This window comes from Thalassophryne amazonica, unplaced genomic scaffold, assembly GCF_902500255.1.
Source record: "Thalassophryne amazonica unplaced genomic scaffold, fThaAma1.1, whole genome shotgun sequence".
Classification (NCBI taxonomy): domain Eukaryota; kingdom Metazoa; phylum Chordata; class Actinopteri; order Batrachoidiformes; family Batrachoididae; genus Thalassophryne; species Thalassophryne amazonica.
The window spans coordinates 273,143-345,231 of NW_022986267.1; the positions used below are offsets into that span (position 1 = coordinate 273,143).

Below are 72,089 nucleotides of genomic sequence, written 5' to 3' on the forward strand. Positions count from 1 at the left end.
ACTTATTTTCCCTATCATATGGCTAGCATGTTACTATGCTTTTTCCCTCTTTGAATTCATTTTATTAGGAAGCGGAGCAAGCTACAGCCTCAGCTTGATCTAAATTCTGGGTCTTTTAGTGAAACTTAGGGCTAGTGATCACCTTCATATTTTTGTGTTTCTTGTTACTTAATGACAAATTATACTGTATTTGTTGTCTTTCTGATGCCCAATTGTTTTTTTTTTTCTGTTTGAGGTGCGGCTCCATCCAGAGATGGGTGTGGTGTCCGCTTTGGAAACACACCTGTCCTGTGCACCGGCAACATTTCCTCTATATTGTTTTATGGATTGCTGTGTAATTTCTCTCTTAGACATGGCCTAATAAGAGGGTCACCCCTTTGAGTCTTGTCTGCTTGATGTTTCTTCCTCAGAGGGAGTTCTTCCTTACCAGTGTGCTTGCTCTGGGGGTTAGTAAGGTTAGACCTTACTTGTGTGAAGCGCCTTGAGGCAATTCTGTTGTGATTTAGTGCTATATGAATGAAAATAAATTGAAATACACACTGTAATCATTAAAACATCAGAGCAATGGTAATTAAAGGGGTCATTTTTAGTCCCACAAGCCTCGCTCCAAGGATGTACACCCGTCTCCCCACAGGTATAACCACATCACAAGTGTCTGGCAGCATGAAGAGGACTCTTACAGAAGAATAAGGTGCACTGTATGCACCTTTATCTCAGTAAATGTAGACACTTAAAATGGCACATGATGCAGGCGGTGACTCCGCAGCCATCTTCCTGTTTTGTGACACTACTCTCTCTGCCCATTCAAGTCAATTGGGCTCATTGTACTTGCAACACAAACACACATAAAAATCAAGGAAATGCTGATACAGTTAACATCTGCATTAAATGAACACAAAGGAAAAAAAAAAATTGCCCCCCCCCCAAACCCCTTTCAGAATGCATCGTCTCAAGATGGCGTCAACAGCCAATATCACTTGCGTTACTACTGTATCGTGTCAAATCGGACCGCTTTATTCAACGCCCAGAATACCATACAGGGCGACATTTGCAGCATTTATAGCCTCAGGTCTTCTTGAATATGATGGCACACAGTGTAACCATCTTTTTGGCTGTTTTGCCCATTCCTCTTTGCAGCTCCATGAGGTTGGATGGGGAGTGTTGGTGCACTGCCATTTTCAGATCTCTCCAGAGATGTTCAGTTTCAGGTCTGGGCTCTGGCTGGGCCACTCAAGGACATTCAGAGGTGTTCTGAAGCCACTCCTTTGATATCGTGGCTGTGTGCTTAGGACCACTGTCCTGCTGAAAGATAAATCATCCCCCAGTCTGAGGTCAAGAGCACTCTGGAGCAGGTTTTCATCCAGGATGTCTCTGTACACTGCTGCAGTCATCTTTCCCCTCAATCCTGACTATTCTGTCAGTTCCTGCCACTGAAAAATCCCCACAGCATGATGCTGCCACCACCATGCTCCACTATAGTGATGGTGCCCCGTTTCCTCCAAACATGACGCCTGGCATTCACACCAGAGTTCAATGGTCGTCTTGCCAGACCAAAGAATTTTGTTTGATGGTCCGAGAGCCCTTCAGGTGTCGTTTTTGTCAGACTCCAGGTGGGCTGCCATGTGCCTTTTACTAAGGAGTGGCTTCCGTCTAGCCACTCTACCATACAGGCCTGATTGGTGGACTGCTGCATAGATGGTTGTCCTTCTGGTAGGTTCTCTCTCCACAGAGGAATGATGGAGCTCTGACAGTGACTATCAGGTTCTTTGTACCTCCAAGTCATTCGCCCCTCATCGCTCAGTTCACACGGGTGGCCACCTCTCGGAAGAGTCCTGGTGGATCTGAACTTCTTCCCTTTAAAGATGATAGAGACTACTGTGCTCATTGGGATCTTCAAAGTAGTAGAAATGTTTGTGTCCTTCCCCAGATTTATGCCTCAAGGCAGTCCTCTGAGATCTACAGGAAAATCCTTTGACTTCATGCTTGGTTTGTGCTCTGACATGCACTGTCAACTGTGGGCCCTTATATGCAGACAAGTGTGTGCCTTTCCATATCATGTCCAATCAACTGAATTTACCCAGGTGGACTTCAGTTAAGCTGCGGAAACATCAAGGATGATCAGTGGAAATAGGATGCACCTGAGGTAAATTTTGAACTTCATGGAAAAAGCTGTGAATACTTATGTGCCTTGCAAATATTGTATATAGTTAATATATTATTGTGTCGAATTTTGCAGAAAAAAATTTCATAATTTTGGAATAAAGCTTAACAAATGTGGAAAAAAGAACTGAATACTTTCTGGATGCACTTGCATTCCAACAACTAAAGTATGGTAAATGTGTTGCTCCAGTCATCGCTCCAGATCTTTTGAAAATAAGAGTTTTATTAAACATTCAAAAGGCATAAACACAAAAAGTACAAAGAAACTGCAAATATCCTTTAAAGAGTTCATAAAAACTAGCAAGATGCAAACATTAAAGCAGTTTTTTTTTAGTCTTCACTGTTGTGCAGTCCGAACAGTTTTCCTCGGTGTGAGACTTGCAGTTCCTGTTCGTGTTGGAGTCACAGCCTCCCTGATGTTTGCAAGCAGTCCTCGTTTGGTCTTCTGCTGCCCAGTGGACTTCTGGGTCAGCATGGACAGTTCTGCTTTCAGAGAAGCTATCTCCTTGTCTTTGTCAGCATTTTGCTGCAAAACATCCTGTATTGATCTTGTCTTGATGGTGGAGGAAGAAAAAGGACAAATATTCAACTTTAGTACTAGGGCTGTACTGATCTGATATTTTGGATTGTATTGATCAGATCTTGTCCAAAATTTCAGTATCAGATATTTGGGCATTACATGAAATTTGGGCAAATTTAATAATTTAGTTATTTGGGGGTGGGTCCTACCAAATCTGCAGATATCGAAGGTTTCATTTTTGCAGTATTGCACAAGAAAATGTGGCATTGAGCCCTCTCTACTTGGGATTGCCACAATACCAATACATGATTAGATATCAAATTTGATTCCCTGGTTAAAAAAGTCAACTATTCTTTTAAGCTTGAAACATTCACTTAGTATTTACCAAATGCGTGAAATAAATTTGTATTATCCAAACATAGAATAAGGACAATCTATAGCAGTTCAGTTAAGTGCCACTTGATTTGTTTGTGCACGCATGCACACACACACACACACACACACACACACACACACACACACACACACACAACACACACACACACACACACACACACACACACACACACACACACACACACACACACACACACACAATAATATTACTAGATTATTTGCTGGAGAATACAAAGAAAATGAGCTTTAGTCATATTATAGTCTTGTGCTGTAAACTGTACTTGTTGGTAGTTGTCAAGACCACAATGAGCTGGCGTGGTGACCCCTAATGAGCAGCGCAGCAGAAGACTACATTAAAGCCCCGTCACACTAGAGGCCGAATGAGCCTGAATGCTATCCGAATGAAAATTTAACCACCATTCGGGCAAAGTCTAGGCACTGTCGAATACCTCAGACAGCTATCAGAGTGCATTCCAAGAACTCTGCCTCATTTGTGCAGCCAGCCCGGATGTGGACCACATGCACTCAACTGTTGAGGTGCATTTGAGGTGAAAAAAAGCTCAAACAGCATTCGAAGTGCAGTCTGACTGAGTTCTAAATATTCTGCCTGCATAGGTGATGGTTTAGTGGTTAAGGTGTTGGGCTTGAGACCAGAAGATCCTCGGTTCAAATCCCCACCTGACTGGAAAATAACTAAGGGCCCTTGGGCAAGGTCTTTAATCCCCTATTGCTCCCGGTGTGTAGTGAGCGCCTTGTATGGCAGCACCCTGACATTGGTGTGAATGTAAGGCATAATTGTAAACCACTTTGAGCGTCTGATGCAGACGGAAAAGCGCTATATAAATGCAGTCCATTTATTTATCATAACAGCAATCGAACAGTCTGATCGCGTTCGAGGGAAATTCGTCATGGTCAGGCACGTCAAATCCTGCCGGCATGTGCCGAGTGTGCCACAGATGAGTAAATGTTCACCTCCACTGGATCCCATTCGGGGTGCACACGGAAATAGTTATGTGCAATATCTGTGGCACACAATCTTGTGAACATTGTGCAATCAAACCGAAAGCACCATGTGTCACTGCGAGTCCATGCGCCTCACAGCCGCGGGCCAGCACACACATTTGAACAGGCTGTCATATCCATAATAAGCTTTATATTACTGATACACTGTCATTCACTGCCATGAGTCAGATAATTTATGTGAAATATCATGAACATCTTAGCTGTAACACCACGAGAAGATGCGCCGCTGCCCCATGGTGTTTAAATGCATTTCAGAGGCTCGGTGCAGCTGGATAGGGTGTCACAGCTGTACTACACGTATAATATGTGCACCATCTAACTCTTTAGGAGGAATGAGATCTTAACTGTATTGCCAAGCCATTACAATATAAAGTAGAAATTAACCTTTGGAATGGCTCCAGATGCATATCTCAACAAATCAAACTGTTTTAATCTGGATCAGTTGAGTCAGAACTGAACTAAATAAAGCTATCAGGATAACATGTCTGCAGCTTAATGGACCACTGAGTTAACCATGGAACAGCCCAATGAGTTTCCTGATGTTGTCCACAGTTGGTATCATGACGACAAGCGTTAAGCCTGACTCTATGTCTTTATCAAACATGCAAAGATTGCAGCTTGCCCCAGATGTGGAGATTTGCAGTTTATGTTGATGGTTCACCTGAGTGTCCATCTTCTTCTGGAGAGCATCCATATTAGCAGATTGCTCCTGGAGTGTCTTGCAGAGCTCAATCAGCCTTTTCTCTAGAGAAACGATTAACTGAACAGCAAACAATTTATGCAGTGCTTAAATATGACTAAATACTTGTTTAGAAACATGTAATTATTACTTGTTGTTTATCTTCACAAATCTTCTCAAGGGTACATTTTTCTTTGTGAAGTCTGTTGTATCGATTGTCACCTGTGGAGGAAAGATCAATGTTTTCTTCATACTAGATCCTTATTTTTCCCCCGATGGCAAAATTGAGATAACTGAAATTAGATGAACATCTGTTGATTGTGAACCAACCTGCTACTTCTGACTCAGTCTGACAGGACTGTTCCAGTGTTTGAACTGGACACACATTTTGTGTACCAAATATTGAATTCTGCAACTCTGACAGCTGATGTTGGAGGGCCTGTAATGTGAGCCAGAATGGGGGGAGACCATGAAAACTTTGGCTTATTTGGTGGCACAACACTTTTGTAGTTACTACTTGAAAGATCAAACGGTCTGTTTGGTATGTATACGTATGTATAAATGGTTAATACTTGAGAGATCAAACGGTGAAATGGATATTCTTTGTTGAAGTGCTCACAATCTGTGTAATTCAACATGACTAAATATTGGGGTTGACATCCATCGAAAGCCTGTGGAATGACATACCTCGACTTTCTCCTGTTCAGTGATAAACTCATCCAGAGGCACATAATCATCTTCCAGATCGTTCATGGCACACTGGTATGCATGTTGTTTGATGGGCATCCTTGTACATGTCAAAAGTTTCCTCCATCGTTTTTCGTAGCTCTCCTTTAGCTTTTCTATCTGCCGACTTGACATATCAGTTTTATTTACAAAGTCTGATTTTACCTGCCTCTGAAAAGATGTTTATGTATACATCAGCCTTTATTACCCTGTGCAACAAATTGTCAGATGAATACAGTCAAGAGCACATTATGCAGTCTGTCCTAACATTTGCCACTGCACCTCCAAGGAACCTTCTGTCCCACACTAATCAAACATGGCACATGGGGTGTCCTGGTGGGGCAAATGGTCACAGCTACAGTGATCCAAACTGGATTTTGTCATTAGACCACAGGGATGAGTATAGACTCATTTTGTTATATTACTTGAGTTAAGCACAAAAATCTACAACTGATTCTGGAGTACCTGCTGGATACCAGATGACCTTTACCATGTCTGAGCATACATACACACACGCCTCAAAAAAAAAAAAAAGTGAAAAGTTTAATTTTTTCCAGGTATTTCAAAGTGAAGATTTTGCATATTCGTTTGCCGTTTGCCAAAATATCTGGAGGCCCATGATCGATATATGAGGAGCTGAAAGTCTTGAAGTCTCCACCATGTTTGAACTGATGGATACATAAATGCTTTTGTCAGCCCACCCAGTATCGCCACCACCGTCTAGTATCATCTTGCCAAGTAGAAAAAGAGGCATACCTGCGGAGTTCTTCACTTTCCAAGATCTGCTGTAACATGGCATCTCCCATTTCCTTGCGTATCTCTATTTCCTGCACCACGTTTCTTCTTAGCTCAGCTCGCAGTTTTGCACGAAGGCTTTCAATTATATTCACAAGCTCCTGTCATTGACACAGCTTTACTGTAGCTGACGGCAACTGCACAACTTCATACACAATATTGCTACAACTTGTACATATAATAAGGCAAATTATGCGCATATACTGAAAGTAAATCCATCTATTTATATATAATAATAGAAAAAAAAAAAATCTAGGGAACATTCTTGAAAAACTATTTTTCCTCCGTTTAGGTAACTTCTCTTAAACCCTGTCTTTGGATGGTAACGGATTAGTTATGCATTTTCAAGACCACTTTCCACTTCTTAAAGCAGAATGCATTAAATATTGTTTCATTTGTAGCTGTAAGAGAAGTTTGGTGAAAGACTTAGAATAAAGTGGCAGTTAAATTTAAGTTCTCATTCCAGTACTTTAGATACACCAATGGTATTACACTTGATACTTCAATGCAACGTTCAAGCTTACATTCGGGGGCAGCAAAGATGTGTCAACCTCATCTTCATCCAGCAGCTCTTCAGACAGGTCTCTCTCCTCGTTCGTTGTCAACTGCTTCCCAACCCGACCAAACAGACAGGGAGATAAAGGCTCCAGGCACTTGTCTGGGATCACCTGAACCACCTAAGGACATTCAGTGGTGATTTAAAGTTATCAGTTGATTTTTGAAGTAGTTTCAGCACTGAAATTCGTCAATGTACTTGCATGAGAACTAAGCTTTTCACAGCCTAGAACAGCCTGCATTTGTTGTGGTACAACCTATTCATTTTAAACAAGATAAAACCTCACACTGGGGATGTCCTGATCAAGAATTGTGTGTCCAGATTGTAATAATGAGTGTGTGTGGAAGGAAAGAACCCTTCAATCAAAGCTTCTGCTTGGATTTTTTTTGTTTCTTTTTTAATCATTTATTTTTAAAGTAAAACTTTTTTTTTTTTTTAAACGTCTTCAGTTCTGCTTAGTGCATTATTTCAGTACTTAAACACTCTGTAGCATTGGTATGTGGCCCAAAGACTGTCTGGATTTTAATTCAGTCACAACAACAATAATAAGCCCATCCAAAATTAGTACGAGTTTTAATATGAATTCTATTCCATGATTTATAAGTGAGGCCCCAGATGTAGCATCTGTCAAAAAACGGACATGGTACATTTCTGAAGTAAAGCAGAATGTAGATATGCTTTAAAATGTGTTCCATAACACAGTTGGTGCTCAGGGCTGCTTCAAGACATTTCTGGGCCCCAAGCAAAATGGACTTAGAGGCCCCCTACACCTCACCACCCCACCTGCCCAAAGCCTATACAAACCACAGCATAGACAGTTTTTGGTCACTTTATAGCAATAAAATATTTCTTTGGCAGTGCATTTGAACATTTTCAAAAACCCCACTACCATCCCATAATAACTAACATATAAAGAAAGTGCAAATTGTGTAGTAGCTACAAAATCAAAAATACTTCAAAAAATGTGCACAGTAACTAAATCAAATACACTTTAAAAATAAGTTCACGTGTGGAGGTGAAATTTAAGTGGGGAGGTGATGGACTAGTGGTTAAGCGTTGGGCTTGAGACCAGAGGATCTTTGGTTGAAATCCCAGCCTGACCGGAGAGGGAAAAAAAAAAAAAAATCACTAAGAGCCCTTCGGCAAGGTCCTTAATCCCCAAGTTGCTCTCGGTGTGTAGTGAGCCCCTTGTATGGACATTGTAGACATTATTTCCAGGAGTTAATTAACTTTATCAGTGTGCCACAATTGTGAGAGAATTTAAGGAGAAAGTGCATGGATCTGCAGCCGGCAATCACTTGCGCGTTCCGTGCATGAGGAGTGAACAGAGGACATGTCCTCCCGCTGGTGATCGGTCCGTGAGCAGGGGTTAATGGACTTTTTATTTTACTTGCCACAATCTTGAGAACTGAACAAAGTTGCACACACTGGCTGCAGGTTTCCAGCCTGAATCAGCGAACAGCAGGTCAGTGTTTGTGCAGACAGCCGTACCGCTTGCTACAGCCTGCGGCCATGTTTGGTGGCCGCCAGCCAGGCCCGCAGCAGCGGCGGAGGAGGCCACCATCACATCGCCAGCCAGCTTGTCGTCCCTGCGGGGGAGCCGGGACACCACAGGCTAAGCTAAGCTTACCAGCTGGCATCGGGCCGAGATCGGCCTACAGTGGCAACCTCATCTGAGATCGCTCCAGCTAACTATTTTGCATACTAAGTGGTAGCATTCGCTAGCGGTTAGCTGCATTCAGCTAGGTTGACTCCCCCGCCATTTTCCTTTATTATTGTTTTTATTACTGTTCCTTTAACTGTTGTGAATTTTAGCTTATTGTCTACTTGTGTCAATTTTAGGAGTGGTTTTACTTTTAGGAGTTTTTAACATAAGTCCTGTATGATGCTGGCAGAAAGGGTGGCTCTTTTAGAGAGCTGTGTCCGTAAGCTAGAACATCTTATTAGCTCAGTGGAGATAGAGGTTAGGGGCACTCCAGGCGAGGCTGGTGTTGGCTGGCTGGTGTGCCCATTGGCATCAGACTAGAATCACCGGCTGTGGAGGACAGTTTTCGGACTGCAGTTAGACGGAGGAAGTCACGTGGGGCTTGGCGCCTGGTTTTGGCACCCAAATCACACTTGCCTCTGCGAACCGATTTTCTCACTTGGATATGCCTGATGTGAGTGTTTTGAGCCCACAGGTCACTTCCACTCCTATCTCCAGGCCGAAACGCCGGGCTTTATTGATAGGGTATTCTATCACCTGCAAAGTCTGGTTACAGATGCTGGCTGGCATTAAATGTATTCCTGGGGCTAGAGCTCCTGACATTGCCTCCCACTTCAGGGTGCTGACGCTGCAGAAGAGTAGACAGACTAAGGAACATGACACTAGATACAGTCAGTTATTCATGTCGGCGCCAATAATGTCAGGATGAAGCACTCAGAGGTCACAAAAATGGATATAAGAGAGGACTTGTGACCTCGCCAGAAAGATGTGTCGACATTGATTAATATCACTGGTTCTTTCCCCTCCTGGGGTAATAAAGAGGCATTTAGCAGGCTGACTTTGTTAAATAGGTGGCTGGCACAGTTTTGTAGACAGCAAGGCTTTAGTTTTATTGATAACTGGCCTTCGTTTTGGGGCCGCCTTGACTTTCCGATGCTGGACGGCCTTCACCCTAGTGGGGAAGGTGCCACCATCTTGTCTGTGAACATGGATAGAGCTCTACAGGGAGGGTAACATTAAGATTTTACAGCAGGCCACGGAGCAGGGGATTAGAGACCTTGCAAGGCTTATGACAAATGTGGGTGTGGAATCCACTAGCTTAGCTGGGAATTTAGTGCAGAAAACCCACTGTGGTGACAGCGGATTTTCAGGGAGGGAAATTTATCAAGTTGAGACTGTAGCCTGCTTCTGTAGACATGCCCTTAAAAATCATACAGCGATATGTTTTGTGATCTTAATACCCATTACTACATTGGATGACACTGAAATTGAGGATGGCCCGCTGGTCCAGCAATATTAAATATTTCATGTCTGCTACCTACAATCCGTATGGAATGCCTCAAACCTAAACCTAATTCCAGGCACCTTACATATGCTACTCTGGAACCACCCCTAAATCCTAACAGTCCAACTGTCAACCCCACTGAGGTCGTTAGTTTGGGTCTCATTAACATAAGATCACGGTCCTCAAAATCATTGTTGATTAATGATCTAATTATGGGTCATCATTTAGACATGATTGGGCTATTAGATATGATTGGGTTATGTGAAACCTGGCTTAAACCTACAGTTGTCTCTTAAATGAGGCCTGCCCACTGGCATACACATTTAGTCATGTCCCTCGTGATGTGAAGCAAGGCGGGGGTGTTGCTCTTATTTATAAATCTAGCTTTACCTTATTAGCTGTCAGGGGTCACAAATAAAATTCCTTTGAGCATCTGATTCTCCCCTCTACTATGTATTGCCAGGGTCAGAAGAATGGAAATCAGTCATGTTTTGTCACTGTATATCAGCTTCCTGGCCCATACCCATACTGAATTCTTAGATGAATTTAGTGTTCATCTCTAAAGCGCAGGTCACAACCCACCGTGCGTTTTTTTTTCGCCGTACGTTTTCTGCAGATGCCACGGCCACTACGTTTTTGTGAAAATGTACGGAGGCAGTAGCAAGAGGAGGGAGTACGTTCATTGCACGTCTCTAGGAGTGCAACGATAAAGAGAGTTGACAATAAAGCAGTGTGTGTGTGGGGTGGGCTTTTCTTTTGATGTGTGTGTTATGAGCGGGACCGGAGCGGCAGGTGTTTTTCGGCGTCGGCGATGCATGACCATGTCCAGCCTGTTAGTGAAAAGTCACACAAGGTGTGAAACACTGATAGAGGAATATATTCACTACACACTTGATTACCAGCTTTTTAAATTGCAACTTAATTCTAATTTATATATGTGTATCACAGTCTTCAAGATCTGATACCTACAATTTAATTGTGGTGAGTAGCCTACTGCCTCCGTACAGATGTGGTTAATTCAACAGCAATTGAATGAAAATGTGCTGCTTTGAATCCGTACTGAGGCAGTACTCACAACGTGCGTCATCTGTACTGCTGGTGAATCCGCAACCTGACCGCAGCGAAAGTTCTGCATGCACTAAACCTTCTACGGCGTGTCTGCGTGCTGCTAAATTCGTACTGAGGCAGTACTTACGACCTACGGATCTCCAAATTTAGCCCACGTTTTTGCAAGTAGACTACACGCACGTGCAAGTACGGCGGGTTGTGACCACGGCTTAACTTGTCAACTAGTGCAGATAACATTTTGATTATTGGTGACTAACATTCATATAAATAAGTCTTCTGATCTCCTCTGCAAATCATTTATGAAATTGTGAATGCATTAGGATTCCAGCAATGCATTCAGGACTCGACGCACAGTCGAAATACCCTGGATTTGGTTATTGCACGTGGTATTGCCGTCACGAATATCGACATCTTGCCACTCACTTGACCACTCACTTATTAGCTTTACAATTTTGCTGCTGTGTTTAGTGGAACAACAACCTTGTTTATTACTGCAGGGACGCATAACCTCCTCAACTATGACTGAACTCGAAGCTTGACTGCGTGGTATCTTAGCTTCACGTTTGGAGAATGCCCAATCAGTAGACAGTGTTGTGGATAGTTGAAGCTCAGTGCTCAAAACTACACTTGACGAGATTGCGCCACCTCTATTAAAACCATGCCTTCCTAAAACACAGTCACCTTGGTTCAGTGGTTACTTGTGTGACCTCAGGCAGAAGGCTAGAGGTTTAGAACAGAAATGGCGTAGCTCTAAATTAGAAGTATTCCACTTTGCATGGCGTGATGCTACAACCCCAATTCCAATGAAGTTGGGATGTTGTGTGAAATGTAAATAAAAACAGAATACAATGATTTGCAAATCCTCTTCAACCTATGTTCAATTGAATACACCACAAAGACATTTTTATTATTTAATGTTCAAACTGATAAACTTTGTTTTTGTGCAAATATTTGCTCATTTTGAAATGGATGCCTGCAACACATTTCAAAAAAGCTGGAACAGTGGTATGTTTACCACTGTGTTACAACACTCAAGCATTTGGGAACTGATGACACTAATTGTGAGTGTCATGACTGGGTATAAAAGGAGCATCTCCAAAAGGCTCAGCCGTTCACAAGCAAAGATGAGGCACCACTTTGTGAAGAACTGTGTGAAAAAAATAGCCCAACAGTTTAAGAACAATGTTTCTCAATGTTCAGTTGCAAGGAATTTAGGGATCCCATCATCTACAGTCCATAATATAATCCGAAGATTCAGAGAATCTGGAGAACTTTCTACACATAAGCAGCAAGGCCGAAAACCAATATTGAATGCCCGTGACCTATGATCCCTCAGGCTGCACTGCATTAAAAACCGGCATCATTCTGTAAAGGATCTTACCGTGTGGGCTCAGGAACACTTCAGAAAACCATTGTCTTAACAGTCCATCGCTACATCTACAAGTACAAGTTAAAACTCTACTATACAAAGTGAAAACCATACAGTACATCAACATCATCCAGAAATGCTGCCACCTTCTCTGGGCCCGAGCTCATTTGAAATGGACACACACAAAGTGGAAAAGTGTGCTGTGGTCTGATGATTCCACATTTCCAATTGTTTTTGGAAATCATGTATGTCATGTCCTCTGGACAAAAGAGGAAAAAGACCATCCAGATTGTTACCAGTGCAAAGTTCAAAAGCCAGCATTTGTGATGTTATGGGGGTGTGTTACCATTAGTGGCATGGGCAACTTACACATCTGTGATGGCACCATCAATGCTGAAAGGTAAGGTTTTGGAGCAACACATGCTGCCATTAAAGCAATGTCCAGATTGTTCCCTGCTTATTTCAGCAAGACAATGCCAAGCCACATTCTGCATGTGTTACATCAGCGTGGCTTCATAGTCAAAGAGTGCGGGTCCTAAACTGGCCTGCCTGCAGTCCAGACCTGTTGCCCATTGATAATGTGTGGCACATTATAAAGTGCAAAATACGACAACGGAGACCCTGGACTGTTGAACAACTGAAGTTGTACATCAAGCAAGAATGGGAAATAATTCCACCTACAAAGCTTCAACAGTTAGTGTCCTCAGTTCCCAAATGCTTATTGAGTGTTATTAGAAGCAAAGGTAATGTAACACAGTGGTACACATGCCACTGTCCCAGCTTTTTTGAAAAGTGTTGCAGGCATCCATTTCAAAATGAGCAAATATTTGCACAAAAACAATAAAGTCTATCAGTTTGAACATTATCTTGTTTTTGTGGTGTATTCAATTGAATATAGGTTGAAGAGGATTTGCATATCATTATATTCTGTTTTTATTTACATTTTACACAACGTCCCAAATTCACTGGAATTGGGGTTGTATAAGATATTACAGAAGGTGCCACAGTTGAGATTAATGAGCAGAAAGTGTTGAGCTCCTGGATTGTGCATTTTATACAATAAAGTATAAAATCATCTATAGTTAATTTGATCATCCTGTGTTTTTGGCTGACAAGATGGAATTTTATTTACAAAATGAAGTTTGTTCAGGTTTTAAAAGCAGCTTTGTTTTTACCTGTTCATTTTAAAATGTTACAACTGCATCACAATTTCATGTCTACAACTTAGCTCAAGTTCATGCTGTGAACTGTAGTAGTTAAATGAATAAAAATCTGTGTATGATTTCCATACACAGATTTGTATTCTGTTTTTGTTTACATGTTACACAATGTCCCAACTTCATTGGAATTGGGTTTGTATTTTAGACTATAAAATGACGTAGTTCAAAATTAGAAGTATTACACGTTGCGTGGCATGATGCTATCTTAGACTATAAGCATGCACTGCTGGCTACAAAGCGGACCTATTACTCTGATTTGATCAACAAAAACGAGCATAACTCAATATCTTGTTCGACATGGTTGCAATACTTATTCATGGACAACCACCTGTAAGTCGCTCTCCCTTTTCAGCATAGGACCTCTTGGATTACTTCAAGATACAGTTCTTTATACCCATGCAAAAACGATTAATACAATGATACTAAGAAAACAGTCTGCATGTTCTTCTCAACCAGCAGGGAGTGAACAACCAGCTGTCTTGGTTAATGGAGAATATTTACAAGTGGTAGAAAGTTTTAAGTATCTCGGGGTAATTTTTGATTCACATTTAACCTTTAAAGGACCATGTAAAGAAAGTGTCCAATATCATAAAATTTAACTATCCAATTTTAAGCATATAAGACCATATTTAACTGTAGATTCAGCAAGGGCTTATACAACCCCTGGCAAAAAATATGGGATCACCGGCCTCAGAGGATGTTCATTCAGTTGTTTAATTTTGTAGAAAAAAAAGCAGATCACAGACATGACACAAAACTAAAGTAATTTCAAATGGCAACTTTTTGGCTTTAAGAAACACTAAGAAATCAGGAAAAAAAAAATTGTGGCAGTCAGTAACGGTTACTTTTTTAGACCAAGCAGAGTGGAAAAAAAAAAAAATGGAATCACTCAATTCTGAGGAATAAATTATGGAATCACCCTGTAAATTTACATCCTCAAAACTAACACCTGCATCAAATCAGATCTGCTCGTTAGTCTGCATCTAAAAAGGAGTGATCACACCTTGGAGAGCTGTTGCACCAAGTGGACTGACATGAATCATGGCTCCAACACGAGAGATGTCAATTGAAACAAAGGAGAGGATTATCAAACTCTTAAAAGAGGGTAAATCATCATGCAATGTTGCAAAAGTTGTTGGTTGTTCACAGTCAGCTGTGTCTAAACTCTGGACCAAATACAAACAACATGGGAAGGTTGTTAAAGGCAAACATACTGGTAGACCAAGGAAGACATCAAAGCATCAAGACAGAAAACTTAAAGCAATATGAAAATGCACAACAAAACAAATGAGGAACAAATGGGAGGAAACTGGAGTCAATGTCTGTGACCGAACTGTAAGAAACCGCCTAAAGGAAATGGGATTTACATACAGAAAAGCTAAATGAAAGCCATCATTAACACCTAAACAGAAAAAAACAAGGTTACAATGGGCTAAGGAAAAGCAATCGTGGACTGTGGATGAAAGTCATATTCAGTGATGAATCTCGAATCTGCATTGGGCAAGGTGATGATGCTGGAACTTTTGTTTGGTGCCGTTCCAATGAGATTTATAAAGATGACTGCCTGAAGAGAACATGTAAATTTCCACAGTCATTGATGATATGGGGCTGCATGTCAGGTAAAGGCACTGGGGAGATGGCTGTTATTACATCATCAATAAATGCACAAGTTTACGTTGATATTTTGGACACTTTTCTTATCCCATCAATTGAAAGGATGTTTGGGGATGATGAAATCATTTTTCAAGATGATAATGCATCTTGCCATAGAGCAAAAACTATGAAAACATTCCTTGCAAAAAGACACATAGGGTCAATGTCATGGCCTGCAAATAGTCCGGATCTTAATCCAATTGAAAATCTTTGGTGGAAGTTGAAGAAAATGGTCCATGACAAGGCTCCAACCTGCAAAGCTGATCTGGCAACAGCAATCAGAGAAAGTTGGAGCCAGATTGATGAAGAGTACTGTTTGTCACTCATTAAGTCCATGCCTCAGAGACTGCAAGCTGTTATAAAAGCCAGAGGTGGTGCAACAAAGTACTAGTGATGTGTTGGAGCGTCCTTTTGTTTTTCATGATTCCATAATTTTTTCCTCAGAATTGAGTGATTCCATATTTTTTTCCCCTCTGCTTGGTCTAAAAAAGTAACCGTTACTGACTGCCACAATCTTTTTTTCTTGATTTCTTATAGTGTTTCTTAAAGCCAGAAAGTTGCCATTTGAAATGACTTTAGTTTTGTGTCATGTCTGTGATCTGCTTTTTTCTCCAAAATTAAACAACTGAATGAACATCCTCCGAGGCCGGTGATTCCATAATTTTTGCCAGGGGTTGTATGCACTCAGTGATATTTAGCCACATCACTTATTGTTATACAACATTGTCCCAGACAACAGAGAGTACTTTGAAGCCCCTGAAATTTCTGTTTAAGAGAACTTTAAAAGTTTTAGATAGAAAGCCTTTAAATTATCATTATTGTAACATTTTAAGTAAGTACATTATTTTAGATTTTGAAAATTATCAGATGTTTCTGGATGCTTGCCTGGTTTTCAAAGTTCTAAATGGGCTGGCCCCTCTGCCTCTAAAAACATTTATTGATAGGAAAAATAATGGAATGGGCACCAGAGCATCAACAAGAGAGGACTGTATTGTTCAAAGACGCAGGACTAAATCTGGCCAAATGGTGGTCTCTATCAGAGGAACAAACTTATGGAACACTCTGCCAGAGCACATCAGAAACTGTGGACAATATTCAATTTTCAAACAAGCTCTTAAAAATTGGTTGAAAACTAACCAGTCATGTAGCCATAGATAATTATGCTTTTTTTTCTTTTGGTCTCTTAAATTTCAGACTGATCCTTTTATTGTAAATAGTTTGTCGTCAAGTTGTGTGTGTCTGGTATAATGTCAAATGTCTTGTCAGATTTACTGTTAAATGTTTGTACCTGCCTTAGGACAATGGATGAAATTTAGCTCTTATGCTAACTCTGGCATATTTATGTTGAAGCTTTTGCTGACGCATTGATTAATATGCACTGTCCTAATTCAAATAAATAAATAAATGAAAATGAAGAAGAAAATAGAAGACATTAGGTTGAGCATATCCCAGCATGCCTTAACCCAGTCACTACACCCTGCTGTTGAGGTGGGTGCCAGCACTGAGGTGTTACCTAGATTTAGAATTTGATAGAATTTCACTCGGCATGCTGACAAAACTCCTGATGTCTACAAAAAGCGCAACCTGCTTATTTGATCCTATACCAACAAAACTGTTTAAGGATCTGTGGCCCGTTCTTGGGCTGGAAATTGTTAATCTCTCATTAATTTCAGGCTCTGTTCCTAAATGTTTCAAATCTGCAGTGATTAAACCATTACTTAAGAAATCTAATGTTGACCCTAGTGTATTGAAAAATTATAGGCTAGGCCGATATCAAATCTCTCATTTTGCTCTAAAATTCTGGGGGGGGGGGGGGGGGGGGGAAATGGTTTCACAGCAGCTTGTGGACCACCTCACTGAGAATAATCTTTTTGAGCCACTGCAATCTGCTTTTAGGAAATATTACTCCACAGCAACAGCTCTCACTCAAGTTATTGAATGACCTTCTCAGTGCTGCGTTTGATATCATGGATCATCATATTTTACTCAATAGGAGAATCACTTTAGGATTACTGGCAGTGCCCTAGCGTGATTGACATCATACCAGTCCAGCCGTTCTCACTGTGTTTTGTACACTAATACTACCTCTAACCTTTGTGAGATGAAATTTGGGGTTCCACAGGGATCCATCTTAGGCCCCCTGCTTTTTTCCCCTTTATCTAATCACCCCTTGGGCATATACTGTGGCATTTTGGGATTGCCTTTCACTGCTATGCTGATGATACTCAATTGTACATGCTGATAACCTCATCCACATAAAATCCTTAGAAGATTGCCTTGCATCAGTGAGAAGCTGGATGTCTAGTAACTTCCTACTTTTAAACTCTAATAAGACTAAAATGATGGTTCTTGGTCCATTGAGACATCGGCATCAATTTGACCAGCTAGCGCTTAGCCTATGCTTGTGTGTCATACATCATACTAACAAAGTGAGGTACATTGGGGTAATTTTTGATCCTACGTTGTCCTTTGACCTCCACATTAGACATATTATGAGGACTGCATTCTTCCATCTGCAAAATATAGCGATGATTTTGACATGAAGCAGAACTCTTGACCACATTACACCCATTTTGGCATCTCTTCACTGGCTTCCTGTCTCTGTGAGATCAGATTTTAAGGTTTTATTATTAGCTGATAAAATTCTTCATGGACTGACACCTCCCTACTTAGCTGATCTAGTTAAACCCTACGTACCGGCTCGGGCTTTGAGTTTGCAGGATGTGGGACTACTTTGCATCCCTAGGATGAATAAAAAGTCTGCGGGTCATAGAGCTTTCTCTTATTGTGCCCATTCTGTGGCATAATAAAGCAGTCAGATTCTGTGGAGAATTTCAAGTCCAGACTTAAGACGCTCTTGTTTTCCTTTATGTATGGCTAGCATACTGGAACATTAAGTTATTATGCTTTTTATTTTTTTACTCTTTTAGTCCATTTTATTTTTTTTGAATTGTTTTGTGTAAAGCACCTTGAGGCAACTCTATAAGATGAATGAATTGAATTGAAAGCAAAGCAGAGCTGCATCTGGCAGTCGTGCGCGATCCGTCTGTGAGGAGTGAACGTTGGACATGTCCTCTGAATGTGGAAGCTTGGCTCGCCTCTTCTGTGGTTTTAAAGCGTCACTGCCAGCAAAGTGCAGTGGGATGAATAAAATCTATCAATCCAGGTATGTACTGATAAAAGGATTTGTCGCCCTGGCGTGTAGAATTGTGGAGCCTTGGTTTTACAGTAGTGCAGTGTTGAGTAGATTTACAAACAGTTGCGGTGTGTTGTGTAGACTTACTTAAAAATGCGTACTTTGTGTCCAGTGCTCTACAATGAAAAAAATTAAACATGTTTAATGTCTTGCATCCTCCTTGTGTGGCCCTCTGGCCATACTGCTGAGTAAGGGAACAAAAACTTAGCGTAGAGCTGCTTAACTCGGTGTAGACTGTACGCCACAATACGCAATTCTACGTTGGGCCCAGTGTGAAAGGTGCTTTTCGCTGCACACTCTGACCTACAGTCAGCAGCAGACCACTTTTGTTCCCAAAAACCAATTTCAAGATGTGAGGTGAGTGCTCCTTTGACACAGTAGCACACTCTACCACTTTCCCTTCATTGTTGATGTATTGAAAACAGTTAGACTTCTCTTTAAAAAAAACAGGCTTTTATTTAGACAAGGGCTTTTATTGTTTTACATTTTTTGTTTAAATAGTGTTTTCCTGTTTTTAAAGTTATTGTTTTAAATGTAGCTTCTATGTATTTAACTTTTGATGTCATAGTTGTGAAAGGTTGTATAGAAATTAAATTTGTCTGTTGTCTTATAGCTGCTCTGACAGCAGTTTCCCTCAGACCTACCTTTTTGGCTATGGCCGAGAACTTCATAACATGGAGAGTCTCATCATAGGTGGAAGCACATTGATTAATGTTGACAATCATAGATGCTCTTCCTTTGCCACAGAAAAAAGTCTGGAAGAGTTTTGTGAGTTTGCTCTCTCTGAAAGGAATGTAGCTGTTCTTTGTTCTGAGAAGGGGGGAAAAAAAAGTACATGAAAAACTGACACTTGTCATGTTTTAAAAACAGAATTCAGTCCCATCTGCAGCATCACCAACTTTAATTCATTTAGGTTTTCTCCAGTGTCTGTGGAGTTTAAAATCTTAAAACCTCAGCATATCAAAAACAGTGTAAACTACCAGGCAGCATCAGGAACAAACTTTACCCATCAGTCTGATTGTTGCGAAGAGCAGTGATGCACTTCCCCAGAATGAGGAGGGAGTTGTTTATTTTTCCCGCCTCCTTTAGCCGCTCTCCAAAGGTCTTGGTTTTGTTGCATCTTTCTGAACCAGCCAGATCACACAGAGAAAACCTGACACACAATATGTTCAGATCCACTGTTAGAGTCTTGTTCATGATTGCAGTGTAGCCGTCACATTCTTGCATCTTACAGACATATTGCTGACCATAGCTATTTCAAGCAAGAAATAATTGTCCTCAAGAAACAAAAAACAAATACATAAATATTCTAAACTCCAAGTCACATTTTTACTCGTTTGACTGGTCCTGCGACTCTCGTCAAGAGCATATTGCATTTTCAATTCTGTAGTCATTTACAGATTTAACCACTGAAAGCTGCTCCTAAACACCGATCTGAATGGATGTACTGTCTGCTCCACACTCTGGCAGCAAACCATAAAACAAGAAAAACCTCAGTATGTGCTGGATATTCCAGAATGAGCAAAAATAATAAAGCATGCCCTCAAACTGACAAAAAAAAAAAAAAAAAACACAAATGAAGAAAGAATAGCCTTCATGCTATTTGGTACAGTGGAACCTCGACATACAAGTGATTCAAAATGAGTTTTTTGAAATACGAGCAGAAATCTGAGTTACGAGTCACGCTTCGGGATGCCACCGGAGCAAAAAGTGGAGAGGAGGAGGAGAAACTTCTATTGCAGACGTTAAGGCAACGGAAGAATATGTCACACATTTTGCTGCACTTCTTGCAAAGGAAGGCTATGTCCTACAACAAGTGTTTAACTGTGAGGAAACTGGACTATTCTGGGGGAAAAAAATGCCGTGGAGGACGTATAACAGCAGAGGAGAAGAAGCTGCTTCACTGAAAAGAAACACCCAAAAAAGTGTCCACTAGTCGTGCTTCAGCACTTTTTAATGACACTTGTCTGTCACATTTCCACAACATTTTGAAAGGCAGGCAGAAGCAGACCTCCTTGGATAGGGTTTTATCCAAAAGACCTGCAAGTTTACAATTAAAGTTACATCTGTATGATCCTTTTAAGGATCTACAGTTTAAGTTTAGTTTGTGTTTACAGCGTGCGCAAACCTTCCTCCCTCCTTTCTCAGACTCCACCTCCGTTAACTGCATTTGTCTGTTTTTAAGGTAAGAACACTTAAAACTTTTTGCTTTTATATATTTTATTATGCACAGGTAAAGTATACATGTATATTTGTTAATTTAAAAAAAAAGTATGTTTTCATAATTTAGAGTGGTTTGGGGATGTTTTACAAGGCTGGAACGGCTTAAAATAATTTTAATTATTTTTAATGGGGAAAATTCGTTTGAAATATGAGCAGATTGGCTTACGAGCTTGGTCACTGAACGAATTAAACTCGTATCTTGAGGTTCCACTGTACTTGACTTGTTTGCACTTTGTGCAACAGCCAGAACCAGACAGAGGAGGATGGCTAGGCTAATTGTAGTTTTAAATATGTCATCATTTTAAGGTGATTTACATTTGCTAATGTAAATGTGCCCACTTTTAATAGTGCATTGATATTTCCATCAGTTGCCCAAAGAAGCCGCACAATACCTCGCACAATAACCACCAGCCCGTTAGCTTCTGCTTGCTAACATGATGTGTGCTTTTAATAATGAGCCAATTAAATTAATATCGCTTCTTGTTGCATGAAGCAGTAACACCACACTTCAAAAATAAATGTGACTTAGACATGATGCATATTTAATGGATGCAACCAATTCTCCAGTGCAACACAAAAATAAGGATTAAATAAGCAGAATTACAGGCCACTTACTCTGATGTCTTCTGAACCGTTCCTCCATCAATTGTCAGCAGCTTCATGCTAAATATGCTGTGGCTATAAGAGAAGGTGGTATTAGTTTGAAAGCTAGTAAATGGCACTGCATAACAATAAAACTTTTGCCTTCTGCTAGAAGAGTGGTTCATCTTTGTGGCTGCAGCGTGTCTGTTTTTGTTTCCCACATGTAGAACTTTGCAGGCTTCCTCCAACGTGTGGATATTAATCCACATGACATCTGAAAGTCGCAGGAAAATGATTCGGGAGCAACATTCAAATTAACTGGATTTCTATTGCCAAGTGTAACTACAAAATAAAGTTACCACACCTTTAACATAAGTGTTTCCATCACCATCATCACAAATGCGAAGAACAGAGCGTTTCTTGGACTTTGAACACAAAGAAGGTTGAAGCAGATCATAGATGCACTCATTGTAGATTTCAAAGTAAGCCACCCACAAGGCAAACTGGCTGCTGCCTGCTTCTGGCAGGTTGTTTACGAACATGCCTAGATGGTGAGGAGGCACAGACAACATGCATCATATACAGTGGAGTCATCTCATTTCAAATTAGGAGAGAAAAAAGCACCAACAACCAGTGTCTGTTCTTCCAGCATATCAGAAGAACAGGCTTTATAGAGGCTCAACCCTCCTCTCAGAGGTGGGTTGAGCCAGATTTGCTGAGGTCTGAACGCAAATGTGGCTAGAATCAGGCTAGCTAGGAGATGACGCTGCCAAAATTCCTCACTACATCTGTGCACCTACAATGTCCTGTGCTGGTGCTCAGTGCAGCTGCAAAGGTGAGGACAGCAAACAACCTTCCTTCTCTGTGGCACCTGTTAGATAATATCTGTGCTAATTCCTTATTTTATGTTAGCAATCAAGTATTTGCCTTTGTTATCCATTTGGAGTTTTTGAAACCTGGTTTTAAAGTGTAAATCTAAGAGTTAAGTTTCACTTCCATCATATGTGCAAGTGTCAGACATAGGGAGAGCTCCCCCTGTTGGCGAGAGCCAGCAACATTAGAAATGTGAGACACCCACTGTGACGTCCACATGGTATAAAATAATGTTGTATGACTCATTTTAAGGGCCTTTCACAAGATGGACACTTTCTGTGAGGGTCCCAGGCCTGGTTTATAATGTGACCTTTAATAAACTCAAAATGAGAAACATAATGGTTTGGTTCTTGGACAGGGGCAATAAATTACATAAAGAGCTGGGAGAAATTACACACCTTTTCACCAAGAAAATCTGGTGGGTATGCTCTGACATCCATATCTACGAACACACACACACACACACCTGCACCCTGATGCTCAGATCCACACACCCTGCTTGAATTGGTTTGAATTTGGACAGGATGAGCCAGATTTGGGGAGAGAGAGAGAGGAAAAAGGAGACAGTTCTGAACACTATTTGGCTAGAAAGCAATCTGGACTGAATCCAGTTCAAGTTACAATATTGCATTTCCTTAGCATGTCAAACCACACTATTTTATTATTTAAGAAGAGTGATCAGAGCACAATATCTCCCACTGGCAAATGCAGCTTTGGTACAAGTACTTGCTACATTCTGATTAACATTTCAAGGCAACTAATAACATTTGTTTTGTCAACAAAACTATTTACACTTCCAGCAAAAACAAGCAAGTTTTAGTGAAGAATTTCTTTCATAAATCAAGAAACATTTCTTGCTAATGACTGACAGGACAAAAATAAATATATCAAACAATAGCATATGTATATAATCAACAACGGACTTGTATTAACTTTCATGAAATTTGTCCTAAATATGAGGAGTTGATTTCAGAATCTAGGCACCAACTTGATTTGTTAATCAAGAGCCATAACTTCCCCAAAATGTGTCAATCTTGTACAATAAGCACATTAGCAACCAATAACAGGAATTTGTAGAGTTTCCCAAAATTCCTACTAAAAATGTGAGAGGAGTTGATTCGTTTATCAAGGACCATAACTCTGATAAAATGGGCCCAACTCAAACAATATGATAACATGCACATTATGAACCTACAACAAGGACTTGTACCAGGGCCCATATCCATGAAGCAGCCTAAGGCTAAAAACAGCTCCTGGTGACTAAGAAAAATCTTAGAATTCCTCAAATTCTTAGAATTTTCTCTTGGTAAGATGAAAGTTGTCCGCAAAGTACCTTAGGCCTTAAGAGAGCTCCTAAGGTGCCAAACAGGTAAGGGGGGGAGGACCTTTAAGAAGCCAAAGAGCATAGAAAAGCAGCGAAAATGGCAGAAAAGAGAGAGGAAGCAGAGATATTCTCCGTATGTAGGATGACAGTGAGTCAGTAACACACTACCTGCTTGATCTACGTAATTATTTTATGTTAATTTACCGTCATATTATATATATATGTGTTTGTGTTGCAGATATGATGAGCGAAGCTCTTCAGCATCTCACCATGTCATTTAGATCCGTCAGACTTTTTTTTTTTTTTTTTTCTTTCTAGGAAAATGGTGCAGTTTGGTCCCCCAGACTCCCCAACTCAATATAGCTAGCTTTCAAGCTCACCTCTCTTTTCAAAGAATTTGATTAGCAGCTGCTTTCCCTCATTTACTTTTCTTTCCCTGTCCTTTTATCTCTTCTTTTTTGAAATCCGGACTTTATGGCTGCAACTAACGATTATTTTACTAATCAGTTCACCGGTCCATTATTTTTTTGATTAATCGTTTTGTTTTTGTTTTTTTAAACTTGCATGTGAGTTTTGCCATTATTTCTTTAAGTGAGTTATTATTAAAAGGCCATTGTCACACAACATCAACGTTTGACCTTATAACAAAGTTATGTTATATTCTCGTCAAAAACATACCTGGAGTAGTGTTTTATTTTGCACATACATACTCGTACATCACCGACACACCACAAAGAGATTTCTATCAGGTTTAGATGCCTACAGCAGCTACCTCAACCACTGACAACATATTACAGCAAGAGTCCAAAATTATTTTAAAGGCTTGACGAAAGTGTAATATGTTATATTTAATAAGATATTTTCATGAAAAAAGACAAATGTGCAGTTTACTGCATTTTATTTTTTTCTTGTGTAAAAACATGGCTTAGATGTGGTCGACCGAAACAAATTGTCATTAAACTTAATAAAACAGGGATGAAGTGGAGGTTTACGAGTCACTAGGTGTTCACGGGAAACAGTTATTTCTATATTTATTTATGTTCATTGTTAGTTGGTTTAATCTTTTTTGTTTTATCAGATTCTTTTTGTCCGTTTCTCTAAAACTGTATTGTGGCATTATTAGTTATTATTACTATTATTGTTGTTTCTATTATTATTGATATATGGGTGATTCTTAGACTACGGGCACTTATGTCCTTTGATCATATTGTATGAAAAACAGAAAAAAGGGGAAATTTCACACTTTTATATTTATCTTTACAATGAAAGTGTGTTAAGAAATTGTTCTAGTAGTCTATGATGACTTTTTCACCTTTTTTCAGCATCATTATATGCAAATATTGCCGTTTTGTGCTTGTCCCACACCCAGACTTTTGATCTTCAATGTTAAAAATGAATGGTAAAGAAATGTTTTTTCTAATGTTTTAAAATATCTCTGAATAAAATATTAGTAAAATAATCAAAACATAATTGGGGTATTCAATGTCATACAACTGTTGTGATTTTTTTTTAAACAAAAATGTAGTTGTCCCACACTATTGTCGTAATTTCCACCACAACACTGTAATGTCCCTTTAAACAGTTTGTATGAAAGATTGTTTTGGTAGATTCTATGGAGATAAACAGTGACATCAGAGCACATGTATATAGCGCCAAATCACAACAAACAGTTGCCCCAAGGTGCTTTATATTGTAAGGCAATGGTGTGGTGGAAATTACATTTACAAGGCCAATAGTGCCCGTAGTTAAAGAATCACCCATATAAATAAAAATAAATGAATAAAATATTACAATTTGTAATACATTTGACTCTTTTACAACAACAAACACTGAGCCATGAATTATTATACATAAAACAAATGTGCTGACAGCTGCAACAGCTTAATGCTAACTAACATTGAAAACACCACAGACATGCTAATGCGTTAGCGTTGGTCCCGTTTTTAAGTTATAAAATACATCTATCAACTGTTTCAGAAGACCATAACAGGTCAGATTAATATAAAAAGGTAAATGTTACTCACAGACATATGCTCTTTGGTGTTTTAGTGGGGAAAAAGATAAAGCGAAATAAAACACTGAATCAACAAAGCACTGCTTCGAGCTGCGAAACACTGCTTCGATTGGTTCAAGGTTCAAAGCAAAGCCGCACTGCAGAAACAGTTGTTTTATACGGAAGAAACAAAACATTTGTGGTAAAACAAAGTTATTTAACAACTAACTGATAACTAAATTAGTTGACAACTATTTTAATAATCGATTATTTGTTTCAGCACTACTAAACACCTCTTCTGTCAGATCCCGTTTAGGATGTGTGTGTGTGTGTGTGTGTGGGGGGGGGGGGGGGGGGGGGGGTCGCCTGTGCGGTTGGACTAAACCATTGTAAAACTGTGCAGGGGTGGAAGGGCCTCAGAGATCTTTCAATATTATTGTTAGAGCAGAATTATGTTTTGGAACATTTATACATTCATTCCATTATATTCTTTTACAACATGAGTTGTATGGACATTAATAACATGCAACACAAAAATGTATTTAATGCGTTTTTTGTGGGCCCCCCCCCCCAATGCTCTGGGCCCTGGGTACATAGCACCCTTTACAACCCCAGTCCAACGCCGGAGTGATGTATCAAATCTGTTGCGAGCTTCACTGATCCACAAAGGATTATATTCTCTCTGTTGTAACCAGTATACAAGATCATCCGCTTGTACTAAATAATCAGAATCTGAACTATAAATACGATGTATGCAATTAAATTGTGAAATAGGTGAATTTCTCTTAAGAGACAATGGATAAATTGACTTGCCATGCAAAATACAACCCCTGGCAAAAATTATGGAATCACCAGCCTCGGAGGATGTTCATTCTGTTGTTTAATTTTGTAGAAAAAAAAGCAGATCACAGACATGACACAAAACTAAAGTCATTTCAAATGGCAACTTTCTGGCTTTAAGAAACACTATAAGAAATCAAGAAAAAAAAGATTGTGGCAGTCAGTAACGGTTACTTTTTTAGACCAACCAGAGGAAAAAAATATGGACTCACTCAATTTTGAGGAATAAATTATGGAATCACCCTGTAAATTTCCATCCCCAAAACTAACACATGCATCAAATCACATCTGCTCGTTGACATTGACCCTATGTCATGAAATTGACCCTATGTGTCTTTTTGCAAGGAATGTTTTCACAGTTTTTGCTCTATGGCAAGATGCATTATCTTCTTGAAAAATGATTTCATCATCCTCAAACATCAGAAAAGTGTCCAAAATATCAACGTAAACTTGTGCATTTATTGATGATGTAATGACAGCCATCTCCCCAGTGCCTTTACCTGAATGCAGCCCCATATCATCAATGACTGTGGAAATTTACATGTTCTCTTCAGGCAGTCATCTTCATAAATCTCATTGGAATGGCACCAAACAAAAGTTCCAGCATCATCACCTTGCCCAATGCAGATTCGAGATTCATCACTGAATATGACTTTCATCCAGTCATCCACAGTCCACGATTGCTTTTCTTTAGCCCATTGTAACCTTGTTTTTTTCTGTTTAGGTGTTAATGATGGCTTTCGTTTAGCTTTTCTGTATGTAAATCCCATTTCCTTTAGGCGGTTTCTTACAGTTCGGTCACAGACGTTGACTCCAGTTTCCTCCCATTCGTTCCTCATTTGTTTTGCATTTTCGATTTTTGAGACATATTGCTTTAAGTTTTCTGTCTTGACGCTTTGATGTCTTCCTTGGTCTACCAGTATGTTTGCCTTTAACAACCTTCCCATGTTGTTTGTATTTGGTCCAGAGTTTAGCACACAGCTGACTGTGAACAACCAACATCTTTTGCAACATTGCGTGATGATTTACCCTCTTAAGAGTTGATAATCCTCTCCTTTGTTTCAATTGACATCTCTCGTGTTGGAGCCATGATTCATGTCAGTCCACTTGGTGCAACAGCTCTCCAAGGTGTGATCACTCCTTTTTAGATGCAGACTAACAAGCAGATGTGATTTGATGCAGGTGTTAGTTTTGGGGATGAAAATTTACAGGGTGATTCCATAATTTATTCCTCAGAATTGAGTGAGTCCATATTTTTTTCCTCTGCTTGGTCTAAAAAAGTAACCGTTACTGACTGCCACAATCTTTTTTCTTGATTTCTTATAGTGTTTCTTAAAGCCAGAAAGTTGCCATTTGAAATTACTTTAGTTTTGTGTCATGTCTGTGATCTGCTTTTTTTTCTACAAAATTAAACAACTGAATGAACATCCTCCAAGGCTGGTGATTCCATAATTTTTGCCAGGGGTTGTAGAATTCTGATCAGTGTTCTGCCATTACAGGGTAGAGCTCAATCTGTAATCTTATTTTATCACGAAATAAAACTTTGATCACTAATTTGAATTGTATTACACATTATTCACCGTTGAGTAGGGAATTTGACAAAGTTTAAAAAAAAAACAAAAACATTGGCACATCATTGAAACTGATCCACATTTGAAGAATTTAAAAGCGTTCTCTTTAGCACCTAGGATTGGACACAGGACGCCACCTAATATGAGCAGCATGTTGGTACGCTCTAATTTGCTGCCTTTGACTGATTCTTGCTCTTTACCCACTGGATTGTAACTATAGATGTGGCCATTGCAGTCAATGCAATTTCACAGACAAACTTTTCAACATTCCAGGACAGGTAAAATATTTAAAATCAAGGGAGTTATCACATGCGAGATATCCAATGTTATATGTTGAAATGTCCATGTGAACTAGCTTACATTGGAAAAACCACAAGGGCTTTAAAAACAAGAATTTTGGGGCATAGATCCAAAATTCGGAATCATGATGACAAAAGTCCTGTGGCTGTGCACTTTTCTGTGAAAAGTCATAATGCAAGTTCACTCAAATACTTGGGCATTGCGCATGTACAACTTAATAATCGTGGTGATGTTAATTTGCTTTTGAAAAGAGAAGCCTTTTGGATTTATACTCCCAGTACACTTTCCCCCAGTGGTTTAAATGAGGATTTTGATCTGAGACCATTTTTGTATTTTTTTTTTTTTTTTTAAACCATGTAGTCTTATGATGTATTGATTGTCTGGTTTGTACTTTTGCCATTATTTTGATTATTTTGTACTGTTTTGTATTCTATTTTATCAACATGTGCTCTGCATTAGTGTCTTTGTTTTTTTGTTTTTTTTTTATGTCTTTGTCGGCTTTGGCATTTATTTATCTGATTGCTCTGATTAATTTGTGAGGATGTTTGCATCAGATAATAGGATCAGATGTTTTTAATTTGTTTGATTAGTCTTCAGCTGAGAGCAATCAACAATCAATAGTTAGACAGGTGTGTGATATGGAACATGCTGTCTGACGAAGGGCGTCCACCCAAAACGTTACACTTATTTTCTGTTAAATAAAAAAAATTGTGTCTGGGAGCGCTGTGGCTGTGCGGATCATTTGGTTTTTCTCCGATTTTTTGTTTTTTTGGTCCTGCATGCCTTTTTGTGTGTTTTGGATGTGCGTGTCTCCATTGGATTATGTTGTTATCATATACACACACTATTATTACGACTATTTTGTCATTCAATTTTAAATTAATCACAAAAGGAAAAAGTGTTTTCATTTTCTCGTCTTCCATGTACACTCAACAAAAATATAAACGCAACACTTTTGGTTTTGCTCCCATTTTGTATGAGATGAACTCAAAGATCTAAAACTTTTTCCACATACACAATATCACCATTTCCCTCAAATATTGTTCACAAACCAGTCTAAATCTGTGATAGTGAGCACTTCTCCTTTGCTGAGATAATCCATCCCACCTCACAGGTGTGCCATATCAAGATGCTGATTAGACACCATGATTAGTGCACAGGTGTGCCTTAGACTGTCCACAATAAAAGGCCACTCTGAAAGGTGCAGTTTTGTTTTATTGGGGGGGGATACCAGTCAGTATCTGGTGTGACCACCATTTGCCTCATGCAGTGCAACACATCTCCTTCGCATAGAGTTGATCAGGATGTCAATTGTGGCCTATGGAATGTTGGTCCACTCCTCTTCAATGGCTGTGCGAAGTTGCTGGATATTGGCAGGAACTGGTACACGCTGTCGTATACGCCGGTCCAGAGCATCCCAAACATGCTCAATGGGTGACATGTCCGGTGAGTATGCCGGCCATGCAAGAACTGGGACATTTTCAGCTTCCAAGAATTGTGTACAGATCCTTGCAAAATGGGGCCGTGCATTATCCTGCTGCAACATGAGGTGATGTTCTTGGATGTATGGCACAACAATGGGCCTCAGGATCTCATCACGGTATCTCTGAGCATTCAAAATGCCATCAATAAAATGCACCTGTGTTCTTCGTCAATAACAGACGCCTGCCCATACCATAACCCCACCGCCACCATGGGCCACTCGATCCACAACATTGACATCAGAAAACCGCTCACCCACACGACGCCACACACGCTGTCTGCCATCTGCCCTGGACAGTGTGAACCGGGATTCATCTGTGAAGAGAACACCTCTCCAACGTGCCAAACGCCAGCGAATGTGAGCATTTGCCCACTCAAGTCGGTTACGACGACGAACTGGAGTCAGGTCGAGACCCCGATGAGGACGACGAGCATGCAGATGAGCTTCCCTGAGACGGTTTCTGACAGTTTGTGCAGAAATTCTTTGGTTATGCAAACCGATTGTTTCAGCAGCTGTCCGAGTGGCTGGTCTCAGACGATCTTGGAGGTGAACATACTGGATGTGGAGGTCCTGGGCTGGTGTGGTTACACGTGGTCTGCGGTTGTGAAGCTGGTTGGATGTACTGCCAAATTCTCTGAAACGCCTTTGGAGACGGCTTATGGTAGAGAAATGAACATTCAATACACGAGCAACAGCTCTGGTTGACATTCCTGCTGTCAGCATGCCAACTGCACGCTCCCTCAAATCTTGCGACATCTGTGGCATTGTGCTGTGTGATAAAACTGCACCTTTCAGAGTGGCCTTTTATTGTCGACAGTCTAAGGCACACCTGTGCACTAATCATGGTGTCTAATCAGCATCTTGATATGGCACACCTGTGAGGTGGGATGGATTATCTCAGCAAAGGAGAAGTGCTCACTATCACAGATTTAGACTGGTTTGTGAACAATATTTGAGGGAAATGGTGATATTGTGTATGTGGAAAAAGTTTTAGATGTTTTGAGTTCATGTCATACAAAATGGGAGCAAAACCAAAAAAAGTGTTGCGTTTATATTTTTGTTGAGTGTATTAGCATATACACAATTACATTATGTACTTACAAAATAAAATCATGCACTCATGCTTTTTATAGGTGATTTACCACCTCCTGCTGGATTGGTTTGCGAGTCCAGAAGCTAAGTATCAGTGTCCATTGTTGTTCACCAATATACGGTTGTATGCAAAAGTTTGAGCAGCCCTGATAATTTTCATGATTTTCCTTTAAGTCATTGGTTGTCTGGTTAGAAATTTCAGGTAAATGTCATATAACAGACGAACACACTGATATTTGAGAAGTCAAATGAAGTTTTTATTATTTACACAAAGTGTGCAGTAATTATTTAAACAAAATTAGGCAGGTGCATACATTTGGGCCCCCTTGTCATTTTATTAATTTGAAGACATTTAGCACTAATTATTAGAACACAAAATTGGTTTGTAAGCTCATTGACCTTTGACCTCCTTACGCAGGTGCATCCAATCATGAGAAAGGGTATTTAAAGGTGGGCATTTGTAAATGTTTCCCCTTTTTGCAGCTCTTCTAATGAGTGGCAACATGGGAGCCTCTAAACAACACTCAAATGACCTGAAAACAAAGATTGTTCAACATCATGGTTTAGGGGAAGGATACAAAAAGCTATCTCAGAGATTTCAGATATCAGTTTCCACTGTGAGGAAATGGAAAACCACAAGCACAATAATAGTTAAGGCCCGAAGTGGCAGGCCAAGAAAAATCTCAAACTGAAACAGATGGTGAGAACAGTCAGTCAACCCACAGACCTGCACCAAAGACCTACAACATGATCTTGCTGTCTCTGTGCATCGTTCAACTATACAGCACACTTTGCACAAGGAGATGCTGTGATGCAGAGGAAGCCTTTTCTATGTACACGATACAAGCAGTCGCTTGAGGTATGCTAAAGCACATATGGACAAGCCAGCTTTATTTTGGAATAAGGTGCTGTGGACTGATGAAACTAAAACAGTTATTTGGAGATAAGGGGCGGTATGCATGACTGAAAAAGAACAGCATTCCAAGAAAAACACTTGCTACCTACAGTAAAATTTGGAGGTGGTTCCATCATGCTGTGTAGCCAGTGCAGGTACTGGGAATCTTGTTAAAAATGAGGGTCACGTGGATTCCAGTCAATATCAGCAGATTCTTGAGAACAATGTTCATGAATCAGTGACAAAGTTGAAGATTCACCAGGGCTGGATCCTTTATCAAGACAATGACCCAAAACACTGCTGAAAATCTAACAAGGCAGTCATGCATAAGAACAAGTACAACGTTCTGGAATGGCCATCTCAGTCCCCAGACATGAATATTATTGAAAATCTGTGGTGTGATTTTAAGCGGGCTGTCCATGCGCGGAAAACAACAAACCTGAGATGTTTTGTAAAGAAGAACTGTCCAAAATGCCTTAAACCAGAATCCAGGCCCTCATTGGAAGTTATAGGAAGTGTTTAGAGGCTGTTTCTGCAAAAGGAGGATCTACTGAATATTTATGTATTTTTTCTGTTGGGGTGCCCAAATTTATGCATCTACCTAATTTTGTTTAAATTATTGCACTCTGTAAATCCTATAAACTTCATTTCACTTCTCAAATATCACTGTTCATGTCTGCTATGCGATATGTTTAACTGAAATTTCTGATCCAGACAACCAATGATTTATAACGATAACTCATGAAAAATTATCAGGGGTGCCCAAACATTTGCATACAACTGTATATAGCTTCTCTAAAAATATTAGTCCTTAACATTCAGTTTTGACACCGTTCATCCTTGACCCAAATGGCAAGTGTCAGCTATCCCCAGTTTGTGCGTGGTTAAAATTGCATGCACAGCCTTTTCTGCATTCTGCTCTACGCAGGTGCTTTTAATTTAACAAACTGGGACGGTGACATTAAAAACAGTTCACATTTCACTCATGGAGCCAACATACTCATCGTAAAAGCAACATAAATCCTCAACCCAAACTAAACCAGTTGAACCACAAAAACAAAATCAATAACACTAACAGTTAAACTAACATGAAACATAATATTTAAAACCCCCAAACTCCCAAGGTGCCTTGCAGCACAACAGCCATTGTTCATTGGTTAGCTAAAATTGCTAATTTCTCCAAAAAAATATTTGTCCTATCAACTTTGTTTTCACAGCGTTCATCCTTGACCCAAAATACATAAGCATACCAAACGGCAAATGTCAGCTCTCCCTGGTTTTTGCATGATTGAAGTCATACACACGCACAGAGGCCACTTGGCCATTATAGATATTTATTTTATTAATTCTCTTTGAGAAATTATCCTCTGCATTTAACACATCCTAATCACCTTTAAAAAAACTGTATAGATAATTACATTTAATTTCAGGTAAATAACTGAAGAAATGCCCTGTGGTTCGCTTGGACTCTCAGTGTGCTGGTTAGGGTTAATGTGAGTACAGAGTGAAAATGCCTGAACGTTGCATTTCTGACAACAGAACTTCTGAACTGTTGCTGCAGCTTTTATTCTCCTGTTTTCATCTATCAAATGATAAACTAAAAGATATGCCAAGAAAAATAGCATTCATCTCTGCCCCTGCTTCTATGTCTGTTTCCCTCTTAACATGAATCTATGTTTTCACAAATATTTTTAATAGAGTTGTAGCTGTGTTTGATTAACAGTCATTTAGGCCAAGCGAGCATTTAAGCGCAAAACTCCAAGTCCACTACTTACTGACACACAAAAACTGATGTTATCGAATCAAGTTACTTCTACAAAAAGTAATTAACATGCGACTTGCTGCAGGACAGAAAAATGAATGAAACTAATCCACACATTTTGTTTCTACTCGCTCAGGTCCCCCTGAATATCCCACTGGGATAGATACTGGCAGAAAACCCTGTTTGACTTCAAACTTTAACCTTTTCTTCACCAGTTCTGGGGCATCAGACAATAGATCCTATTCAGACATTGCTATGATCGTATTTTGTGTGCGTTTCTTTGGACCCAGACATCAAATTCATTCGCAGCATGTCGTCACCTCAACATGCGGATTCAATAGTCGAGTAACACATCCAGCATGGATGGTACTTCACTCCAAATCTGGCCATTTCTGGAAAGCCTATGTCAATGAAACTGTAGTCCTTCCATCTTCCCATCTTTCTACCAAACTTTGAGACAGTCCAACAACCAGTCGAGTTGATGTAATGAACTAAATCAGTTCCTAGATAAAATGCTACTTTTCAAGACAGATTAATCAGATACCATGACAGAACAAAAGTTAATGTCAAACTGAATCAGTATACTACATTGCAAGAGTGTGTTGTATTAATGAAAGCTACCAGTTTGACTGCAGGCCAAAGAGGACAATGAGCTCCCAGTGGAAGAGCCGCTCAAGGACTCTGAATCGCCACTGGATCTGAGGAGGTCACAGTCCTAGAGAGTCAAAGACGTGCACAGTTATGACATTCAGACATTTTTTTCATGTCCAAGTATATACAGAAGAGTACAGTGTGTATATATATATACATACATACACACACACACCTATAGTACAGTATACACAACTATTTTACAAAGTTGGAACAGTGACTTAAGCTTTTTAAGACCTGCCATATTGCTACTGGCTTCATTCAACTCAAGCATTTTAACACTTCAGATGCTCTTGAGTTAGTTCATACATCACTGGCAACAATTTGTTTTATGGTATTCCCTGTGCTGTAACAGCATAGAACTTAGAAAGCACAACTGTAACTGAGCGGATAAGTTTGTACATCCCAGCCAGCTTGGAGAGACAAAAATGGCATCATCTTTAAAAAAAAACAAAAAAACCACCACTTAGTTTGTGCTGAACATTGCTGCAACATTGTAACGTCAGTCATCTGCTGGCTGTTCAGTGGACGTTTGGATTACAGAAAATTATGTACAGGAGTGGCATGCAGTTTGACACCTACTAGACATTGAAGCAGTTATATGCTCATTATTGGTATGTTCTGTGTCAGGATTTGAATTCTTGTCTTTGCTTGGTATGCTCTGTTTTAATTTGTTTTATTGTTTTCGTCTGGTGTTCGTTCTCTTGGTGGTTTTTCCTGCCCCTATCTCTCTTGTCTGTCTCTTGGTGCTTGGCCTCTCTCTGTCTGGCCACACCCTTGTTCTGGTGCTTTCCATGCACACCTGTTTCTGATCTGCAGCTCATCACCGGGGGTTATATGGACTATATGCATGCATTTAGTTCCGCATTCTACACCTGATGGCACCAGAATGTCCGGTGCGGTTTCGTCAAGCGCCAGTTCAACTACAGCTGGCTCCGCAGACTAGCAGTAGTCGTGGTCAGGCAAAGTTACTTCCATCGCTGGTTCCTCCAGGTGATAGACAAGAGGGTGTGGTCGCTCTCAAACACCGGGATGAGGGGCAGGAATGGAGTAGTTGTTCCACTTGAAAATAATGGGGACGGCTCCTTTTTTTTAAACAAACGCCGCACCTGTGTGGTTGACGGCTGGATCACATCAGCAGACAAAATGCGAATAACAGACTCTGGTGTTACTCGTTACTACAAAATGCTCCCCCTGCATATTTATGACCCATTTCCTTTGCTGCTCAGCATCTTTTGGGAAAGAGGAAAAAAAAAAAAACAAACTCAAAATGGAGTTACACCACGCAGAAGCTATACATTTGGGTACACAGCAGTGATAGCTCAATGTGCTATCCTCGCTCCTCTGGAAAGAAAACTTGGTCTTCTTCCATATCATGACGGATACACAGAAGAAGCCATTGAAAGAATAAAATCTTCTACCTCCTGTGCTTGTCTTATCTTGATTCAATTTAAAGTCGTACATAGGGTTAATTTTTCCAAATCTAGGTTTGCTGAGATATATCCTGATATTGTAGATGTACAACCCCTGGCAAAAATTATGGAATCACTGGCCTCGGAGGATGTTCATTCAGTTGTTTAATTTTGTAGAGAAAAAAAAAAAAAAGATCAGACATGACACAAAACTAAAGTCATTTCAAATGGCAACTTTCTGGCTTTAAGAAACACTATAAGAAATCAAGAAAAAAAAACAATTGTGGCAGTCAGTAACCGTTACTTTTTTAGACCAAGCAGAGGGGAAAAAATATGGAATCACTCAATTCTGAGGAATAAATTATGGAATCACCCTGTACATTTTCATCCCCAAAACTAATACCTGCATCAAATCAGATCTGCTCGTTAGTCTGCATCTAAAAGAAGTGATCACACCTTGGAGAGCTGTTGCACCAAGTGGACTGACCTGACATGAATCATGGCTCCAACACGAGAGATGTCAATAGAAACAAAGGAGAGGATTATCAAACTCTTAAAAGAGGGTAAATCATCACGCAATGTTGCAATGTTGCAAAAGATGTTGGTTGTTCACAGTCAGCTGTGTCTAAACTCTAGAGCAAATACAAACAACATGGGAAGGTTGTTAAAGGCAAACATACTGGTAGAACAAGGAAGACATCAAAGTGTCAAGACAGAAAACTTAAAGCAATGTGTCTCAAAAATCGAAAATGCACAACAAAAATGAGGAACGAATGCGAGGAAACTGGAGTCAACGTCTGTGACCGCCTAAAGGAAATGGGATTTACATACAGAAAAGCTAAACGAAAGCCATCATTAACATCTAAAACAGAAAAAAACAAGGTTACAATGGGCTAAGGAAAAGCAATTGTGGACTGTGGATGACTGGATGAAAGTCATATTCAGTGATGAATCTCGAATCTGCATTGGGCAAGGTGATGATGCTGGAACTTTTGTTTGGTGCCGATCCAATGAGATTTATAAAGATGACTGCCTGAAGAGAACATGTAAATTTCCACAGTCATTGATGATATGGGGCTGCATGTCAGGTAAAGGCACTGGGGAGATGGCTGTCATTACATCATCAATAAATGCACAAGTTTACGTTTATATTTTGGACACTTTTCTTATCCCATCAATTGAAAGGATGTTTGGGGATGATGAAATCATTTTTCAAGATGATAATGCATCTTGCCATAGAGCAAAAACTGTGAAAACATTCCTAGCAAAAAGACACATAGGGTCAATGTCATGGCCTGCAAATAGTCCGGATCTTAATCCAATTGAAAATCTTTGGTGGAAGTTGAAGAAAATGGTCCATGACAAGGCTCCAACCTGCAAAGCTGATCTGGCAGTGATGTGATGGAGCGTTCTTTTGTTTTCATGATTCCATAATTTTTTTCCTCAGAATTGAGTGATTCCATATTTTTTTCCCTCTGCATGGTCTAAAAAAGTAACCGTAATGACTTGTCAATTTTTTTTTCCTGATTTCTATAGTGTTTCTTAAAGCCAGAAAGTTGCCATTTGAAATGACTTTAGTTTTGTGTCATGTCTGTGATCTGCTTTTTTTTCTACAAAACTAAACAACTGAATGAACATCCTCCGAGGCCAGTGATTCCATAATTTTTGCCAGGGGTTGTAAATGCTCTTCTTGCCATCTTGGCCATATGTTCTTCTGTCCGTCACTGAATAATTTCTGGTCAAGTTATTTCTCAATCATTTCTTCTGTTCTCAAAGTGAATCTGCAGCCTTGTCCACTCATTGCTATATTCGGTATTCCTGACTCCTCATTAGCATTCAACCCTGTTCAAAAGGACATTATTGTTTTTACATCTTTAATTGCTTGGCATTCCTTATTGTTATATTGGAAATCTGATAAATGTCCCCCAATTTCCTCGTAGCTTAAAGACATGTGTTTTCTGAAACTCAAAAAAATTAAATACACTTTACGAGGATGTACACAAAGGTTTTATAATAAGTGGCAATGTTTTATTTCTTATTTCTCAAATTTGGTGGTTTTGCCCGAGTGACTGTGCCCGTCACTGGTTTCACATTAGTTGTGTATATGTCTGCACATATCCAACATGGTTTTATGTTGACTCTGAAGAGCTGAGATTGGGGGGTGGGGGTATTTTGCCTTTTTGTTTTTGTTTTCTTGGTTTATTCCTGTTAAAAAAAAAAAAAAAAAAAAAACTTTATTGTATTCACTTTTATTTTTCTATTGTGTTAGTATAATATTGTTATATGGTTCTTATTAAAATGTATATCAATGGGTTTATTTATGGATAAAAACAAAGTATATAAGTGTATTCTTGCAATTTGTTTGGTTTTAATAAAAATATTAAAAAATATGAACAATGAAAAAAATACTAGAAACATTGTAAATTGATTAAAGTTTTCAGATATCGAACAGAATCAAACACTGGGATCCACCATAACCGGAAATGACAGCAATCAAAGATTGTAACAGAAATACATCACACCACTCCGTGCATATAGTCCATAAGGCTTACTGGGTGCTTATGTCCCTTGCCAGATTGATGCGCCTTGTGCCTTTGCTCCAGCTCTGTTCATTGCGTTCTCATAGTCCTGCCTGCCTCATTGTGTTCCTGACCCCCTGCCTGTTTGATCAACCACGCCTAAGCCTGATGATTTTTGTACTGCTGTATTTTTGTACTGCCTACTTGTGTACTGTTCTTCGCCATCCACCTCAGTAAACACTTTTAAAAACCAAAGCTGTTTGTTGGACCCTTGCATTTGTGTCCAGCCATTCTGCCCTTTATGTCCACTAACCCACTGAGCTAGTGACTTCTGGAAAACACCAGGCCCCTATATGGATCAACAGAATGGGAAAGAGAAATCAGTTAAAAGAGATAAAATGTGTGGCTTGGGATGATATCAAAACTTTTTTGGCACTGCAAATTAGTGATGGGTAACATGAAACACTATATATTGAATGTCATTTCAGAGTTCACCCCAATTCTACCCCAGTACAAAGCTGTGAAAGAAACATTTCAACATAAGTTTCTCCAGTCCAAAAAACAAAAAACAGGCACACATGTGCAGTTCAGGATAAGAGGGTCACTTACTTTGTAGTGTTGTTGCTTCAGACAAGTTCATAAAGTTGCCTTTTTTGTCTGGACACAAAACCACGGCAATGCAAAGCAGCAACAAAGTAAATTCAAGTTTTATGTGAATATTTATGTTCTAGGTGCACACATGTAGAGGACTGAGCACAGGACTGAATTATAAAAAAAAAAAACATGTATAGGTTAAAGCAAGGAGTTAAAAGGAAGTGGTAGTGACCGAAAACACCAAGCAGGGCAAAACAAATGTGTCACTGTTCAATTACTTATGGACATGAATTTAGTACAACTTTGCAAAATAGTTTAAAATCCAAACCTTTTGAAAAGGTGGTGGTGTTTGACGCGGACATGGTGGAATTGTACAGAAAGACCAGAAATGGTCTCAGTACATGCTCAGATAACTTGTGCTGCCTATACTGTTCAGACACCACAACCTCCAAATAGTGGACAGGCTGACATTCCAGCAGTGAGCATGGAGATTGTCCTCGCGTTCATGTCCTCACTAGAATGTGTTTTTATACCCTACCCTGGTTATCTGCTCACCAAATTGTCAAAGGTCAAATTGTCATTTCTGTGCATGTTGCAAAATTCTTGACAAAATAAATTGGCCAAAAGATTTAAATTGACATTAAAGAAATCAATGCATCTTATGCCTGCCCAATATACTGCCATATTTTTACAGTTCCATTGGAAATTTTGTTCAGTGTACTGTGCATGCTTACCAAGGACTGTAGAGGGGGTATAGTTTATCCCAACATGCAATACACCATGGGTAGTTTACCAATAGATCAGCCATTTGACAGTAGTGAAATGTAAACAAGGGGTCTCACATCTTTGATTGAAGCGAAAATGGCAGCTTTAGTGCTGCCCTCCTGCTTGGCTTTGTCAGGATCCAGAAATTTGGCGTCATTCCTGAGGTAAGGCTTTAGGTCCATTTCCTCATACTGACGTTCTCCAATGTATTGGAAGGTGGCATCCAGCACTCGCAGCAAGATTCCTGGATCTTTTGGAGTTCCTAAAACATCCCATTTGTACTGACATTAACAACTTCTCACAGCTAGTAAACATTTATTAAATATATATCAAATCAAATTTATTTATATAGCGCCAAATCACAACAAACAGTTGCCCCAAGGCGCTTTATATTGTAAGGCAAAGCCATACAATAATTACGGAAAAACCCCAACGGTCAAAACGACCCCCTGTGAGCAAGCACTTGGCGACAGTAGGAAGGAAAAACTCCCTTTTAACAGGAAGAAACCTCCAGCAGAACCAGGCTCAGGGAGGGGCAGTTTTCTGCTGGGACTGGTTGGGGCTGATGGAGAGAACCAGGAAAAAGACATGCTGTGGAGGGGAGCAGAGATCAATCACTAATGATTAAATGCAGAGTGGTGCATACAGAGCAAAAAGAGAAAAACACTCAGTGCATCATGGGAACCCCCCAGCAGTCTAAGTCTATAGCAGCATAACTAAGGTTCAGGGTGGTTCAGGGTCACCTGATCCAGCCCTAACTATAAGCTTTAGCAAAAAGGAAAGTTTTAAGCCTAATCTTAAAAGTAGAGAGGGTGTCTGTCTCCCTGATCCGAATTGGGAGCTGGTTCCACAGGAGAGGAGCCTGAAAGCTGAAGGCTCTGCCTCCCATTCTACTCTTACAAACCCTAGGAACTACAAGTAAGCCTGCAGTCTGAGAGCGAAGCACTCTATTGGGGTGATATGGTACTATGAGGTCCCTAAGATAAGATGGGACCTGATTATTCAAAACCTTATAAGTAAGAAGAAGAATTTTAAATTATATTCTAGAATTAACAGGAAGCCAATGAAGAGAGGCCAATATGGGTGAGATATGCTCTCTCCTTCTAGTCCCTGTCAGTACTCTAGCTGCAGCATTTTGAATTAACTGAAGGCTTTTCAGGGAACTTTTAGGACAACCTGATAATAATGAATTACAATAGTCCAGCCTAGAGGAAATAAATGCATGAATTAGTTTTTCAGCATCACTCTGAGACAAGACCTTTCTAATTTTAGAGATATTGCGCAAATGCAAAAAAGCAGTCCTACATATTTGTTTAATATGCGCATTGAATGACATATCCTGATCAAAAATGACTCCAAGATTTCTCACAGTATTACTAGAGGTCAGGGTAATGCCATTCAGAGTAAGGATCTGGTTAGACACCATGTTTCTAAGATTTGTGGGGCCAAGTACAATAACTTCAGTTTTATCTGAGTTTAAAAACAGGAAATTAGAGGTCATCCATGTCTTTATGTCTGTAAGACAATCCTGCAGTTTAGCTAATTGGTGTGTGTCCTCTGGCTTCATGGATAGATAAAGCTGGGTATCATCTGTGTAACAATGAAAATTTAAGCAATGCTGTCTAATAATACTGCCTAAGGGAAACATGTATAAAGTGAATAAAATTGGTCCTAGCACAGAACCTTGCGGAACTCCATAATTAACCTTAGTCTGTGAAGAAGATTCCCCATTTACATGAACAAATTGTAATCTATTAGATAAATATGATTCAAACCACCGCAGCGTAGTGCCTTTAATACCTATGGCATGCTCTAAACTCTAATAAAATTTTATGGTCAACAGTATCAAAAACAGCACTGAGGTCTAACAGAACAAGCACAGAGATGAGTCCACTGTCTGAGGCTATAAGAAGATCATTTGTAACCTTCACTAATGCTGTTTCTGTACTATGATGAATTCTAAAACCTGACTGAAACTCTTCAAATAGATCATTCCTCTGCAGATGATCAGTTAGCTGTTTTACAACTACCCTTTCAAGAATTTTTGAGAGAAAAGGAAGGTTGGAGATTGGCTTATAATTAGCTAAGATAGCTGGGCAAGTGATGGCTTTTTAAGTAATGGTTTAATTACTGCCACCTTAAAAGCCTGTGGTACATAGCCAACTAATAAAGATAGATTGATCATATTTAAGATCGAAGCATTAATTAATGGTAGGGCTTCCTTGAGCAGCCTAGTAGGAATGGGGTCTAATAGACATGTTGATGGTTTGGATGAAGTAACTAATGAAAATAACTCAGACAGAACAATCGGAGAGAAAGAGTCTAACCAAATACCGGCATCACTGAAAGCAGACAAAGATATATATATATATACACACAACACACACATAATAATAACAACAACCGTCATTCATCTTCTTTACCTTGAATTGTGTAGGTTTTCCCTGCATTGGTTACCCCGTAACTAAATATCAACTCATTCTTCCCATCCAAATAGTCACACACTTGGTTCTTGATGCTGTCCTCAAAAAGCTCAGCCTGGGTTGACTCTGGTCCAAAAATCTGAAGTCAAAAATTTAACAGAGTTACAGCATCTACACATTTAGTAGAGGTAGAATCCTTTGTCCTGACAGTCACTAGACATGATAAAGACCTTCAAGAAACGTCCACATTTTTTTTTCCTTTGGAGTTAATCTGCTGTTCATGTTCAACATGGCATATTTGATCATTGATTAAGAGGTTAGGATCATGCGCTACCGCTGCATCCACCACACTATGGAAGCATAGTGTGTCCTGGATGACAAAAACCCATGCAGACAAACTGTCCATTCCCACTTCTTGAAAAGTAACTTTCTGCCACAGTCAGCTAAACATGAGCAAGTGTGCTACATGGCCAAAATATATAGCTGATGTTCCCTCGTGATGCAAGTGACACTCTTCAGAGTCCCCCTCACTTAACAGTCATTCCAGCTAAACTTGAGAAGAGACCTAAGCTTCTGGTTAGTTATGGTCAATACAGTAATTAACCACAAGCCTATTCATACTACAAATATACATATGAACAAAAGACACCACAAAAAAAGAACACATGACTTGAAGACATAAAACCTTTGTCAGTACAGATCCGTTGTCAATCCACGTCATGTGTCAGAGGATGTATCTGTCATATCATGTTCACATGGCTGTCAGACCACGTACAGACAGTTGCACTGCATATCAACGTGCCTCTGTGACATGCCTGTGAACACAGTGTAATGTCCAGATGAGCATAATATCACAGATCCATTGCCAGTCTACCTCATGCGTCATAGGATGTATTTGTAATATCATCTTAGTCCGGCTATGTGGCTGTTAGACCGTCCAGACAGCCGCACTGCACGTTGGCACGACATAGTGGATTCAGTGTGATTGCACAATGTTCACATCAAGTGCACATAATGATCATGCCACAGACTTTGCATACTGCAATATTTTGTTTGTGCACCCTGAACAGACTGCACAGGGAGGTGAGGGTGGGGGGCACAATCGGGACGTACCAATGTGATCAGACTACTCCAAACGCTGGTGGGTTGCCATTTCAGATGCCATTTAAGAAAGCAGTCACACAGCAGTACAGCTATACGAATATTCCCCAGTTTGAATGCAGCATGACAGTGTGCCTGTTCTCTACATTTGTGCTGGCTAAGCAAATTTGGCGTATTTTCCTTAAGTGCCCCTTGAATGCTGTGCGAGGAATTCGAAAGCGGCTCGACTGCACGTTGAATTGCACAAATGACATTTGAATGCCCATGTGTACAACATTCATGCTCTAGTGTGATCGTGAGAACTGTCGAGACATTCATCCAGGATTCGACCTGCTCGAATGAGTCGTACAGCCCCTTGAATGCAGTTCGAAATGCCGCATCACAACAATTGCAGCTCCACTGCTGTTCAAATGTTTTACAGCATGAGCGAAACACGATTGCAGAGTGCATGTGCTCTGACTGCATGAGGCATTCCATTTACTACAACCCCTGGCAATAATTATGGAATCACCGGCCTCGGAGGATGTTCATTCAGTTGTTTAATTTTGTAGACAAAAAAAAGCAGATCACAGATATGACACAAAACTAAAGTCATTTCAAATGGCAACTTTCTGGCTTTAAGAAACACTAAAAGAAATCAGGAAAAATAATTGTGGCAGTCAGTAACGGTTACTTTTTTAGACCAAGCAGAGGGGGAAAAAAAAAATATGGACTCACTCAATTCTGAGGAATAAATTATGGAATCACCCTGCAACACGAGAGATGTCAATTGAAACAAAGGAGAGGATTATCAAATTCTTAAGAGGGTAAATCATCACGCAATGTTGCAAAAGATGTTGGTTGTTCACAGTCAGCTGTGTCTAAACTCTGGACCAAATACAAACATGGGAAGGTTGTTAAAGGCAAACATACTGGTAGACCAAGGAAGACATCAAAGCGTCAAGACAGAAAACTTAATATTTCTCAAAAATCGAAAATGCACAACAAAACAAATGAGGAACGAATGGGAGGAAACTGGAGTCAACGTTTGTGACTGAACTGTAAGAAACTGCCGAGTGATTCCATATTCTTTCCCCTCTGCTTGGTCTAAAAAAGTAACCGTTACTGACTGCCACAATTTTTTTTCCTGATTTGTTATAGTGTTTCTTAAAGCCAGAAAGTTGTCATTCGAAATGACTTTAGTTTTGTGTCATGTCTGTGATCTGCTTTTTTTTCTACAAAATTAAACAACTGAATGAACATCCTCAGAGGCCGGCGATTCCATAATTTTTGGCAGGGGTTGTATTCATATGGCATTCGTGCTCTAATGAGATGGTGGTATAAACCTTTCCCTGCTAACAAAGGCATTCATGTCACTGGCTTCTCTACCCAACTCCTAGTCTATGCGAGCATTGAATGCTGAGGTGAACATAACATCCCTGACGAACACCAGTATTCACTGAGAGAAAGATTCAGATCCTCTGCTACACATGGCACACAGTTTTTGCATATGGGGCTAGCTATGATATCCAAACAACTTGTGTTAGACTTGTGAATTCTTAGGATGTCATAGAGCCAGGTCAACCAAATCAAACAACACAAAAATCAGTCTGCAGAGAAACCATTCCATTCCAATTATCATGTTAGTATTAAAAAAAGAAAAGTAGTCAAAGATAGCCACTTGTGCCAGCATAAGCTAGCATGCCCACATGCCAACTGTGGTTAATATCTTTCTTTGCAAACGTGCCATAGATAATGTCAAGCATAAATACTTGTATAATCATTTGTTCTAGACTTTGAAATCTGAGGCCTCATTAGGATTAATGCTCAAAGAATAAGGCAAAAATGACATACAAAGAGACAGACTTAGTTTGTGATTAATATCGGAACGTTTCTACTCTTCGTAAAATACCAACTGCAGCATTTAAACACTCCACATTCAGAAATAAGCCCCAAAAACTTTGTCTGGTTTCCACATTCTACTTACCTGTGAGAAGGAGAATTTGTGAATAGACATGCCGATGCCCTTCTCACTGCTCTTCATGGTGGCAGAGCCCTTCGGTGCATTCAGAGTCACAGTTTGACTATTTTCAATCACAACACAACCCTAAAGGAAAAAGATGAACCCCCAGAAGTGGGACAAAAATGATTGATTGTAGGTAGTGACAAAACCTGTACAACGCATATAGTCGGTCATGGATTTGCTCCACCATTACTATACCTACAATGATAGTGCAAATGTTGATATATTGTACTTCACCAGTCTGATATTTGCTGTACTGTATACCATGAAAAACAAATATTTCTATTTCAGCTCTAATTAAGATCACCACCATGAGTATAGTTTTGTGTTGAGTTATGCAACATTTTTTTTTCCCCATTACCCGAATATGAACTACTGTACCTGATCCTCATTCTCAGCAAGTTCCTCTTTGGAGAAGGGCCTGACACGAAGGTAAACTCTCATGGTCTGCTGCTCAGGACATCTTGACATTTCACTCTACAAACAGATTAATCAGATTTGACACCAAATGTCCACACAAAATTTTTCAAGTTTTATTTTACTCCCTTTGACCAGTTAAAGGGGTTATATTGTGCAAAAGTCATTTTCTAATCTACCTTTTACAGTTAGAATTTCTTTAAGACTTCTATGACGTGCGTGACACACCCACATAGTCTGTAGGAGGAAGACTGTGTGACATCTCCTCTCCCAAGACAGAAAGGGTATAGCAAACAGCAACGTCTTCTGAGAAATAACTGATAAGTTTTGTTTTAGGACTTATTTAGTACAATGTAGCACTGTTTCCACTATTAACAGATTGCAAATCAATATGACTGATGCTCTTCCATAACAGATGATTCTGGGACAAGTTGTTTAGTGACTGCCAGTCAGAGATGCCTGTCCAAGTTTTTATATTGTCCCGCCATCTCTGTTTTGGCCTTCCTCTCCTGTGTTTGCCCTCAATCATTCCTTCCAGGCAGGCTCACGAAAGTCCTGTTTTTGATCTTTTAATGTGGCCAAAAAGTTTTAAAATTCTGCTTTGAGTCTTCGTAAATATGGGAGGTACTTTAGTTTAATTTCTTAAGGTACTTATAGACACTATCAATAAGCCTATGCCCTAGTATGAAGTGAAGAATGTGATTTTGGAAAGTTTCTAACATTTTTATCAGATGCTTAGTACACAGTCAAGACCATAGCACAACAGGGAGGATAAATATATTGTAGATTTTAAAATCGGCATGCTGGTTGATTTCAATAATGACTGATGCTTACTAAAAGCAGCCCATCCAAGACCGATTCTGTGTTTTACAGGTACGTCTTGGTCATCTCTGCAAGATAACTTGTGTCCCAGGTAGACAAACTTGTGGACTTGGGCAATTTTGTTGCCATTTATTCCGATATCTACGTTTGGTTGATTTACATCTGTCGTTACTACTGTTTTTGTTAGATTTGTACATAGTAAAATCACCAGTGTTAACATTGGTGATTTTACTGTCTTCAAGCCAATGTCCTTTGCATTTATGCATAGCCGATCTAAAAATGATTGTAAATTTGCAATGCTGTCGTTAGTAACAGCTATGTCATCAGCGCAAGAAAGGTTTGAAATTAATTGTCCGCCAACAACAAAACCACCGTCTATGCATTCATTCCTCCTCACTTTAGAAACTGACTGCATACAGGGCAACACAAAAGAGAACCGCTGATAACATGTCACCTTGTTTAACCCCCTTTTCTCTTGGTACAGATCGAGTTATGCCAATTTGGGTTTTGATGGATGCTTGAGAACCTTGATAGACAGATTGGAGAATGTTATTATAATTTTTGATTATGTTTTTTTTTTTTTCAAGTATTGCCCATAGCTCATTACGTTTTATACTATCAAAAGTGTTTGTAAAATCAATGAATATTAAGTGGGAAGAGTGGTTGAATTCTATTGATTTTTATGAGCTGACAAAGATTTTTTCTGTAGTACCCCGTCCTGGTTGATAGGTCGATAGTTTTTTTTTTTGCCTTCTGTTCTGTCATCTTTCTTATACAAGACAACGATAAGAGCTTCCTTGACAGAGGAAGGAATATGGCCAGTGCTTAGTATGTGATTAACGTATTTTTTAAAACTTTGATGATGGCATCACCTCCAGCTTTCAGGAACTCAGTGTGTATCGAATCAAGTCCAAGAGATTTGCCTGTCTTAAGCTTTCCTATTGCACTGTGGATTTCATCCGAAGTTATAACTGGAACGGGAGATTCCTCTGGAGGTATATTGATTGGTTGGGTCAAGTCAGACCAATATAAATGTTGGTAAAATGATGCCCAGAGCTCTAGGATTTCTTCTTTGACAGTATTTTACCATTTTCATCTTTAATTCCCCAACATGTATATATTTTTTTATTAGTTTTTAATTTTTTTCATGGCATGGAAGAATCGCAAATGAGGTAGCTGATAGCTCATCAAGATCATTCATTTAACTTGTTTAACTGTCTAATTTTACAAGCTTTTTTTTTTTTATTCAACCTTCGCAATTTTGTACTGGATAGAAAAGTCACTGTAAGCTCTTCTCACATCTTTATGTTCAATGGCATCTACTGTCTTGGCAGACATCAAAGATGGAGTTGAACCTTTTGTGGGAGGCGCTTCTGTTTGCAAAACAGTACCATGGGCCAATAAATATGAGAACTCATTTTCTGAAATTGTCATTTGTACTGGACAATACTACAGTGTGATGGCCATGTGAGTAATTGCGGACAATCACAAAAAAAAAAAAAAAAAAAAAAATTCAACTGTGCAGAGCTGTGGTCCAGATGCAAAAGTACTGTTAAAATTTAACAAACAGCAATAACAAAACCCACTGAAAATAACTTGCAAGCTTGTTATAGAGATGTGACATTCAGCTTCGAGCCTCATTCTGAAACTGGAAACACACCGTGCTGTTCCACAACAGGTGGTCACAGTCAGGAGCACACACTCTTTCGAGGTTGTCCACCTTTGCATACTGTGAGGAACATGAATATATCTTTGTTTTAGGTGGCTGGAATATTTTGAGGTTACAAGTGTAACTTTACTCATCACTCATCTGGGATCGGGTCGCGGCGGCAACAGCTCCAGCAGGGGACCTCAGACTTCCCTTTCCTGGGTAACATTGACCACCTCTGACTGGGGGATCCAGAGACTTTCCCAGGCCAATGTGGAGATATAATCTCTTGACCAGGACCTGGGTCTTCCCCAGGGTCCTTTCAACATGAAGGAACAGCGGCTCTATTCTGAACTTCTCACCCCATCTCTAAAGGAGACACCAACCACCATCCTGGGGTCACCCATTCCGGCCACATGTACTTGCAATCTAGTTCTTTTGGTCACAACCATGGGTGAGAACAGGGACAAAGATTGACGAGTACAGCTTTGCTTTTTGGCTCTGCTCCCTTTTTGCACAACAGTACAGTGAATGCAATACTGCCCCTGCTGCACCAATTCTCCAGCCTATCTCACGTTTCATTGTCCCCTCACTCACGAACAAGACCCCGAGGTACTTGAACTCCTTCACTTGGGGCAAGACTTCATTCCCTACCTGTAGTAGGCAATCCATTGGTTTCCTGGTGAGAACCATGGCCTCAGATTTAGACGTGCTGATCCTCATCCTAGCCGCTTCACATTCGGCTGCGAACCGAACCTCCTCCCCTGACTACCCTCAATATCCGGTTCATGATATCGCAAACTGTATTGGTGACAAGGTGCAGCCCTGGCGGAGGTCAACCTCCACCGCAAGCAAGTCTGACTTACTGCTGAGCACCTGAACACAGCTCTTGCTTTGTGAGTACAGAGATTGGATGGCCCTGAGAAGAGACCCCCTCTCTCCATACTCCCACAGCACCTCCCCCACAGTATCTCCTGGGCTACGGAATCATGTCCTGTATCATCCCCCATCACTCCCAGCTCTGCCCCTACATAGAGGGCGCATCCCAGTCTGATGCAGGTTCTTCAAACTGTTCCTTTCCAGCACTGGATTACATCTTCAGTTGAGGTCAGATCCCATCTTACTGGAGACAGCTTGAATGGTTCCCCATTTTCTCCTCCTGAGTGCCTCATGGTACACCATAAGCAACTTGGTGCAGACCAGAAATCCTTCTCCATGGTTACTTCGAACTCCTCCCACACCCTCTGCTTTGCCTCACCTACAACAGAGGCTGCCGCCCTTTGGGCCTGTTGGTGCCTTGCCTTGTTGAATGGTATGTTCCAGCTTTTGTACTATTGAACTCATACATTCATTGTTTGTATAAATATTTATCTTTGACTTGTGAACTGGCTTTTTTGAGCATTTTTTTCCTAAACATGACATTGGTGGCCAATAGTGATGGGTCCAGCAACACCGATGCGTCGGCGTATGCGTCGAGCTCATAGAGTGAAACCCAGTGTCGGTGTGCGTATCGCTTTGCGAAAGTCACGTGACCAAACTGACACTGATGTGCCAAAGTGGCCAAACTGTTTATAAGGAAGCTATCTGTCAACTGGATCTGACAAAAAGATCTCGATCTTTGTGGTGTATCATCAAAATTCACCCAACGTCATGGAGCAGCAGGCAAACAAAAAAGGAAAGTTTCCGCCGTGTGGGATCATTTTGATGTCATATCGTAAAATAAGGCATGTTTTAATTTAATTGTTTCATCCAGTTCCTCTCAGTTTCCACTTGATCTATCTGAATTTGTGACTCTTAATTTACTATTCAAATTATTTTCTACAGGTTAAATGTTGCATTTGTTCAGTAGAACTTTGCTATCTAAACAAGAGGACCTCCTCAATGCTGAGACATTATAGGGCCAGGTATGAGAATGATATACCCAGGATGAACTCAGGTATACAGCCATTCTACAACTTACTCACAGTTAATTTATTGATAATTAATTCCTATTAATTTATTCTTTACCTCATTTTAACCATCAAGCTTCCACGAAGCAGATGCTGGATGAGGCTCTGTTGAGTTTCATGCTGAAGGACTGCCAGCCCCTCAGCACTGTGGAGAGTGAAGGGTTCAAGGAACTGGTTCAGGTCCTTCAGCCCTCATATATAAATAGCATTATTTGTTGTTGTTTGGAAATCATGTACTGAAATGCCACATTGTTGTTTTTAGATGACCTTTGGCAACATCTCAACATCGAAGGGGGCAGGCAGACCAAAAGTGCCACAGCTGATGCCATCCAGGAGGTGCAGAGGTATCTGGCAGAGGCCAATATTGCCAAGATCTTTGGAACAACTTCTTTTTTTAATAAAAATTTGTAAATAAATAAATAAATCCCAGTCTACAAGCATCCTCATTCATGTACACGTTACATACACGTTCACTTAGATTTTCACGTTATGATACATGTTCACATTATTTTAAATTTAACTGAAGATATGAAATGATACAAAATGACATACAATGACTTAGATTATATTATTGTATATACTAGGCCATGAAATCAGTGTCAGTTGAATGTGTCAACTCGGGTGGCTGTAGGGATTTTTAAGGTCCAGCAGGTGTCAGTATTCAGTGACACAGTATCGACACAGTTTGGCAATGTGTTGAAACGCTTCATGACGCCTCATCGACCCATCACTAGTGGCCAAGTGGTTAGTGCGCTTGGCGTCATTGCGGAAAGTTCCTGGTTCAAACCCCACCCCTGCCACATTACTCCATGTAACGTGGAGTTAGGTCAGGAAGGGCATCTGCCATAAAACTTGTGCCAAATCAACATGCAGATCTGCTGCAGCGACTGAGTGCAAACAAGCCGAAGGGACTTTTTTTGAAGAAGAGTTTGTGTTTGCACAGCATTCTATTAAAAACAGGAAGCCTTGGCTCTGTGATGGCAGCTTCAACAGTTAACTTTGTGACATTGCAGAATAATTCCTCCCAGCAATGTCACAAATTGTTCATATTTACCCGATTAAAGCCGCTGTACTTAAATAATCGATTTCTCACTAGCTGCGGTTACATGGACCACAAGTAATCTGATTGAAGGGTTAGCGTCACTTTCGATTTGCTTCCCCATCAAGTGCCTCACTGGTGTGAAAACACACGGCTGGTGTCTTGTTACACCATGGATATCCAGTGTATATTTGCAAGTGTTAACTGCTCTTGAATTGAAACAGTAGCTACAATGTAAGAAAAATCACATAAAACTTAACTGTGTGCTACTTAAACAATCCACCCTGGCTTGACCGTTTTCACTCCAGCCAGCATTGTGTCCGGATATGCGGCCGACAGAATACCGTGTAACCACTAACCTTTACCATGATGCCTTCCACAGAGAAAACTACAAAAAAAACTTTATTAAAGACATCAGCTAGCTTATACAGTCAGCAGCATGCTCTCCACCAACACCACCCGAGCCAGTACAACATTAGCAAACTAGCCTTCTTTGCCAAATTGGCAGAGTTGGTTTAAGCATTAACCACTGCAGTTTTAATGCAGCTTAGCAACTATGAGATTGTTGCAGAAAAACATTCGCCCTATTGACGTTTCAAATCCCGCAAAACCTCGGAGAGGTCCCCACGCTGCGAGATCTCAGTAACACTGAGAACTGCATTGAGACGCTCTGATCACGCTGCACTTTAACCGCTGCACACAGACAACACCATTAACGTCGCAACATAAAACTATTTTTATATTGTGCCTAAACTCTCATGAATATATTCTCTGGGTTTTTAGACACTGTTATTGTGTTTATTTTATGTAAACGTGAGAATCACAGGCTGTCTCTCCGTTATTTTCAATGGGAGCTACTGTGAGCTACAATCGCTTCCTGATCATGTCGTTCTGGGGGGGAAAGTGAAGTTTGCTCTTTAACATCTTGATTATTGTTCTTTACAACACTGTTTGCCCTCTTTGTTCCAGACTAATATATATAATATGTCTGAAATTCAGTTTGCGTTTATTAAATTCCATGCAGATTAAACATAGACACGGATTATTTGTTATAATTGTTTTAGCAAGTTTTCAGGGTATCATGCAGCAGTCTCTTATTAACGTGATGAAAAGCATCAAAAAATGACATTTTGTGGTATAATATGAATTTACAACGGTCATCGTGTTGATTCTCTATATGATGTACTGCAGCGACTCTCTGGCACACAGGGGTTATGTGATACGTCAATAGGGTGAATACCAAGTAGGAACTCTCACAATGTGCATATGTGACTGGAAACGTGCGTAAAAATACCTGTAGGTTTTTAATTTACATTCCGTAAAATGCACCATCTTCATTCAACAGCATCAGTCAGATAAACCATAAATGTCCAGCACAAAACATTAATTTCACCCGCACAAACCTGCAATCCAATTAATAACTCACTGGCCTGTAACAGATTACTTAAAAAAAAGTTTCATGCAACCTCTTTAATGGCCTAGTAAGGAAGCTTTGCAACATTAAAAAATACAGTTTATGGTGCAATCAAAACAGGAAACACTAACAGAATACGCAATGATGGAATCAGAGATTAAAATAAAAGTTACACATTACCTGATGGGGTAACACACTCCGAGAACGATCATCCATGTCTTCAGACTCCATATGACACGTTTCCTCAGCAGTCAACTCAACAACTGTACTCATCTTCAAGTAAAACTGCTATAAAAACTCTGTCAAACTGTGCAGATCATTAATGACAGGGAACCAAATGTATGAGCTCTACAGGAAAAAAAAAGAAACTTGAGAAGGCCAGAAACACTGTCAGGTACCTGACAATACTGCAGCCGCACATAAAACGACCTGAATCACATGCATGAATTTAAAAAAACAAACTATGCGTGTGTTTAATTTTCTTTCTAGTGAAACACTAGAAGGAAAACAAAGAAAGGAAGAAAAATCACTCATCATTATTATAATTGAAATCAGGTGCAAGAAGAAGCCAATCACCTCACCTGCAGTGACACACCAGCCTAGAGAGTGACTGTGGGGAACCCACAATACGTTCTTTCAAGCTGGGATCACATGGAGCCAAAATACAGACGCTGGTTTCTAATATTAGAAAAAACAACAACAAACAAATAAACAACAACAAAAACAATCCAACTTTACATAAATTTTATTATTACTGAAAAAAAGGGGTTTGGCATCAAGAAAAAAAAGTATTTCAGCTTTATATCTGGGTTTTTTTGTGTTTTTTTTTCTTTTTCTTTTTGGGATGGGGGTAGTGTAGTTTAATGTAGAGTCCCTTTATTCAGAAAGTATCAAATCTTTTCTCTTGTCGCCCTCTGGTGGCAATATTGGCTAAAACCGTTCACATTTTGAATTTAAGGAAAAATAAACAGGTAAATAAATAATAATAATAATTTTTTGCATATGTTCCTCCACACATATATAACAATGTTCATGCGATTTAGAGAAAACGCTGGGAATGTTCTAAAAAACAAACTAATTAGTTTGTTTTTCACAACATTCATGTTTACATAACACAAATGACATGCACCTCAGCGCCACAGTTTTTTTTTAAATATATAAATTAGCTTGTGTCGTAATTAAAACAACCGCTCTTCTGGGATAAAAAAACAAAATCCAAATAACTTTTAAAGATGTTCTTCGCACTCACGATAAAAGTCAATAAATCAATTTGATATCTGTGCACGGTAAAATGATAATTAGCTTATTTCACATAAAACCGTTTCCCTCTTCAATCCATATATCCAAATGTTATGATGATGATGACGATGATGATTATTATCATGGAAATATGATCATTATTATTACTGCTTTGAAAGGTGAAAGGTTTGATTTTTCAGAATCGAACTACAATTTCTTAAACATGAACTTTCGTTTAACAGCTCTGCTGTACGGAAATCACATTTGTATAACTGTGCGCTGCGTCCTTGTCTACGGGTGTATTTTTTTTTAACTTCTTTATAATGTGGATTTAATCTTATACAATATGATATAATTTCACAAATTCATCTTAATATTATCTGCTTTAATTTTGGTTAAACAGACCCTTTGTTCTCTCTGCCGTTGGTCGCTCTTCAGGATTTATTTTTAAAGGCGTAACCGGATGTTGTAATGTTTTGCACTGAGCTTGACACTCGACACCTGCACGCGGAGCAATCGCAAACACCAGCCGACGTCACGTGGAAGGAGCAGGAGGCGCAAGGCTGAGGATCGGAGCTACATCGGTCACACCAAAATTTTCTGGAATAAAACGTACAATTCCAGCCGCACGTAATCCGTGGATTAAATCTCGTTTCAACAAAGATCGGGCCGTTTGAGTCACTTTTGTCAGAGTCACTTCTGCACCGTGACTTGCTTCTGGCTGCAATGCTTCAAGATTTCGCAGCAGGTGTGTAGAACATTTTTAACTCTTTTCTTCTTCTTCTGAAAGTCACAAATAATAAATCCGACCCATCATTTTCGTTCACCACATTCAGGAGCGTTGTGTGGACCCATTTGTGGCACTGACACCATTCTTTTTGAAGTTCTCGCCAACTCTTATGACATTTTGTTGTTGCTTGTTCGATTCACGAAAACACGAGGTTCCTCCCAGTTTTTTTAAACGTGCTGTTTGCGTCCTGAAATTTGATCGCACTGAAATTGAATTCAGATTTCCAATCAGAATGCAACTTTCATTTAATTATTTAAAGGAACATTCACTGTAAAGTGTGCAGCAGCGCTCCCACGCTCGCGATTTCATGTCCATACATTTCGTTATTTTACATAACTAAAAAAATTAAATTCAAAAATATGCAAACATATAATTAACAAAATTTTTTTTTTTTTTTACATACACCAAACAGGAGGAAAATGGACTCTGCAGGCTTAAAAACAAATTGGACTCTTAGAGATTACAGTACATTTTTGTCTAAACACGGTCCTTGCAAATTATATTGTGAACTAAATCTGTCTAATAACACTTTCTTTTTAATCTATCTTCAAATTGTGTATTTTATTAAATGTTCTGCATTCCTGCTTTATGATGTCACAAAGCCCTGGTGGGTATAAAAGACAGAATTCTGATGGACTTTCTTTTCGCATTTACCTAGACGTTCCAGTGGTCCATGTTTTTATACTCAACAAAAATATAAACACAACACTTTTGGTTTTGCTCCCATTTGGTATGAGATGAACTCAAAGATCTAAAACTTTTTCCACATAAACAATATCATCATTTCCCTCAAATATTCTTCACAAACCAGTCTAAATCTGTGATAGTGAGCACTTCTCCTTTGCTGAGATAATCCATCCCACCTCACAGGTGTGCCATATCAAGATGCTGATTAGACACCATGATTAGTGCACAGGTGTGCCTTAGACTGCCCACAATAAAAGGCCACTCTGAAAGGTGCAGTTTTATCACACAGCACAATGCCACAGATGTCGCAAGATTTGAGGGAGCGTGCAGTTGGCATGCTGACAGCAGGAATGTCAACCAGAGCTGTTGCTCGTGTATTGAATGTTCATTTCTCTACCATAAGCCGTCTCCAAAGGCGTTTCAGAGAATTTGGCAGTACATCCAACCAGCCTCACAACCGCAGACCACATGTAACCACACCAGCCCAGGACCTCCACATCCAGCATGTTCACCTCCAAGATCGTCTGAGACCAGCCACTCAGACAGCTGCTGAAACAATCGGTTTGCATAACCAAAGAATTTCTGCACAAACTGTCAGAAACCGTCTCAGGGAAGCTCATCTGCATGCTCGTCATCCTCATCGGGGTCTCGACCTGACTCCAGTTCGTCGTCATAACCGACTTGAGTGGGCAAATGCTCACATTCGCTGGCGTTTGGTACGTTGGAGAGGTGTTCTCTTCACGGATGAATCCCGGTTCACACTGTTCAGGGCAGATGGCAGACAGCGTGTGTGGCGTCGTGTGGGTGAGCGGTTTTCTGATGTCAATGTTGTGGATCGAGTGGCCCATGGTGGTGGTGGGGTTATGGTATGGGCAGGTGTCTGTTATGGACGAAGAACACAGGTGCATTTTATTGATGGCATTTTGAATGCACAGAGATACCGTGAGATCCTGACGCCCATTGTTGTGCCATACATCCAAGAACATCACCTCATGTTGCAGCAGGATAATGCACGGCCCCATTTTGCAAGGATCTGTACACAATTCTTGGAAGCTGAAAATGTCCCAGTTCCTGCATGGCCGGCATACTCACCGGACATGTCACCCATTGAGCATGTTTGGGATGCTGTGGGCCGGCGTATACGACAGCGTGTACCAGTTCCTGCCAATATCCAGCAACTTCGCACAGCCATTGAAGAGGAGTGGACCAACATTCCACAGGCCACAATTGACAACCTGATCAACTCTATGCGAAGGAGATGTGTTGCACTGCATGAGGCAAATTGTGGTCACACCAGATACTGACTGGTATCCCCCCCAATAAAACAAAACTGCACCTTTCAGAGTGGCCTTTTATTGTGGACAGTCTAAGGCACACCTGTGCACTAATCATGGTGTCTAATCAGCATCTTGATATGGCACACCTGTGAGGTGGGATGGATTATCTCAGCAAAGGAGAAGTGCTCACTATCACAGATTTAGACTGGTTTGTGAAGAATATTTGAGGGAAATGATGATATTGTTTATGTGGAAAAAGTTTTAGATCTTTGAGTTAATCTCATACCAAATGGGAGCAAAACCAAAAGTGTTGCGTTTATATTTTTGTTGAGTGTATTTATCTTTAAAATATACAATGTTATGTTGCAGTTGTACCACCGCGGAAATAAGGGTCAGTTACTACTAGGGACACTTTGGCCTTGTGTATGTCTTGGTCTTATTTAATTGAAATCCCTGGATGTTTTGAAATGGTGTGAAACAAATGTATAATTTTTTTTAAAACAAACTCTGTTATTTTGATGAAAACCTGTTTAATTATAAGGCCTGTCCTTTTTGTAAATAGTGTAGTTTTATGCACAGGGTGTACACAAAAATATTTCTTGTTGTCAAATATTTGTCAAAAGTTACATGAATAATTTTACAATTTTGGTATCTACAGTTGCAGAAACACATCAAGGTTTTTTTTTCTCTTTTGCAGATTCTTCTTCAAAATTGTAAAATTATTCATGTAACTTTTGATATTATAAATATTTGACACCAAGGAGTGTTTTTGTGTTCAGCCTGTATTTTTTTGTAACAAGCAAGAAACTGTCACACCCTAGGCTTTTTGAGAGGTGATGCTTCTTACTGTGAGTACTTCACCTGTGCAAGGGGTTGTTGCGCATTTGGCTGCTCCCTTGTTTTCACTCAGGGTGACTACAGCAAATCCGAGGTGATTTGGAATGTTGGTTTTACACCAGATGCCCTTCCTGACTCAACTCCATATTACATGGAGAATGGGCAAGGGTGGGTTTGAACCAAGAATTGGAGCCAGCAGCCAATGGATTGAACATGGTGGAAGGGTTGTTGGATAGAGTGGTTCCATTTAGGACAGAAACAATGAAATATCAAGGCCTCACAGTTCCATAACATTCTATCACTGATTGACAAAGGAATAATTTGCATGAGTTGGTGTCATACAAGTAAGGCACAAGTGTTGCACTCTTTGAGTGTTGATTGCTTGATTCATTTGTTGGCAGCTGATGCTTGTTATTCCTTTACTTAATCATAATGTAGCTGGTTTGAAATGAGCCTGTGAACCTCCACACCACATGGAGGCAAAACGGAGTCATTTTAACATTGTTTTATTTATTTATGGATCATGGGATAATTTCACCGCGTGCACACAGAATCACTTGTTGCCTGTGGGAACTGAGACGTTAATGAATGAGGCGTGCAGTGACTCTTTCAACTTGAGCTGCAAATGTGCGACCCGTGGAAAGGAGAGGAATTAAGCACCAAACGCAGCACCGCAGTCATTCAACAAACGGATTGCACCTGTAGCGGACCGAGCTGGTCTCACATCATCCTGGACAACAACACCAGGGGCTGAAACTCACCAACCTGATGGACAGTCTCTGCCGCTGAAACCGTGATCTGACGGAGGGAACTGTGGCGCAAAGTCCTGAAGTCAGAGAGGAACTTTTTTCAGCCACAACAAGGAATTAAAGTATTTTCAGATGTTGTTTTCTAAACTCAGGAGGCTGTATGTGGATTATTTTTCTTCAGGATCATGTCATTAGGGCTGAAAGGAATGACATAATTTGATTACAAAAAATGTTCAAGGCAAATTCTGTGCCTCGAAGCTTCATTTAACGTTGTAGTACATATGCAAGGCCTGTGTGTGACGCTGTAACGTCCCCAGAAAAACAAATAGAAGAAGACTGGAGCATGCATAAGCCGTTAATTAAATTAGCACAATAGCTACAGCTTTCCAACGTGACACACAGAGTGAAAGAACGCCTTTTAGGAGAAAAACAGTCCACGATAATCATCTGAAATAGCCTCTTGTGCATTTAAAGTGAAGCAGAGTGTTTGTCTGTTTTTTTTTTTTTTTTAAACACTGTTTCGTCCGCTGCCTGCTCTCCGCTCTACATGGGGAGTGGCTATTCCTGCGGCGGCCGGTGGCTGCTTCTCTCTGCCCAGTGTGAACGGCTCAGCACTGCCCTCACAGCTCCGTACCCGGTTACACTGACAAACAGTCTCTGGAAAAAGTCAACTCTTCCTTCTGTGTTTTGCTCAGACTCACACTGAGTATTTCGCTTTTTAATTTTCGCTTTTTTGGGCAACATACAACGCTTCACAAACACTGTAACATAAATAAAACAATAATAATAATAATACTAAAAAAACTGACTGTGAGGCTTGCATGTTTAACCTCCCTCTGAAATGCATTGGCTGAATCACGCAGGGACCTAGTTCACCAACCTTAAAAAAAAACTTAAAATGGTTCAATTTTACAAGTTGGGGAAAACAAGAAACAGCCACATCCCATCGCCATTTCAGCAAAATGTCAAGACATTGGTTGAGCTCCTGACAACGGGAAAGATCCAAAACTTGTAAAGATGTGAAAAAAGAAATGATTACCCAGGAAAACAGAAAAGGATACACTAAATTTGACAATCTCCATGATGACACAGTGACATTGTGCCATTGCTTAGGGAGAGCCCTGGACTGTTGATGTTGTTAACGCAAAAGTACTTTTTATCTGATTACTCAATTAATTGCCAGAATAATTGATAGAATACTCGATTACTAAAATAATCGATAGCTGCAGCCCTACATGTGATGATGAATTCCACAAACAGGTAAGACTTTATTATTTACTCTGTGTGTGAATTTACTCTGCATGAGGACTATGTCCATCAATGGACAGCACTGATGGACATATTTCAACTTATGAAAAATTACATGAAAACCTGTAAACCTGTAATCTGCATAAATTTAACCGTGTCATTGTTTAATCTGCAATGTTCAAAACATGAAAAAAGTAGCGGCTTAATTTTGTAAATTACGGCGCATGTGCGTGAAATTCCCCCATTGAGAGGTTGACATCAAGCTGCTGTAAAGGGGTATCGGGTGTCGTATTATCAGAGAAGTTTTAAGATTACAAGTAAATGAATACAGGATTGGGCCGATACTAGATACTGGTATTGGGATAGGTGCATCCGTAATATAAACTGAGGTGCTTTAAACAGTCAACATATTGGTTCTTTCACATAAATGGGCTCTTTGCTCTCATTTGGCAGTATGGAGTGTGGAGTTTTTGTTTTTCTGTTCATTCAATGCCATTTAAAAAACAAACACGCAAGCAAAACGCCATTTGTGGTGAAGTTAAAGCTCTGTTGTTTAATTTGGCATCATGTTGGTGACATTCTTGCATAAACAAAACCACAATAGCAAAGTCAGACATTTTGATGAGGTAATGCTAATACGAGGTCTGTGAGAAAAGTATCCGACCTTTTTATTTTATGCAAAAAATATATGGATTTGATTCATATGTTTTTACGTCAGCCAAGCTTGAACCTTCGTGCGCATGCGTGAGTTTTTTCACGCCTGTCGGTTGCGTCATTCGCCTGTGGGCAGGCTTTGAGTGAGCACTGGTCCACCCCTCTCGTCGTTTTTTAATTGTGAGGAAATGGCGGAATGATTTGGGCTTTGTTCCATCAGAATTTTTTCAAAAACTGTTAGAGACAGGCAGCTGGAAACCATTCGGAAAATTCACATGGCTTTCGTTGAAAATTTTATGGGCTTCACAGAGATTAACGAGTGTTACTACCGCTTTAAGGACAGCCCACAATGGCGCACGGCAGTGTCAGAGGACAAGTTGGGACATGCCCAGCTCTCCACAATTTCTCTTATACTCACTCGACTGGTAAGCCACTGAAAGCCGAGATAGGCATGTCCCAACTTGTCCTCTGACACTCCAAAACGGAGGTGTTCTTTGTCTCGCTCCATCAGCGGCTCCGTCGTCACGCGCGAAGCCTCCGCGCGGCTTTCCATGACAAAATCTCTTGTTAAAAGTGAAATCTGCCAGAAAATGGCTGATGTCCAGCTCTTGTGATAACCAGAGAAATTGCACACGACGGTCCCGGATCGACACAGCCATCCATTTAGAAATGAAATGGTGGTTTCTGCCTGTCGATCGCAGCTCAGAGCACGGCGCGCCGTGCGCCATTGTGGGCCGTCCTTAAAGAGGTAGTAACACTCGTTAATCTCTGTGAAGCCAATAAAATTTTCACAGAAAGCCATGTGAATTTTCCAAATGGTTTCCAGCTGCCTGTCTCTAACAGTTTCTGAAAAAATTCTGATGGAACAAAGCCCAAATCATTCCGCCATTTCCTTGCAATGAAAAAATGACGAGAGGGGTGGACCAGTGCTCACTGAAAGCCTGCCCACAGGCGAATGACGCAACCGACGGGCATGAAAAAACTCACGCATGCGCACGAAGGTTCAAGCTTGGCTGACGTAAAAACATATGAATCAAATCCATATGGTTTTTGCATAAAATAAAAAGGTCGGATACTTTTCTCACAGACCTCATATATCTTACACTAAGTCAATGTGTAGTAATTATTGTGACAGGCCCAAAAGATCGTTGTCAATAGATCCTTGTCATTTGCTATTTTATTAAATTATAAACATCATAAAAGGGACTTACATTTTGGTGTTCCACTGTTGCTAAAGTCCAAAACAAACTTTAAATAGGAGCCAAAATTGTGTTTCCAAAAAAAAGAAGACTTTGTATAGTTCCACAATCCAGCGAAAAATCACATCTGCTTTTCAGCTTTACAAACTCTGCCATGGTTGTTTTAAAGTTAAGCGCCGTCCCGCTTGTGTGAGCATGCGCAGTGCACGGTGAGCGTGTGTGCGATGCATGGTGAGCATGCGAGTGGTGCACGGTGTGTTTACTTCCAAAAAAAAGGACTGTGTACTTCCTCGGTGCAACGAGAAAAATTATGTCAGAAATTAGTCCAGCTTTTCATTCTAACTTCCTTCTAACAGCTCTTCATGCCTCCAGACAGCTTACAGGGCAGTGGATTTGTTTTGTGTGTGTGTACGTGCGTGTGTGTGCACAGAGTGCAACGGTACCAAACGTATGGAACACGATTTGCACACTAAATGGAACCAAATTGCACTCTAAATGCAATGCAACACAAATGGGACGAATAATCCATGTCACGTAACATACAAAGCACCAGTCAAATGACACAGACCCACTCAGCCATTATATATTAATTAATGATCTCGTATGGTCATGAATAGTTGTCTGAATTTGCATGCCATAGTTTTGCATGATGTTAAGCTTGACAGTGACTTCATATTCAACAAATATTTTAATCTGTATACTGTTTTCTATATACTGTATACTGTTGCTATTCTAATAGTAATTTAAAATAAAACACAACAACCTGTCTGTCCTCTCTGCACCACCTGCTCTTGCTCTACAGAGAATGGACTATGTAATGCCTTCATTAACTGATGAAGACCAAAGTGGTTTTCTGAAAAAATAGACAAACTCACGATAATGTTAGGAGAGCCTTGCATATCATCAAACAGAATAATAAGGGGGAAAACAGTTCAATTATTCTTAGCCTGGATGCAGAAAAAGCTTATGATTTGGTATGTTGGGATTTTCTCTATTTACCAATGAAAAGATTTGGCTTTTGCAATGTCTTTATAAAGTGTATCCAGATTCTTTACTCCTTTCCTACTGCCAGAATTAAAATTAATGGTAGTCTCTCCAACCCTATAACCTTAGAACATGGCTGTAGACAGGGGTGCCCAGCAAGCCCAAATCACTTTTATTTGTTTATCAAACCCCTAGCCCAAGCTATACATCAGGAAACTGCATTAAGGGGTATTCTAATAAGTGAGGAGGAATATAAAGTATGTTTATATGCAGACAATATTCTAATTACAATCACAGACCCTGATTCAGGTTTACCAGTGTTAATGAGAATGTTAGAAACATATGGCTTATATTCAGGGTATGCTCTCAATGTTAATAAAACACAAGTCATAACATCTAACTTCCATCCAGAACAAGTGCTAATCTTCTTTTGGCTGCTCCTATTAGGGTGGCCACAGCAGATCAATCGTTTCCATCTCACCCTGTCCTCTGAATCCTCCTTTGTCACACCAACCACCTGCATGTCCTCCCTCAGCACATCCATAAACCTCCTCTTTGGCCTCCCTCTTCTCCTCCTGCCTGGTGGCTACATCCTCAGCATCCTTCTCCCTATATATCCTGGGCCCCTCCTCTGCACATGTCCAAACCATCTCAGTCTTGCCTCTCTGACTTTGTTCCAAACTGTCCCACCTGAGCTGTCCCTCTGATATGTTCAATCCCAATCCTGTCTATTTTCATCACTCCCAAAGAGAATCGTAACATCTTCAGCTCTGCCACCTCCAGACCTGCTTCCTGACTTTTTGTTGGTGCCACTGTTTCGCCGTACAACATAGCTGGTCTCACTACTGTCTTGTAAATTTTCCCCTTCACTCTTGCAGACATTCCTCGATCACAAATCAATCCTGCCACCTGTCTCCACCCACTCCACCCTGCCTGCACTCTCTTCTTCACCTCTTTACCACATGCTCCATTACTTTGGACAGTTGACTCCAAGTATTTAAACTCATCTACTTCCACACTTCTACTCCTTATAACCACACTATTCCACTTGGCTGCCTCTAATTCACACAAATGTACTCAGTCTTGCTACTACTGACTTCCATTCCCCTTCTCTCATATCTCCACCTTTCCAGGCTAGACTCAACCTCCTCTCTACTTTCACTACAGATCACAGTGTCGTCTGCAAACATCATAGTCCATGGAGACTCCTGTCTGATCTCATCGGTCACCCTGTCCATCACCATTGCAAACAAGAAAGGACACAGAGCTGATCCTTGGTGTGATCCAACTTATACCTTGAATGAGTCTGTCATTCCTACTGCACATCTCACTGCCATCAGACTATTCTTGTACATGTCCTGCGCTATCCTCACATATTTCTCTGCCACTCCAGCCTTCCTCATACAATACCATAACTCTTCTCTTGGCACCCTGCCATAAGCTTTCTCTAAATCCACAAACACATAATGCAACTCCTTTTGGCTTTCTCTTTACTTCTCCATCAGTATTCTCCAAATAAAAATGTAATTAGAATTTAACCAGTATTAAATACTTGGAGGACTATATATACCTAAAGATTTGTCACAAATATAGGATGTTAACTGTAGACGTATTATTGATAAAGAAATATACAGTGACCTTAGTACCTGGAGCCTGCTCCCTCTTGACTTTGGCAAAAGAATACAGACAACCATAATGAATATTCTTTCTAAATTATTGTACCCTTTTCTTGCTTTGCCTGTACCCATTCCTGAGAAGCAGTTTAGGCAATGGAACAAACATATTTCAAGATCCATCTGGCTTAATAAAAGACCAAGAGTAAGGTTTTCTACTTTGCAATTGCTGAAGGAGAGAGGGGGCTTGGCTCTACACTCCTTAAGGGATTACTATATTTAACTTAGATCTTTGGTTTGTTGGTGTAACCCATTGTATTGTGCTGAATGGAAAAGCATTGAGATGACTCTCAGATACACCAATCCAATCTAGGCTTGGCCATGCAGCCAGTAAAGAAGGAACATTTCATAACAACCAGCCAGTGGATTAATCTGATATTGAAAACTTGGAAGGAATTGGAGGGGTAGTTGCAACTTCAGGAGGAGATAAAATTTTGTGGTGGCCAGTGTATGACCCTGATTTCTTCCCTGCCTCTCAAGACATTAGATTTAGACAGTGGGTATTTCACGGTCTTACTGCTACATGTCCGGTTATTGAAAAGTCTAAACCTATGGCTTTTGATACTTTATATAAGACCTATGGTCTGGAGAAACAATATTTTTTTTCAGGTACTTACAACTGCGTGACTACATTGGTTACAGAATTAACACTTGCACCATTACAGATTTTTCAGTTGTTACCATTTTCATTAATGCTTATAATTCTAGAAGTAACAAAGCTCTTATAAGTAAACTGTATCAATGTTTGATCAGTCTTAAAAAGGATTCAACAAACTGCGTAAACAAAAATAGGACAAAGAAATCAGCATTGTGGTTACAGAGGATATGTGTAGAAGGGTCTAGGAAACACAGTTTACATCAGCTAACTCCAGCATGTGGTGGGACTAGGGTTGGGTATCGAGAACCAGCTCTTTTTGGGTAGTGTTAAGAAATGATTCGATCCACCGATATCGGTAGTCTTTTTGCTTAATGACTCCCTTATTGGTCCTTCAGAGTGGCCAATGTTTTTGAGGGTGTTTATCAGGAAAATGATCATTTCTCTACATTGATTACAGACCCTGCAGCGGCTCTGTAATGAACCACTCCTGCAGCGCGACTCCACTTTGAAGCATGAACCATGAAGCAGTGCTTCGATCTGCTGGCTCGTTGGTTCTTTGATTTGCTGCTCTTCAGAAGCGGCAAGTCTGCTTCTTAACCCCTCTCAAAGCCATTAAAATATGTCAATTGTGAGTGACTTTTGTGTGGATTAAAGTCACTCACTGGGACTCTTGTCTTGTTGCAGTCAAGTCAAATGTGAATCGTCCTCCGTTCCATTGGTACAGCTCCAAACGCTGCGCGGCTCTCTGCCGAGACAGAGTCCGGTCAGAATTAATAACTTCAAAACGAAAAATGACACCTCTTTCCAAACGCTGTAATACAGACAATAAACTACAATCGACTAAAACGTTTTTTTCCTCCCAAAATGAGATGACCAATTTCATATTTATTTACTTTAAGACTCAATAAAATGTTGTTGACATAGAAAACCTGTAAATCCTACTTTTAGTACACAGAAAATTCACAAGAGGTATCAATAAGGGAATCGATAAGGAATCAGATTGATAAGCGGAATCGATAATGGTATTGATATTGATAAAGTCTTATTAATACCCATCCCTAGGTGGGACGTTAGTTGGAAAAACATCCGCTTCTTCATAACACCTAAACAAAAGTCTACATTCAGTGCTACTTCTGCAGTGTGGTGGAGAAACTGTGGGGAAGTCATGGCAGATCACGGACACATATTCTGGTCCTGTCCATCCATACAGACTTTCTGGACAGAAATAACAAAAATAATCCCAAAAACACTGGGCTTTAACATCAGCTCTTCATTTACATCAGTGTATCTTGGATATTTCCTGGGCGAACTAACTACTGATGATGTATTTCTCCTGAAAATTCTTCTGGTATCTGCAAAAAAGGCCACAACAAAATGCTAGCTATATAAAGACCCTCCCACCATGAGCCTCTTCACCTCCATAGTGGAAAACATTAAACTGATGGAACGTATGACTTTTACTCTGCGACTGCAGGGGGAATTGGGACGTTGGAAAAAAACGGCTGGACTTTACAAACAGTGAGAGTACTGATTAAACCTCATAGAACATGTGGAATGGTTGTGATATTGATGTATGTATGTTAATTTGTCATCCCTTGACCTCATAAGGCCCCATTTAAAAATAAAAACAAAAAACAAAACATTAGTTTATCATCCCCACCCGCATGCCGAAATTGGCTCGCATCAATTTTTTTATTTATTTATACCACATTTAATTGACAGCGGTACATCTGGTGCAAGAACTGGCACATTTGCTAGGTGGCGAGTATGCTTTGGCCAAAGATGGCCGAAGTTTACCGAGCTGGGCGACAAGATTTTTTTTATTGTAGGATATGTCAGGTATATTACAAGATGAAGTTTCATTTCCAAACTTCAAAATTTCACTGTATTGTTTGTTCTCTGTTTCTAAGAAAAATAGAAAAAAATGAATAAAAATTCGCCCGCCCTCATCAGTTCTTTCTGATGTCAGGGCCCCTTCACACAGGTTGCTGTATGTGAAACGGACCATCAGATCACGCAGCAGGCTATCTGAATGTCACGCATGTCCGGCCCGACACACATGCCCAACAGAACACGTGCACCGCAGGACTATGACAATATGACAAGCCAATAGTGCCACAAATACGCCATTTTCAGTCATGTATCACCAAAAATACGCCGTAACAAACACCGCTTTGTCAGTTATTATGGCGCTTCTTTATTTTCTTTTTTTAAAATACATTTATCTCCTTATTGATTTTAGGCATTTTACGCTCCAGTTATAAGACAGTGATTGTAGCACAGTGGTAAAGTTCCCGTCAAGTAATCTGAGCTTTTGTAAATTGCAGGTTTGAATCCCGCGAATGGCATTTATTTTTTTTTATTTAACCAGGGTTATTTAACCACAGGGTTCTGTATTGCATCCCCTTTTATTTATTATTGATATCAACCCAGTGATATTCACTAATTATACAGCTAGTTTTATTTTATTTTTCTTCACATGAGCAGCGCGATGTGGTGCAACAGGTGCTCGCACTGTGTTCATACATGTGGATGAGCGTGCATGAAACCGTCGCCGATGTGTCGTCCATACCTCTGCGATCGTACGTCCCTCACGACAGCAGGTGGATGGTTTGTGGTTCCCCATTTTGTATTTGGTTCCCTGATTTTATTCTGGTTTCCTCGTCTTTCGTGTTATGAGTGAAGGGGCCCTCAAGGATGATAAACTAATGTTTTTTTATGGGTTCTAATGTTGTTGTTTTATTGTTCAAATTGCTTATAAACAAAAAAGATAAAAAAGGTTGCATATGTGAGTATTTTGGTTGCAGCCCTGGATTGACAGTGACTTGAGCACCAATTGTACAGCATCTTCCATTTCAGTAGACTGAGCAAACACAGTTGACTCTGTCAAGCAGCAGAATGGTTCCCAGTATGTGTTCTTCCCTGCAATTGCTAATTTATTCACCAAATTATTTCAATTCTTTAGAATAGTTTCTGAGATGTTTATTTTTAAGACTTTATACTCCACATATAACCCAGCACTGACAAGTTTATCTAACACAACACTTTTTATTAGTTTCACATACAATTAGGGCTTCAGATGTAACTACTACTTAAGTGTTTTATGAGGGTGTGATTATGTTCATTCATTCTAAAACTGTGGTTTCGAGTAGTATAGCCTAAATTATAGCGTCAGTTTTTATTACACTTACTGTTTGTTCTGCAAATTTATGTTGACAGTTGTAATTTGTGCCATTAACGTTGAGTAAGAACACTGAAACGACACATCATGGTCTCATCCATGACACAGTTGTACACAATAAAAGCACATGTAAAACTACTTCAGTAGGTAAATTCATTAGTAGGTCATTCAAAGATTCACTGATGTTTCTTACCAGTTATATGCGGCTGACATCCAGCTTTACTGCTCCTTTAAGCCGTCTGAGATTAAGAAGCTCGATTCCTTCCTCCATTGTTTAGTGGAAATAAAACAATGGCTAAGGAATAACTTTCTTCAGCTCAGTGCAGACAAAACAGAGACATTGGTTATTGCCCCTGATGCCCATATTCCAGGTATTCAACAGTACTTGCTTGACCTGGGCCAGTCTGCAAAATCAAGTCTTCTGGGTGTCATCTTTGACAGAGATATGTCTTTAGTACAGCACTGTAAACAGCTGACGAGGAACTGCTTCTTTCAACTAAGAAACATCTCTAAGCTCAGGAAAATGGTGTCACAAAATGATTTAGAGCTTATTATTCATGCTTTTGTGTCAACACGTTTAGACTATTGTAAAAGTTTGTTTTCATGTCTAAATAAGAAGGAGTTGCGTCGACTGCAGTTGGTACAGAACTCTGCAGCAAGAATTCTGACACAAGCCAACAGGAGGACTCACATTTCCCCAATTTTAAAGGAGCTTCATTGGCTGCCAGTGTCCTACAGGATCAATTTTAAAGTTTTGGTTTTAACCTTTAGAGCTCTACATAGTCAGGCGCCTTCCTATATCTGTGACCTCATCCAGCCTTATGCCCCTGCCAGGGCATTGAGGTCTGTGGATCAAAATTTGTTGATGGTTCCACGCACCCGTTTTTCAACCAGAGGAGAGCGATCCTTCCAGGCTGCTGCTCCCAGGCTTTGGAATGGTCTCCCACTCTCTCTGCGCTCACTGGACTCTGTTGACACTTTTAAAAGCCAACTTAAGACCTTTTTTACACAAGCTTTTGCTTAGGTTTTGGGCTGCTATGCTATGTTTTTAAATGTCTTGGCCACTGTGTGGTGTATTGTGCTTTTTATGTTGTGAAGCACCTTGTGGCTCTTGTCTGTGAAAGGTGCTATACAAATAAATCTTACTTACTTACTTAAATGCATTTAGACCACTTTTAAACTCTTGTTTTTTAATCAATATGAAGGGGATTAAGAATGTTTTGCATTTAAATTGTGGCAAATATCTTGGTTTTCTGAGAATAATAGACAAGTCATAGACCATGTAAATAGCAAAGGTGGTGGTGAAGGGGTTAGTGCATTTGGTTTCAGTGGAGAAGGTTCCAGGTTCAAACCCCAACCCTACCGGTTTCTCCATGTAATGTGGAATTTCATCAGGAAGGGCATCCGGGATAAAACCTGTGCCAATTCAACACGCAAATCCGAGTGAAATCAAGGGAACAGCTGAAGGGACTTACTTACAGTGACCATGTAAATGTTAAAAGCATGTAGTGTTGCGCTGAGGTAAGATAAGATCATCTTTATTTATCCTGAAGGAAGTTATTTCACCAGAGTACAGAAACAGTAAACTGAACAATGTTGTTTATAAAAGAAGTACAACAGATTTACTCTGAATAACTGAATAATGCTGAATAACTCTGTTCATTATGTATTCATCCTACAGAAGGGGGAGGAATTATAGAGTCTGAATGCCACAGGTAGGAAAGACCTCCTGTGGCATTCTGTGGTGCACCTCGGTGAACTCATTCAATGGCTGAAATAGCTCTGATAGGATGTCAGTGTGGCATGCAGGGGGTGGGAGGTGTAGTCCAGGATGCTGAGCAGCTTCCTCAGCATCCTCCTTTCTGACACCTCCACCACAGACTCCAGTTCCACCCGCAGGACAGAGCCAGCTCTCCTGATGAGCTTGTTGAGTCTGTAGGAAGTATTATAACCAGTAACTTCAAATTTATTGCAGCACCCCCCACACTCACACACAGGTACGCACTTTCAAACTTCCTGGCCCCTTTGCAGAGTTGCTGGCTGATTTCCAGCTTTACTGGTCAGTTTCTAGATTTTGCTGGCTAACTGTTTGAAACTTGATTGGAAAATTTCCTCACCTTGTTGCCTGCTGCTCTATTCCTGCACTAATACAAAATGGTGCCAAAAACTGTGTTGTAAAATAATAATAATAATTCTAATAAATAAGACCACCCGTGTCCATTTTCCATGTAATATGGAGTTGCATGTGGAAGGGCATGTGACGAATCAACATGCAGGTCCATCTTAGACCTGCTGCGGTGACAAAAAAGGGAGAAGCCGAAGGAACTTACTGACTTACTGTTGTCATTGTGGGATGAATTCCACCAGGAACAGACATGTTCTAAAAAATTACAAACCTTAAGTCTTGAAAATGCAAATGTTAGATATTGTGCTTGCCCTGTGAAGCCGAGCCAGTGGGAATGTTGAGCTCTGGACATGAACATTTTGGACTATCATAGAACAAACCTACTTAAATTTCTAAGGCATTTGATGTCTTTACTGGAACACTGCACCAGTGAAGTAGGAAGTTTGGTGAGCCACACTATCAATAAAACAACAAGGGGAAAAAAAACCCTTTAAGTTTGTGTTAATGTCGACTCTTGATCTAGTTTCACTGGAGTCTTGACGTCTTGCGCACAATCTCATGCACAGCGATGTGTCATAGCTGTGAATCAATAACCAGCAATCTCATTGTAATTAGATGGTTTGTCAGGATTAAATGTCTTTTCTCTCTCTCTCTCTGTCTCTCTCTCTTTTTCTAACTGGTCAGGAACCCGCATTCCTGCTGTGGTGAGGTATTTGGTGTGAGAACAGATTTGGACTACCTGCTGCCAAGCACCAGGCCTGCTGGCTGTTACAACAGGAAGCCATGCTGGCTGCCATGCTGCGCCAGAGCTCTGGCGGAGGAGGTGGAAGTGTCGGTGCTGGGGGAAACAAACTGTCTCTGGGTTTCTCTCGATTCTCCACCCCCGGTTTAGGTTCAGGGGGTCCTGTCAGTGTGGGCCCTCCTCTGCCTGCAAGGACTACCAAGAGTGGCTTGGTGGACTCTGACAGCCAAAACCCGCCTGCCTCAGACCCAAACTACATCATTCAGCTCGTCAGTGATGTGCGAAAATTTGCCAATGTGCTTCTTCAACTCAAAGATGTTTTCAACTCAAAAGGTACGTTTGGAGATTGTGTACACTCCTGTATAAGATCAATAAACATGGTAAGCTTGGATGAAAGAGGCATTTCTGGACATTTTAGAAGTTCCTTTGTTTAAACTAAAAGGCAGTGTGGTGGACAAGTGGTTAATGCGGTTTTTTTGGGGGGGTTTTTTTATAGCACAAGGTAGGCCTGTACGGTTTAGGCGGTTTATCTGCCACACAGTATAATTTTGGCTGACGGTAGTGATTTGGACTCCACCAACTAATTGCATTAACGGCCGCTTAATTTTTCGATCCAGGAAAACTCCTCTGTGAAGCGGCTGTGTGTGTGTGTGAACCTGGTTGCTGCGGCAGAGATGTGTCTTCTGACATGAGGCGACTCTCACTGCTGTTCATGTATGTTTGTGAGACGCCTATTCTGTCGCTGATATTTGCAAAGCCGTTGTTTATTTATTTCAGCCGACACACTGGGGGAAGACAGAGACTGTTGCGACCTGAATCAAACATTTGAGAAAGCGCCACATTTAATAATGCAATGATTTTTTTTAACCGGAGCAGAAAGACAAAATCAGTCAGGTAATGTCAGTTTACCCAGACTGACTTCAAATGTGAGTAAATTAAGTATTTTTTATAAAATGCTTTGGTGGTTTCGTGTTGAGTTTTATAAATCAGGAAGTGACCATCTGAAAGCGCTTCATGTATTCAGAGTGGGTGTGCCATCTAGTGTTCAAGAGATGAAACTTCAGCCACTGACCATAAATTTAATTCTTTCACCAAAATATCAAATCTAGGCTTATATTGTTGATGTACTTTCCGGCAAATTGTACCAGTAGTTTTGAGATCTGCACAATAAATGTTTTCAAAATTACATTTTATCTGTTTTTATTTACCGTATTTTCTGCACCATAAGGCGCACTGGATTATAAAGCGCGCCCTCAGTTAGCGGGTACTTAACCCTTACAAAAGGCGCACCGGATTATAAGGCACGGCCTCAATTAGCAGGTACTTAATCCTTACAAAAGGCGCACACTAAAACATATAGCCTACAAAAAAAAAAAAAAGGTCACGGAAGCAAAACGGTGAGTTTATTTGAACTTTTTAACAAATTTGAACTACCGGTATTTAACAATATGGTACTCAAATTATTTTTTATTATGGTTCTGTCACAAATCCATTGAAGTCTTCATCTTCTGTGTCTGAATTGAACAGCTGGTTTGTTTCTGCGGAAACTCCGTTTGGTCTTTTTAACTTTTCTTTTCCTCTCGCAGCTGCTCTATTCCCATGAACAACCGCGTAACTGATAGCCTGCAGTTTGCCTCATAAGCATGTCTCTTCGCTGGCGCCATTTTCGGGGGTCCTTAGACAAACAAATGTTTTGCAGGATACCTGTAGTATACGGTAACTACCGGAGGAGTGGCGGAGGTAAGTGTACGTACCACGGACTCACAGACTCTTCTCTGATTGGTTTATCGCTGGCAGTGTACGTACTCTACGCTGCTAGCGTACGTACTTTATGTATTACGTCCTTGTGTCAGCGGGAAATGGTCCGATAGTCCGACGGGCAAAGACAACGTCGGTCGTTTTTACAGATTTTGGAATTCAGTGAGCACATAAGGCACACCGGATTGTAGGGCGCACGGCCAATTTTTGTGAAAATTTAAGGCTTTTAGGTGTGCCTTATGGTGCGGAAAATACGGTATTTATTTATTTTTGTTGTTAATTTTATTTAATTTGATCAATTTA

The 72,089-nt window shown here is 40.1% G+C and overlaps 1 protein-coding gene and 1 long non-coding RNA gene across 2 annotated transcripts; one reads left to right on the top strand and one right to left on the bottom strand.

Annotated features, from left to right (window-relative positions):
• Positions 1-2,497: 2,497 nt before the first annotated feature.
• Positions 2,498-48,050, bottom strand: zgc:56231 (uncharacterized protein LOC406257 homolog). The gene is made up of 18 exons (XM_034165440.1): positions 48,006-48,050; positions 45,138-45,233; positions 44,721-44,840; positions 41,654-41,792; positions 39,308-39,492; positions 33,911-34,004; positions 21,521-21,700; positions 21,319-21,430; positions 21,190-21,252; positions 19,358-19,504; positions 18,996-19,161; positions 6,824-6,976; positions 6,261-6,400; positions 5,466-5,631; positions 5,109-5,217; positions 4,930-5,000; positions 4,761-4,859; positions 2,498-2,713 (listed from the first exon to the last, which is right to left on the bottom strand). The coding sequence occupies exons 1-18, from the start codon at positions 48,048-48,050 to the stop codon at positions 2,498-2,500; spliced, it is 2,301 nt and encodes a 766-aa protein (XP_034021331.1).
• A 5,657-nt stretch (positions 48,051-53,707) lies between these two features.
• Positions 53,708-70,356, top strand: LOC117505911. Its single transcript, XR_004559304.1, has 2 exons — positions 53,708-54,032; positions 69,971-70,356. It is a non-coding gene; the product is annotated as an uncharacterized LOC117505911 (long non-coding RNA).
• Positions 70,357-72,089: the final 1,733 nt, after the last annotated feature.

Coding starts and splice junctions, on each gene's coding strand:
- zgc:56231 (XM_034165440.1), bottom strand. CDS start 48,050: ATGGGTGACCCCAGGATGGTGGTTGGTGTCTCCTTTAGAGATGGG. Junction 39,493..41,653: donor GAAAACCTACACAATTCAAG/GTAAAGAAGATG, acceptor GGGATGTTTTAG/GAACTCCAAAAGATCCAGGA. Junction 19,162..19,357: donor CGCAACAATCAGACTGATGG/GTAAAGTTTGTT, acceptor CCCCCTTCTCAG/AACAAAGAACAGCTACATTC.